General features: G+C 44.0%; 2 protein-coding genes across 2 annotated transcripts; both read left to right on the top strand.

The window, feature by feature from the left end:
* The first annotated feature begins 13373 nt into the window (after positions 1-13373).
* LOC144482792 (extracellular calcium-sensing receptor-like) lies at positions 13374-25696 on the top strand. The gene is made up of 6 exons (XM_078201659.1): positions 13374-13390; positions 14054-14350; positions 17720-18545; positions 20064-20291; positions 24574-24697; positions 24792-25696. Exons 2-6 carry the CDS (start codon positions 14088-14090, stop codon positions 25694-25696), a joined length of 2346 nt encoding a protein of 781 aa, XP_078057785.1. The 5' UTR covers positions 13374-13390; positions 14054-14087.
* Positions 25697-34556: 8860 nt separating this feature from the next.
* LOC144482783 (extracellular calcium-sensing receptor-like) lies at positions 34557-46002 on the top strand. Its single transcript, XM_078201647.1, has 5 exons — positions 34557-34814; positions 35882-36715; positions 39659-39886; positions 44894-45017; positions 45101-46002. The coding sequence occupies exons 1-5, from the start codon at positions 34557-34559 to the stop codon at positions 46000-46002; spliced, it is 2346 nt and encodes a 781-aa protein (XP_078057773.1).
* Positions 46003-54061: the final 8059 nt, after the last annotated feature.

Genomic DNA, 54061 nt, shown 5'->3' with positions numbered 1-54061 from the left:
CTTAGCTATGAGGAGAGATTGGGTAAACTGGGGTTGTTCTCCTTGAAAAGACGGAGAATGAGGGGAGATCTAATAGAGGTATACAAGATTATGAAGGGTATAGATAGGGTGAACAGTGGGAAGCTTTTTCCCAGGTCGGAGGTGATGATCACGAGGGGTCACGGGCTCAAGCTGAGAGGGGCGAAGTATAACTCAGACATCAGAGGGACGTTTTTTACACAGAGGGTGGTGGGGGCCTGGAATGCGCTGCCAAGTAGGATGGTGGAGGCAGGCACGCTGACATCGTTTAAGACTTGCCTGGATAGTCACATGAGCAGCCTGGGAATGGACGGATACAAACGATTGGTCTAGTTGGACCAAGGAGCGGCACAGGCTTGGAGGGCCGAAGGGCCTGTTTCCTGTGCTGTACTGTTCTTTGTTCTTTGTTCTTTGTTCTTTGCTGCAGTCCAAGTGGTGTGGATAAACCCACAGTGCTGTTAGGGAGGGATTTTGGCCCTGCGACAGTGAGGGAACGGCGATATATTTCCAACTCAGGACGGTAAGCGGTTTGGAGGGGAACCTGCAGATCGTGGTGTTCCCAAGTATCTGCCGCTTTTGCCCTTCTAGATGGTAGTGGCTGTGAGTTTGGAAATTGCTGCCTAAGGAACCTTGGTGAGTTTCTGCACTGCATCTTGTAGGTTATACCCACGGCTGCTACTGTGCGTCGATGGTGGAGACCGTGAATGTTTGTGAACCGGGTGCCAATCAAGCTGGCAGTTTATTTCCTGGATGGTATTATGTTTCTTGAGTGTTGTTGGAGCTGCACTGATCCAGGCATGTGGAGAGAATTCCATCACGCTCCTGACTTGCATCTTATAGATTGTGAACAGGCTTTGGGGAGTCCGGAGGTGAGCTAATCAGCTCCTGATTTCTAGCCCCTGACCTGCTCTTGTAGCTATAGTGTTTATATGGCTAGTCCAGTTCAGCATTGGTCAATGCTTAGCCCGAGGATAGGGAAAATGTTGCTGGCATGCAAGTAGTCCCGTGTTGTAGCTTCAGCAGGTTGCCATCTCATTTTTAGGAATACCTGGTGCTGCTCCTGGCATGCCCTCCTGCGCTCTTCATTGAACCAGTGTTGATCACCTGGCTTGGAGACGATGTGTGTGGGATACACCGGTCCATGAGGTACTGACTGTGGTTGAGTACAATTCGGCTGCAACTGATGACCCACAGTGCCTCACTGATACCCAATCTTAAGTAGCCAGACCTACTTCAAATTTGCCCCGTTTTAGCATGGTGTTAGTGCCACATGATGGAAGGCATCCTCAATGTGAAGACGGGTCTTAATCTCCACAAGCGGTGGTCACTCCTACTGGTACTTTCGTGGGCGGATGCATCTGCGATAGGCAGATTAGCGAGGATGAGGTCAGGCACATTTTTCCTTCTTTGTGTATCCCTTACCACTTAAGGCACATTCGTCTTGCAGCTATATCCTTTAGGAGTCGTCCAGCTCGGTCTGTGGTGGTGCTACCGAGCCAATCCTGGTGATGGACTTTGAATTTCCCCAACCAGAGAACATTCTGCACTTTATACACCTTCAGTGCTTCCTCCAAGTAATGTTCAACATGGAGAACTATTGATTCATCAAGTGAGGGGTTGTGATTGTGGGGGATGGTGGGGGGTTGCGGGGGGGTGGGTGATATGTAGTAATCAGCAGGAGAATTTCTTGCCCATGCTTGTCTTGATGGCATGTGTTATGCTCCTGGTTGATGTTGCGATTAAATGGGAAGGCCCTAGAAAGAAATTCTCACTCAAACGACAGTAACTTCTACTTTTGCTTTTAGAAAACGTGGATTAACAGAGTCACAGGGCTACAAATTAGCTTTCAACAACAAAAAACATTTCTTAAGCAGGAAAAAAATTCTTCACTCCCACTTCTTTTCACAAATGTACACATTTTAAGGATAACACGGGTTACAAAATATATCTTACGATATAATATTCTCAGTAAATACACAGTCCCTTTAAGACCACAGGCTGACTGTGGTCAGACACACTCTACTCTGACACCAAGTTAACGTCTGTGGATTTCTCCTGAAATCGCCCTAAATGATTCTTGCACCATAAGCTAACTTATCTCCCTGTACTCCAGCGTTCACACGAGTGATTCCAAACTCCACTCTAAAGAAAAACTCCTTAGCATCTTCTTTCGTACAATGCTTTCATTCAGCTGTTCTCAACAAGGATCCACTTTCAGGTTTTACTACTCTCCTTTCAGTACTTCTTTGTCTTGAAAGCTTTCACACAAACTCCCAGAGATAGTGCCACTAATTGCTTCACAATTGCTTCAACTATCACTTCGCATGCTGTAGTAAAATATTAGAAACGTCTGGATTGCTTTTTATATCTTTGGCTTCTTACTCGCTAACGTTTTCTCAGCTCTTCAATCTGTCTGCGCCTTCAATGAAGGCACCCTGTTCTATTTCCAGTTTCTGTTTGTTTATTTGACTTCAAACATGATGGAATGTCTCTTTCCAGTTTCTAGTTTTCATAACGAGCTGTCCTTTCATTTCTGGTGTAGTTTTTGTGAAGTCTGCCTTTTTGCATATTGCCTGTTCTGCTTCTACTCCTGGCGAAGCTGAGAGAACTGTTCTCTCTCTAGATTCCTGGCTCTGCCTGCTAAGAGTTCAGCTATAACACAATCACAAAGTCTAGCTCTCCTACAGTGGCCCATGGTTGCGCAGCAACATCTCATTTTTTCCCCAAGCTTGTGTTTAATTTTCCTTTCATAAACTCTCCTCAGTGCAGTAGAAACACAGTTTGAATGCAATCCAACCCCCGCCCCCCCCCCCCCCCCCCACCACCCCACCGCCATACATGCAAACAAATTTGTTTGAAATGAATCTAACTAGAGCTTCACTACACAAAACAGAAAATGCTGGAAAAAGTCAACAGGTCTGACAGCAGCTGTATAGAGAGAATACAGCAAACGTTTCGAGTCAGGATGAACCTTCCTACGCAAAAACCCTAATTTAAACTCACTTAAATCTACACCTTATTTTTAACATCCAGCAGTACAAACAAAGATCACTTAAAACTACCTGTGCTTCCTGATGCATGAAGCTTCATGCAATCCAGAGTCGATGTTGAGGACTCCCAAGACAATTCTTTCCTGCCTTATACCACTATGTCATCACTTCTGCTGTGTCTATCCTCCTAGTGGGACAGCAGGTACTTTGGGATAGTGTTTTCGGGGGACATTGCCTGCAAGGCATAATTCTCTCAGCATGACTATGTCAGGCTGTTGCTTGACGAGACTATGAGACAGCTCTCCCAATTTTTGCACAAGCCACGAGATGTTAATAAGGATGTGTTTCCATGGTCGACATTTCTGGATTTGTTGTTTTTCCAGTGCCGAGGTCGATGCTGAGTAGTCTGTTCGGTCTCATTCCTTTTTGTAGACTTTGTAGTGCTTGGATACAACTGAATGGCTTGCTGGGTGACATTTAAGAAGTCTCACAATACAAGGTTAAAGTCCACCAGGTTTATTTGGCAGCACTAGCTTTCGGAGCTCCAAGCCCCTTCTTCAGGTGAGTGAGGACTCGTGTTCACAAACAGGGCATATAAAGACACAAACTCAATTTACAAGGTAATGGTTGGAATGCGAGTCTTTACAGGTAATCAAGTCTTAAAGGTACAGACAATGTGAGTGGAGAGAGGGTGAAGCACAGGTTAAAGAGATGTGTATTGTCTCCAGCAAGGACAGTTAGTCTCACTCTTTAATTGATGGCAGACCATTCGCCCCAGGCTCCCACCTGCCCCTGCCACTGGACCAGGCAAGACCTTAGACAGGAAGCCAGTCTTTGAAATAATTGAAGTCTTTGAGGGCCGTTTCCCGCCCAGCCTCAATTTTTAGGATTCAATTTCTGTGGGCAACAGGTGTTGCATCGCAGGTGGAAAAGTTCAACGGAGAGGGTGTTGCCTTCATCAAAACCTCCTTTCTGATGTCTCGTGCCACCCCTTGAGTTCCAGTGGCCTGTGGACCTCCCTGCCAATGCCCCCGAACTCCCATTTTGCTCCCCTTCCTGGGCCCTGTTGTACGTAGCTGCGCTTCCAGTTCTCGGACAAAGAACAAAGAACAAAGAACAGTACAGCACAGGAAACAGGCCCTTCGGCCCTCCAAGCCTGTGCCGCTCCTTGGTCCAACTAGACCAATCGTTTGTATCCCTCCATTCCCAGGCTGCTCATGTGACTATCCAGGTAAGTCTTAAACGATGTCAGCGTGCCTGCCTCCACCACCCTACTTGGCAGCGCATTCCAGGCCCCCACCAACCTCTGTGTAAAAAACATCCCTCTAATATCTGAGTTATACTTCGCCCCTCTCACCTTGAGCCCGTGACCCCTCGTGAACGTCAGTTCTGACCTGGGAAAAAGCGTCCCACTGTTCACCCTATCTATCCCCTTCATAATCTTGTATACCTCTATTAGATCTCCCCTCATTCTCCGTCTTTCCAAGGAGAACAACCCCAGTTTACCCAATCTCTCCTCATAGCTAAGACCCTCCATACCAGGCAACATCCTGGTAAACCTTCTCTGCACTCTCTCTAATGCCTCCACGTCCTTCTGGTAGTGCGGCGACCAGAACTGGACGCAGTACTCCAAATGTGGCCTAACCAGCGTTCTATACAGCTGCATCATCAGACTCCAGCTTTTATACTCTATACCCCTTCCTATAAAGGCAAGCATACCTTATGCCTTCTTCACCACCTTCTCCACCTGTGTTTCCACCTTCAAGGATTTGTGGACTTGCACACCTAGGTCCCTCTGTGTTTCTATACTCGTGATGACTCTGCCATTTTTTGTATAACTCCTCCCGACATTATTTCTTCCAAAATGCATCACTTCGCATTTATCCGGATTAAACTCCACCTGCCACCTCTCCGCCCAATTTTCCAGCCTATCTATATCCTGCTGTATTGCCCAACAATGCTCTTCGCTATCCGCAAGTCCAGCCATCTTTGTGTCATCCGCAAACTTGCTGATTACACCAGTTACACCTTCTTCCAAATCATTTATATATATCACAAATAGCAGAGGTCCCAATACAGAGCCCTGCGGAACACCATTGTTCACAGACCTCCAGCCGGAAAAAGGCCCTTCGACCACTACCCTCTGTCTCCTATGGCCAAGCCAGTTCTCCACCCATCTATCCACTTCTCCTTGTATCCCATGAGCCTTAACCTTCTTAACCAATCTGCCATGTGGGACTTTGTCAAATGCCTTACTTCCACTTCTGTCCACTGCAATGCTATTGCTGTTGGCGATCTGCCAACCAGTCAGATTGGCAAGGCCTCTGCCCCAGTGTGAGGTGGAATCCGGCCTCCAGCCACTTAACATTCATTCGAGGACAAAATGGCTGCAGGGCACTTGGATCCGGCGGGGATCTGTTCTCCGATGACTCATTACATGTTGAGAAGCGAGACCCCACCATCGAAATAATTCAGGCCCAAGTCTCACTCTCCAGTCTTTCCTCTGTAACCTTGCAATTTCTTTCCTCGGATAATTTTCCAACTCCCATTTGAAAGCCACGATTGAATCTGCTGCTAACCATACTCTCCAGCTGTGCAGACCGGATCCTAACCATTGGCTGCTTAAAAACAAAACCATCAAAGTTTTGTTGATCACTTTGAATTGGCGCCCTCTGTTTTTTCATCCACCCAACAAAGGGAATTGTTGCTCCCTATCCATTATTTCCACCCCCCCCCCTCATCATTTGAACACCTCGATCAAACCTCCACTTAATTCTCTCCTCAAAGAGAACAATTCTAGATGCCTCAAACTGTCGCTAAAACTGAAGTTCCTCATCGCTGTACGCATCTCCTTAGTCTCTTCTGTCCCCTCTCTGATGCCTTCACATCTTTCCAAAGGTATAGGGCCAAAAACTGGACAAAATACTCCAGTTATACAGACTTATCATAATGTTTTACCTTGTGTTCTCTATGGCCCCATTTATAACATCCGTGATGCTGTATGATATATTACTCACTTTCTCAGCCTGCTTTACCTGATTTGTGCTCAGTCAACCCCAGCTCCTTCTGCTCCAGCACCACTTTTAGAATTCTACCCATTATCTTATATGGCCTTTCATCATTGTTCCTTCCAAAAATCTATACGCTCCCAATTTTCTACAGTAAATTACATTTGGCAGTTGTTGGCCAGTTCCACCAACCCAACAATATCCTTTCAATGTTTATTAGTTTTCTCCACGCAATCCAAAGTTTGTGTCATCCACAACTTTTGTAATTGTGCCCGGTTCGCATAAATCTAGGTTTTAAGTATGAATAAAATGAAAGGTAAAGATTTGGATAAAAAAGAAACTGATAGGGAATTAGCTGCACCGAGGGCTTGTGAGATGCAGATTCGTCTAGGAGCAGGGTGAAATAGATACTCGATTGAGCAACATGGAGGCTAGTAGTCTAGAGACCAAGACCATAGCCATGCCGAATTGCAAGCCAGATCTCTCTCCCAGAATCAAGCTGCAATGCAGAAAAGAATGCAAAAGACGTTTGCCAAATGAGGCCCCATAAATTGTACTCTAATCCAGAAGAAGTGGTCCTAAAAGAAAACTACAGTTCCTGTGAGGTAATTAATCGCTGCATTTGGCCCACAGCATGAAAACCTATGGGATGTTGTTTTGGGGAAGGTGCATTCTCAGAGTTTCGGAAAGTCAATATATTTGAATTTGGGGTGGTAATTTAATTATGCTGTCTGCATAGCCATTATTGTACTTAATCGTGAATGTTTTTCTTTACTGTTGGCTTTCTTTTCTGTATTTTAAAGTTTTGTTGTTTAAATAATTTGCAACAAGACTGATTGCTTTTCTCACTGGGTTTCATTGCTTTTTTCACATTTTCTCCAAATCACAAAGATAAATAGTTAAGAACTGGCATTCCGAATTTTCCTTCCAAGATTTGGGATGCCCTTGCATTGAACATCAGCAGGGTTCATAACAAATTTGGGGGCTCTTTCGTGGGATAGTTAAAGCATAATCCCTTGAGTGTATGAGAATTTAGGAATAAGAGAATTTAGGAGCATGACAATCTAGGAGTCTTAGAAATATTGCCTATTGCAGGTGTTCAGTTTATCTAAGGTAATAATATAGCTGGATTACAAGTGATAGTGATGCCTACTGTAGCTGAACAACCTATGGAAAGTCAAGCTACAAAAGAATTGCAAATTGACAATCCTGCATATTTCCTGATTGTGTGGTAACGAGATCACAGGCACATAAACTGAAACAGGAGGAGGAAGAGAAGTCGAGAACACAGGATAAGGGCAGTGAGACATAGTTAGCTGACACTATCTTTGGCGAGATGGATGAAGATTAAAGGGAAGGAGATAAGGAAACTGACATTTTTAGTTCATTGAACTGATAGATATGCAGCAACGAGATGAAAAGGTAAAATAAATTTGTCAAACGGCATATTCAGCATTGGAAGCTCAAAGTATTCCTGAAAGCTATTACATGAAGGATAACATACTAATGAGAAAATGGAGGTCTGCTCATGTTACTTCAGATGAAAAATGGGCAGAGATTCATCAGGTTGTACTACGGCCATAAGGTTAAGCCCTAAGGTTAAGAAATATTACTGAGTTGCAGAAGAATCAATCAAGTTATTTACGAAATATGGCTTACCAAAAGAAATACAATCGGATCATGAGTCAAAATTTGTGTCAGGATTATTTAGAGTAGTCATGAATAGCCTGGAGATAAAACAATATCATCCGGAGTCACACAAAGCATTAAAGAGATGGTATCAATTTTTGAAAATAATGATGAAAGCGGATAGTCAGAGTTAGCCACATGATTGGGACGAGGCTTTCCATTTTTATTATTTGACATTAGGGATGCACCAAATGATTCTACGAAATTTAGTCTTTTGAATTCGCGGCCACATCAAGTGGTTGGATATGAAGATTGGACAATCATCTCAGACATAGCACACTAATGGGACAATCCTGAAGTACACATATGTTTCATCTGACTTCCAGACCTGTGTAACTATTGATAACATTGGGATATATTACATCTTGCAAATGAGAAGCTCAAACCCTTACTCTGAAGAAAGAAAAGGAAAGATTTTGCGACATTGCTGGGAGAGAGAATACCATTGCTGATGCACCATCAAAAGAATTGATGTCGGTGTTATCTGTAAACACTCGGGTATATTTCATGTTAATGCATGCTTTTTGATGTTTGTAATTTTAGATAAGGTAGAACTGGGAAGAAATAATTGAAAGTATGACGTTTTGTTTCTAAACAATGGGTTGGCGGGAGGGGGGAGGTCGGAGGGGCGGGGGTGCGGCGGGGGGCGGGGGGGGGGGTGCGGTGGCATTAGAAAGCTGGAATGAAATGAAAAGTAATGAACTGGATAAAAAATACTGGATAAAAGAACTGATATGGATTTAGCTGCACTGAGGACTTATGAGTCGCAGATTAGCCGAGTAGCAGGGTGAAGCAAATGCTTTGTGAAGCTACATGGGGACCAGCAGTCTGAAAACCTAGATCATAGCCATACCCAATTGCACATTCGAGCTCTCTCGCAGAATCAAGGTGTTGTGTAGAAAGGAAAGCAGCAGCAGTATGTATGTGTGTGACCCCATAAATTCTACCCTAAACTAGAATAAAGGTCCCTAAAAGAAAGCTACAGTTCTTGTGTGGTAATTATTTTGCTCGATGTGGTGCAGCGTGTTAAAACCAATCACATGTTTTTTTGGGGAAGGTACATTCTCATAGTTTAGGAAAATAGAAAGGTTTGGATTGGGTGTATTATAAATATACGGTCTGGATAATCTTTATTGCATTTAATTGTAAATGTTATTCTTTGCTATTGCCTTTCTTGTTGTGTCTTTTAAAGTTTAATAAACGTTTTGTTATTTGAGTAACTTACAACAAGGCGGCAACTTTCCTCACTGGGTTTCATTTATTTGATCACATTTTTTCTAAATTCCGAAACTAAAAAGTGAAGGTTTTGTACCTGAATGCTTGGAGCATTCGAAACAAAGTGGATGAATCAGTTGCATGTAAAGGACTATGATGTAGTTGGGATTACGGAGACATGACTCCAAGGTGACCAAGGATTGGAACTAAACATTGGTGTTATTCAGTGTTTAGGAAGAACAGACAGAAAGGAAAAGGAAAAGAGTTACATTGCTGATCAAAGATGATATTGATACGATAATGAGGAAATATATTAGCATAAGCGATGTGGAATCTGTAGGGTCGAGTTAAGAAAGAAGAAGGGGCAAAAACTGTGGTGGGGGTGGTATACAGAGGTCCAGACTGTAGTGGTAATGGGAAAAGCATCAGACAGGAAATCAGTGATGCATGTGTTAAAGGAACATCTGTGATTATGGGCGACTTTAATTTGTATCTAGATTGGGAGAGTCAATTTAGTCACAGTAAAATAGAGGAGGAATTTCTGGAGTGCATACAGGATGGTACACAGAACAGTACTTTGAGGAACCAACAAGGGAGCCTGTCATCTTGGACTAGGTGCTGTGCAATGAGGAAGGATTAGTTGGCAATCCAGTTGTGAGAGAACTCTTGGTATTGAATGACCATAATATGGTAGAATTCTTTGTCAAGGTGGATAGTGATGTAGTTGATTCTGAAACCAGGGTACTGAATCTCAATCAAGGTAACTATGATGGTATGAGGCATGAATTGGCCGTGATGGACTGGGAAACATTATTGAAAGGAAAGACAGTGGACAGTACGTGGCAGGCATTTAAAGAACGAATAGGCGAACTCCAGAAGTTGTTTATTCCTGTTTCGCACGAGAGTGGTAAGGGAATTGTGGCCAAACCAAAAATTACAAGGGAAATTAGAGATAATATCAGATTCAAGGAGGAGATCTGCAAATTGGCAAGAAAAAGCAATCGGCTTGAGGATTGGGATCAGTTTAAAATTCAGCAAAGGAGGACCAAGGGATTGATTAAGAAGGGAAAAATAAAGTATGAAAGTAAGCTAGTGGGGAACGTAAAACTGACTGTAAAAGTTTCTATAGGTATGTAAAGAGAAAAATAAAAACGAATGTAGGCCCCTTACAGTCAGAAATGTGAGAATTCATAACGGGGAATAAAGAAATAGCCGAGGAATTAAATTCATACTTAGCTTCAGTCTTCACAAAGACTGAATGAATAATGTACCAGAAGTTCTGAGTGCTTCAAGTTTTAGTGAGGAGCTGAACGAAATCAGAATTAGTAGAGAAATGGTTTTGGGAAAATTGATGGAACTGAAGGTGGATAGATCTCCAGGTTCTGATAATCGTCATCCCATGGTACTTAAGGAAGTGGCCCTGGAAATAGTAGATCCATTGGTGGTTATTTTGCAAAATTATTTGGACTCTGGAACAGTTCCTACAGATTGGAGGGTAGCTAATGTAAGCCCACCATTCAAAGAGGGAGGTAGAGAGAAAACAGGGAAGCATAGACCAGTGCGCCTAACATTGGAACTGGGGAAATTGCTAGACTCCATTATCAAGGATTTCATAACTCAGCATTTGGAAGGCAGTGGTATAATCAGACAAAGTCAGCATGGATTTACGAAAGGGAACTCATATTTGATGAAATTATGGAATTCTTTGAGGATGTAAGCAGTAGAGTTGACTGAAGAGAACCAGTGGATATGGTTTATTTAGACTTCCAGATGGCTTTTGAAAAGGTCTCACATAAGGGACTACTATGTAAAGTTAATGCACATGGGATTGCAGGTAATATCTTGAGATGGATAGAAAGCTGGTTAGCAGATCAGGAGCAAAGAGTTGGCATAAATCGGTCTTTTTCTGATTGGCAGCCAGTGACTAGTAGGGTTCCGCAGGCATCTATTTCAGGACCCCAACGGTTCACATAATATATTAATTACTTGGAAGATGGAACTGAATGTATTATCTCCAAATTTGCAGATGATACAAAGTTGGGTGAGAGGGTGAGCAGTGAGGAAGATGCAGGGGTGCTTCAGCGAGATCTGGACAGGCTGAGTGTGTGGGCACATGCATGGCAGATGCAGTATAATGTGGATAAATGTGAGGTTATCCACTTTGGTAGCAATAATAGGAAGACAGACCATTCATTATTTGAATGGGAGTAAATTGGGAGAGGTGGATACTCAGCGAGACATTGGTGTCCTTGTGCATCAGTCACTAAAAGTAAGTGCACAGGTGCAGCAGTTGGTAAAGAAGGCAAATAGTATGTTGGCCTTCATAGCGAGAGGATGTGAGTACAGGGATAGGGATGGTTTGCTGCAATTTTATAGGGCTTTGATGAGGCCACACCTGGAGTATTGTGTGCAGTTTTTGTGTCCTTATCTGAGGAAGGATATCATTGCTATAGAGGGAGTACAGCGAAGGTTTACCTGGCTGAGTCCTGGATGGCAGGTCTGTCATATGAGGAGAGACTAAGTGGGTCAGGATTATATTCACTGGAGTTTAGAAAATTAGAGTGGATCTCATAGAAACTTATAAAATCATAACAGGATTAGACGGGGTAGATTCAGAAAGAATGTTCCCAATGGTGGGGGAGTCCAGAACTGGATGTCAAAGTTTGAGGATAAGGAGTCATCCTTTTAGAACTGAAGTGAGGAGAAGTTTCTTCACCCAGAGGATGGTGAATGTATGGAATTCACTACCACAGAGTGTAGTTGAGGCCAAAACGTTGTTTGATTTCAAGAAAAATATAAATATAGCTCCAGGGGCTAAAGGGATGAAGGGATATGGGGGGAACGGGGATCAGGATATTGAATTCAATGATCCGTCACGATCAAGATGAATGGTGGAGCAGGCTCGGCCTATTTTTGCTTCTAGTTTCTATGTTCCTATGATTCTGAGGACTGCCAATCCGAGTTTCCCTTCTGGGATTTGGGCTGCCGTCGCCTTGAACATTATTGGGGTTTATAACATCGGTTATTTATATTTGCACTTTTAAATTTATTATTGTCAGGGAAAGCAAGGTGTGCTATTCTGCAACCCGATTACATGCCTTCCTCCAGTCCAAAAATACCAGATGCAAAGTGCTCTCTGTTTTTCCTTGGTCACTTCTATCAAGGCCGTGCTGTCCCTTTCATTCCATGGGAGAGAACTTTGCTGACGAGCAGATTATCCGCTGCAGAAACCCAATCAAACCTCTCTGAGAACCTGCAAACTCCATACAGATAATCACCCAAGGTATTGAACCCAGGTCTCTGGCGCTGTGAGGCAGCAGTGCTAGCCACTGTGCCATCATGCCGCCTGTGTTGCAGTGCGTCGCTGTAGGAAAGTGGCTGTTTGTGCGCAGTAAGATCCACAGACAAAAATGGTGGGATAATGGCGAGACATGCTGTTCGTGTGGAGTAAAGGTTAGCCGGGGGTGGGGTGGGGGGGGGGGGTGGGGGGGGGGGGGCGGCGGATGGGCGATATCCCTTTCTTTCTCGAATTGTCTCACGATATCTGCCGCGTCCTCTTGTGAAGATAGCTAAAGCCAGGTTTTATATTTTTTTCCGATCGAGTGATACTGAACCAATATGTGTCAGAGATTACGACATATAAACTCGCAACAAACAGTTTGGATGCAACATACTCTGTAACTAATTCAAGCGTGTTATTTTTCCTTCGAGTCGAAACAAAGCAATCCACCATTTCTCATCATATATCACTAAAGCTCCGTGGTGATTTGCATTCTATTTCAGATGATTTACCCTGAGACATAACATTGCAAAGTTTAAATTAATTAAATGAATGTTGCCAACAGGCACATTTAAATGTCAACTGTTTTAAATTATTCACTTTTGGTATAGACGATTGGGTTCTGGATAAAATCATCTGGAGTCTACAAATTTAACAGGAACAAATGACACACATAGAACTCACCAGGGGAAATATATATGCAGGCTTAAACTTTGATATTACAATTGAAGTCGTTGGCATCGTGCCAAAATTCAGAGTTGTATTTTTCCTTCCTCAGGCAAAAATGGAAAATGAATGATGCATTATTCTCTGGAGGGATTTTATCCACACTTATTGTTTCCATTCCTTTTGTACTCAATGCAACCTATTACCCAGAAATCTCGCCGGCAAACCGAAAAGTGTATAAAGTCCCACCACCATTCCCGATTTGATGACTTCCATGCTGAGGGGAGCTGAACGTTATTCTTTATATAAAACATTGTGATGCATCATATTTCCCTTTGCTTCACATTTGTTGCTGCTGTAACAGCAACGAACAATCCAAACTGCCAACTTCAAGGAAACTTTGACTTGCCAGGGATCAGTAAAGCCGGAGATGTCATACTTGGCGGAATGTTCCATGTTCACTCACATCGGCTTGAAAGTATTGACCCCTTCGAACACTCTCCAGAGCAACGACGATGCAAAGGGTTAGTTCACCTCTCTTGTGACTGTGCTTGTTGATTAATGTAGAAACAGATATTGTTTTCAATGGCGCTGTTCAAAATCGTACACCTTTAGATTGCGTTTGAACTGGATGAAATTATTCGTTTTTGTCGGTTAGAAGATGGCACTGTCGCTGGCTAGGCCAGCATTTCCTGCCCATTGCCAATCGCCCTTGAGACGGTGCTGTAGACCCGTCTTCTTGAACCGCTGCAGTGCGGCTGGTGCAAGCACAGCCGCAGTGATGTCCCAGAGGGAGTTCCAGGGTTTTGAGACTGTGAGGGTGGTGCGTGACTTGAAGGGGAACTTGGAGGTTATGACGTTCTCATATGCCTGCTCTTCTAGATGGTACAGGTCGCGGTTTTGGAAAGTACTGTCAGAGGAGGCTTGGTGAGGTTCTGCTGTTCTTCCTGTCGATGGTGCATTCTCTGCTTTAGCGCGCACTTCGTACATTAACATATTCTCTACAGCATTCACGTGTTACTAAAGTTACCACGGTATATAATCTGACTGCCAACAATCTGTTTTTTTTGTAATCTGCTTCAATTAAACTCATCAATAATGTGGTTACTGCGTAGATTATTCCTAACATTTGGCAAATATCAAGAGCTCCTGTACATGCCTACCAACTTAACCTTTGTGTGCTGTAGTTTTGATTTCAGATCTTACCGCCTCGTGCAGACTATGATCTTTACCATCGAAGAAATAAATAGAAGTGGTACCCTACTTCCGAATACTACAATTGGCTACAAAATTCTCGATGACTGTGCTTCATCCACAACCGCAACACAGGCAGCTCTGACACTTGTTAATGGAAGGCAAGAAATGATTTCTGCCAATGATTGTAAAGGTCTTCCCAACGTCCTGGCCATAATTGGGGGCGGTGGATCCTCCCAATCGATTGCAATATCGAGGACAATCGGTCCGTTTAAAATGCCTTTGGTAAGGTAGGCGCTTACTTGGTCAACTTGATATTGTAACAGCAATGTCTAATTGAATTATATTAATTCCGTGTTACAACTCGGAAACAGGCCACGTGTATTGTAATGTGTATGGAATGCCTTAAATAGGAAAATTGTTTTATATTTTATTGTTCTCCACTATATATTGCTTTTATGATGTAATGCAAACAAACACGCAAGTAAACTGTTATTTACTTTAATTCCAATTCCAATAGGTTCAAGGAGATACTCATTCAACCGGCAAGGTTTCTTATCATAATTAGGTGTACATTATATAACGTAGATCCACGTAATAGAACACAGAGTATAGAAGGTGGCAGGAATCTAACCTTAGGCAGAGCAAAAAAGGTGACAAGTATGATCAGGGAGGTGGTCAATGCAGGACTGAGAGTGTTGTACCTAAATGCGCGCAGTATACGGAACAAGGTAAATGTGCTTGTTGCACATATTGAAATTGGCCGGTACGATGTTCTGGGCATCACAGAGACGTGGCTGCAAGGGAATCAGGGCGAGGATCTAAATATCTAAGGATATGTGTTCTATCGAAAGGACGGGCAGATGGGCAAAGGGTGCGGGGTTGCATTGTTAGTAAGGAATGAAGTTAAATCGATAGCAAGAAGTGATGTAGGATCGGAAGGCATAGAATCTCTGTGGGTAGAGTTGAGGAATCGCAAAGGTAAAACGAACCTCACGGGAGTTATGCAGAGGCACCCTAGCAGTAGTCAGGATGTGGGGCAGAAATTAAATCAGGAGATAGAAAAGGCATATAAAAAGGCAATATTACAATAATCATGGGGGACTTCAATGTGCAGATGGACTGGTAAAATCAGGTATGTAGTGGATCGCAAGGAAAGGAATCTGGGGAATTATTAAGTGATGGTTTTTTGGAGTAACTTATGACAGAGCCTACGAGGGAACAGGCAATTCTGGATTTGGTGATGTGCAATGAGGCAGACTTGATTAGCGAACTGAAGGTGACGGAACCCTGAGGGAGGAGTGACTACAATATGATAGAATTTATACTGCAGTTTGAGAGGTAGAAGCTGGAATCAGATACAACGGTATTTCAATTAAATAAAGGTAACTACAAAAACGTGAGGCAGGAGCTGGCCAGAGTTGATTGGAAAGGGCGCCTCGCAGGGAAGACAGTGGAACAGCAATGGCAAGAGCTTTTGGGGGTTATTCAGGAGGCACAACAGAAATTCATCCCAAGGAGGAGGAAACATGCTAAGGGGAGGACGAGGCATCCATGGCTGGTGAGGGAAGTCAAGGACAGTATAAAAGGAAAAGAAGAAGCATACAAAGTGGCGAGGATTAGTGGGTAGCCAGAGGATTGGGAAGCCTTTAAAAGCAAGCAGAGGACAACTAAAAAAGAAGCAAGCAGAGGACAACTAAAAAAGCAATAAGGGGGGAGAAGGTGAAATATGAATGTAAGCTAGCTTGTAATATAAAAGAAGATAGGAAGAGTTTTTTTCAACATAGAAAAGACAAGAGAGAGGCAAAAGTAGACATTGGACCACTGGAAAATAAGGCTGGAGAAGTAATAATAGGAATCAAAGAAATGGCAGAGGAACTGAATAGTTACTTTGTATCAGTCTTCATGGTGGAAAGCACCAGTGAGATGCTAGAGCTCCAGGGGAATCATGGTGAGTGCAGTGGCCATCACTAAGGAGAAGATTCTGGGGAAACTTAAAGGTCTGAAGGTGAATAAATCATCTCGACTGGATGGACTCACCCCAGGGTTCTAAAAGAGAAAGCTGAGGAAATTGTGGCGGCATTGGTGGTGGTCTTTCAGGAATCACTGGAGGCAGGGAGGGTCCCAGAGGACTGGAAAGTAGCTAATGTAACACCACTGTTTAAGAAGGAAGGCAGGAAACTATAGGCCAGTTTGCCTGACTTCGGTCATTGACAAGATTTTAGAGTCCATTATTAAAGATGAGATTGCAACGTGCTTGGAAGTGCATGATAAAATAGGACTGAGTTAGCACGGCTTCGTCAAGGGGAGGTCATGTCTGCAAAATCTGTTAGAGTTCTTTTAGGAGGTAACAAGGAAGTTAGATAAAGGAGAATCAGCGGACGTGATTTATTTAGATTTCCAGAAGACCTTTGGCATGGTGCCGCATAGCGGACTGTGAAATAAGTTAAGAGCCCATGGTGTTAAGGGTAAGATCCTGGCATGGATGGAGCATTGGCTGACTGGCAGAAGGCAGAGAGTGGGGAGAAAGGGGTCTTTTTCCGGATTGCAGCCGGTGACTAGTGATGTCCTCGGGGGTCAGTGCTGGGACTTTTCACAATATACATGAACGATTTGGAGGAAGGAACTGAAGGCACTGTTGCGATGTTTGCAGACGATACAAAGATATGGAGAGGGACTGTATAATAGAGGAAGCAGGGGGGGGGTGCAGAAAGACTTGGACAGGCTAGGGGAGTGGGCAAAGAAGTGGCAGATGGAATACAAGGTGGAAAAGTGTGAGGTTATGCACGTTCGAAGGAGGAATGGAGGCATAGACTATTTTCTAAATGGGGGAATGCTTAGGAAATCAGAAGCACAAAGGGAATTGGAAGTCGTTGTTCAAGATTCTCTTAAGATTACCGTGCAGGTTCAGTTGGCAGCTAGGAAGGCAAATGCAATGTTAACATTCATGTCGAGAGGGCTAGAATGCAAGAGAAGGGATGTACTTCTGAGGCTGTAGAAGGCTCTGGTCAGACCCCATTTGGAGTATTGTAAGCAGTTTTGGGCCCTGTATCTAAGGAAGGATGTGCTAGCCTTGGAAAGGGTCCAGAGGAGGTTCACAAGAATGATCCCTGGAATGAAGATCTTGTCATATGAGGAACGATTGAGGACTCGAGGTCTGTACTCATTGAAGTTTAAAAGGTTGAGGGTGGACCTTATTGAAACTTACAGGATACTGCGAGGTCTGGATAGATTGGACTTGGAGACGATGTTTCCACTAGTAGGAAAAACTAGAACCAGAGGGCATAACCTCAGATGAAAGGGACGATCCTTTAAAACAGAGATGAGGAGGAATTTCTTCAGCCAGAGAGTGGTGAATCTGTGGAACTCTTCGCCGCAGAAGGCTTTGGAGGCCAGGTCATTGAGTGTCTTTAAGACAGCGATAGATAAGTACTTGATTAAGAAGGGGATCAGGGGTTATGGTGGAAAGGCAGGAGAATGGAGATGAGAAAAATATCAGCCATGATTGAATGGCGGAGCAGACTCGATGGACCGAGGGGCCTAATTCTGCTCCTATGTCCCATCGTCTTATGTAGCATTGCATTATTTCGCCTTTATTCTCTTTGATTTTTATTTCTAGTATGTATGTCTTATTTGCGTTTTACACCCCAACAGATCAGTTACTTTTCCACGTGTGCATGTCTCAGTAATAGACAGGAACACCCTGCCTTTTATAGAACAATACCAAGTGATTACTATCAGTCCAAACTTTTGGCCCAACTTGTTAAAAAGTTTGGGTGGACATGGATCGGAACGGTTCGAAGTAACAATGACTATGGTATCTTTGGAATGGAAGCTTTTCTGGAAGACATTGAGAAATTGGGAATTTGCGTGGCTTTCTCGGTATCGTTTTCTCGAACCGACCCGAAGGAGAAAGTGACAGAGATTGTTCAGGTTATCAAAAGGTCAACGACAAAAGTAGTTGTCGCGTTTTCAGCCAAAAGGGAAATGCGGATTTTGTTAAGAGAAATCGTACGTCAAAATGTCAGCGGCATACAGTGGATAGGAAGTGAGGCTTGGGTCACAGGAGAACTACTTACTCCAGAGGAAAGCACTGAATTCCTTACCGGGACAATAGGACCCGCCATCCACACGGCGGAAGTGATAGGTTTACGAGAATTTCTTCTGCAGGTTCACCCATCCACTGTGTCCGACAACACTTTTGCGACGGAATTTTGGGAAACAACATTCAAGTGCACTCTACTGCCTGAAAGTGAATTGAAATCAAATGCTGATCCCGAAAATCCTCAATGTTCAGGTGATGAATCGTTACACGGAGTAAACAATGCATATTCTGATTTAACCATGGATGGGAGTTCCTATAACGTTTATAAAGCAGTCTATGTGTTCGCCCATGCAGTGCATGATATGCTTGCTTGTGAAGAAGGAAAGGGGCCGTTTACAAATGGCACCTGCGCGCACATTTCTACGTACGAACCATGGCAGGTAAGAGAAGCAAATGGAAAACTTGCGCGTGTTAAAAGGGAAAAGTCCTTTAATTGGTAGATGTGCCCCTTAGCAGGCCGATAAGGAGCTTTCCACAAACTTCTCCGATGCAGCGAATTCCTTTCTGAAGACCAAGCGACTTCGGAGCAGAAGATGCCATTCGGCCCATCCAGTCTGCTCAACCATTCAATGAAATCATGACTTATCTGACATGGTGATCCTTAGATCCACTTTCCCGCCTTATTCCCTTAACCCTCGATTACCTTTCTCTACTGCTTCACTTCACACTGAGGAAATAAATTCCTCCTCATCCCTTACCTTATATGGGCGGTTCCTTACACTGAGATTATACCCTCTGGTCCTTGACTCTCCCACAAGGCGAAACAACCTAGTAACCATTCCATAGCCCAATTCAGATAGTCAGCCGTCAGCAATGTCCATGGGAGGAAATGACCTGTCTGGATTATCGAGCAGTTCCATCCACCCTAAAAGTGTGTTATGTTTTGTCTGAGGCAGGAGAATCTCTGATCTTCGTGACTATCGCCATCACTTAACGTTTGCACTGGATGACCCTAAATATCCCGGATAATATAGCCCTTACGGGGTTATTTCTAAACCCAAGGCTATTATATCTGCAATACGTGTTTCCGGTTTGAACTAGTGATTATGATTTCTTATGATTTCTAGGCATGAATTACACCAATTCAGTCAAATTAAAAGTTAAGTAGAGGGGGCGGTGGAGGGTGGAATCGTTCTTGAAGCTGGAGTCGGTAATGCCAGGAACCTCTCTGGATCTCTGAGTAGGTTGAAACTTTCGCTGTCGAGAAGAGGAGATTGAAAGCAGGAGCTTATAGAGGACTGTGATTACAACCGGGTTAAGTGGGACGTTCTAGTGGAAACCTTTTTCCCTTGTGGTCAAAAAATAGAGGTGATAAAATAGTAGTCACTATAATGCAATCGGGAATTCAGCAGAAACATTTTAAACAAAGTACGATAAGAATCTGAAACTCGCCACCACGTGGAAGTAAATAACATTTTTGCATTTGAGGAGAATGCAAATAAGCAGCCCAAGGGAGAAAATAATGAAAGAATCTGCTCATCAGGTTAGTTCAAATATGGTGGTAGGATGCTCGTCTCGAACATAGGCCAGCAAGGGCCAGTTGGGCCCAATGGCCTGATACGGAGAGATAGCTTTCAGTTCATTCTATGAAAAATGCGGATACATCAGAAAAATACATTTGTAAGGAGGAATGCCTTTCTAGATGGTAATCTTGCTTTCCAAATCTACTGGCATTTCTTAACCATTGTTTAGTTACTTGTCAAATCAACAGAATTAATGTCAGTCGATTGATGCGTGGAGATTGATGGCCCTAATAGAGTTTATCATTTCTCTTTATTTTATTTTAGTACAGTTCATTGAAGGGCTTTAATATCTTGCCAGGATAGACCTGACATGGATATTTTGATAAATGTGTGTCTCATTCTCAACTAACCCATCCAGTTGTTTCTGTTTTGCAGCTGCTTCATTATATGCAGTCTGTTAACTTTACAACTACATCTGGTGAAAATGTCTACTTTGAGTCCAGTGGGGATCCAGTGGCTATATATGACTTGATGAATTGGCAAATCAATAAAAATGGTTTGCCAGAGATTGTGAATCTTGGCTATTACGATGCCTCAGCGTCTACTGGGCAGCCAATCGTTCTGAATGAAGAAGCTATTGTGTGGAATGGCGGAAAAAACAAGGTATGTCTGTTGTCGAATCAAGGAAATAGATAGCACTGCAGGAGGCCATTCGGTCCACTGTGCCTCTACCGACTTTGTCCACGCGCTATTGTGCTGCACCCAAACCCCCGGTATTTAGTTCCTAACCTTGTAAGTGTCTCATGCTCAATAACATCAACTCAGTTTTTAAACTATTTATGGAGCTTGAAAACGGAGTAAGTCATTAACCACCTCAATTGTATCCCCCATGTTCAATTAGACCATGGCTGACCTGCGACCTAACTCCACAATTCTGTTAGCTTTAGGATAGTGATCTGTGACCACAATTCTGTTAGTTTTACGATAGTGATGGAAAAGGATGAGTCGTGTCCCAAGGGTAAGTTGTTGGATTGGGGGAAGGCTAACTTTAGTGGGATTAGGCAGAATTTGGCAGCTGTTGATTGGGAGAGGCTGTTTGAGGGTAAATCCACATCTGGCATGTGGGAGTCTTTTAAGGAACAGTTGTTTGGGCTGCAGGATAGGCATGTGCCTGTAAAAAAGGATAGGAAGGGTAGGATTCGAGAGCCATGGATAACCAGGGAAATTGAGCGATTGGTCATAAAGAAAAGAGTGGCGTACGTTAGGTCCAGGCAGCTAAAAACGGAGGGAGCTCTGGAGGAATACAAAGAAAGTAGGAAAGAACTCATACGAGGAATTAGAAGGGCAAAAAGGGGTCACGAAATGTCCTTGGGTGATCGGATTAAGGAGAATCCCAAGGCATTTTATTCATACATTAGGAGCAAAAGGGTTGTCAGGGAAAAAATCGGACCTCTCAGGGGCAAAAGTGGGGAATTATGCTTCAAGCCCAAAGAAGTAGGGAAGATCCTAAATGAATGCTTTGCGTCGGTATTCACAAAGGAGAGGGATGTGTTGACTGGGAGTGTCTCGGAGGGGAGTGTTGACCCGTTAGAGAAAATCTCCATTACAAGGGAGGAAGTGTTAGGTTTTTTAGGGAATATAAAGACTGACAAATACCCAGGGCCTGATGGAATCTATCCCAGGCTGCTCAGGGAGACGAGAAATGAAATCGCTGGGCCTCTGACGCAAATCTTTGTCTAATCACTGGACACAGGTGAGGTCCAAGAGGATTGGAGGATAGCTAATGTGGTCCTGTTATTTAAGAAGGGTAGGAAGGATAGCCCAGGAAATTATAGGCCGGTGAGCTTGATGTCCGTGGTAGGGAAGTTGTTGGAGAGGATTCTTAGAGATAGGATGTATGCGCATTTAGAAAGGAATAAACTCATTCACGATAGTCAGCATGGTTTTCACTAACCTGGTGTAGCTTTTTGAAGAAGTGACCAGAATGGTTGACGAGGGAAGGGCCGTGGATGTCATCTATATGGACTTTAGTAAAGCGTTTGACAAAGTCCCTCATGGTAGGTTGGTGCAAAAGGTTGGATCTCATGGGATTAAGGGGAAGGTGGCTCGATGGATGGAGAACTGGCTTGGTCACAGAAGACAGAGGGTGGTCGTGGAAGGGTCTTTTTCCGGCTGGATGCCTGTGACTAGTGGTGTTCCGCAGGGCTCTGTATTGGGACCTCTGCTGTTTGTGATTTATATAAACGATCTGGAAGAAGGTGTAACTAGGGTGATCAGTAAGTTTGCGGACGACACGAAAATGGCTAGACTTGTAGATAGTGAGGAACATTGTCAGAGGCTACAGAAGGATATAGATAGGCTGGAAATTTGGGCAGAGAAATGGCAGATGGAGGTCAATCCGGATAAATGCGAAGTGATGCTTTTGATATAACTAACGTAGGGGGGAGCTATACGATAAATGGCAGAATCATAAAGGGTGTAGATACGCAGAGGGACCTGGGTGTGCAAGTCCACAGATCCTTGAAGGTGATGGCACAGGTGGAGAAGGTAGTGAAGAAGGCATATGGCATGCTTGCCTTTATAGGACGGGGCATAGAGTATAAAAGTTGGGGTCTGATGTTGCGGTTGTATAGAACGTTGGTTCGGCCACATTTGGAATACTGCGCCCAGTTCTGGTCGCCACACTACCAGAAGGACGTGAAGGCGTTAGAGAGAGTGCAGAGGAGGTTTACCAGGATGTTGCCCGGTATGGAAGGGCTTAGTTATGAGGAGAGATTGGGTAATCTGGGGGTGTTCTCACTGGAGAGACGGAGGATCAGGGGTGACCTCATAAAGGTGTATAAAATTATGAAAGGCATAGATAGGGTGAACGGTGGGAAGCTTTTTCCCAGGTCGGTGGTGACGTTCACGAGGGGTCATAGGTTCAAGCTGAGGGGCGGGTGGAGGGGCGCGGGGGGGGGGGGGGGGGGGGGCGGGGGTTGGGGGGGGGAGGTTTAACACGGATATCAGAAGGACCTTTTTTACACAGAGGATGGTGGGGGCCTGGAATGCGCTGCCGGGCAAGGTGGTGGAGGCGGACACACTGGGAACGTTTAAGACTTATATAGATAGCCACATGAACGGAGTGGGAATGGAGGGATACAAAAGAATGGTCTCGTTTGGGCCAGGGAGCGGCGCGGGCTTGGAGGGCCGAAGGGCCTGTTCCTGTGCTGTATTGTTCTTTGTTCTTTGTTGTTAGTTCCACTTACCCGCCTTTGCCCCATATCCATTGAACCATAGAATCCCGACAGTGAAGACAGAGGCAATTCTGACCATCGACTCTGCACAAACTCTCCGAAACAGCATCTTACCTCGGGTCATCCCACCCACCCCCGTAACCCACGCATTAACCATGGCTAACCCACCTAACCTACACATATGAGACACTAAGGGGCAATTTAGCAAGACCAACCCGCTTAATATGCACATGTTTGGATTGCGGGAGGAAACCGGAGAACGTGCAAACTCGGAAACTCCACACAGTCACCGAATGCCAGAATCGAACCGGGGTCCCTGGCGCTGTGAGGAGTGCTAATCACGTTAGTTCTGCTTTCTCACCACAGATGCTTTTAGACCTGCTGAAATTTTTCAGCATTTTCTGCTTTTGACTAACAATTCCAATGTGTCTACTGCTGTTCTGAAATAAATCATTAACTGTGTCGTACATCATTGATCAGAACTGTTAATGTACTATTAATTCAGGTAAGCATTTTCTGTAATCCGTTATAGCTGTGAAGAAAAATATAAATACAAATCGCTTGAATTTCAAATCCTTTGTTAAACAAGAATGCTTGTGATAAACTGTCAAGAAGATGGACGATGTTCCGTGAACCACTACTTTCCATCACAATCCTCTTTCCTGGCATGGATAGAAGATTGGTTAACCGGCAGAAGGCAGAGAGTGGGGATAAAGGGGTCTTTCTCAGGATGGCAGCCGGTGACTAGTGGTGTGTCTCAGGGATCAGTGCTGGGACCACAACATTTCATAATATCCATGAATGATTCAGAGGAATGAACACACTGTTGCCAAGTTTGCAGATGATACAAAGATATGTAGAGGGGCAGATAGTGTTGAAGAACCAGGGTGGCTGCAGAAGGACTTGGGCAGGTTAGGAGAATGGGCAAAGAAGTGGCAGATGGAATACAATGTGGAAAAGCATGAGGTTATGCACTTTGGAAGGAGGAATGGAGGCATAAACTATTTTGTATACGGCTGTATACGGCACTGGTCAGACCCCATTTGGAGTATTGTGAGCAGTTTTGGGCCCCATATCTAAGGAAGGATGTGCTGGCCTTGAAAAGGTCCAGAGGAGGTTCGCAAGAATGATCCCTGGAATGAAGAGCTTGTCCTATGTGGAACGGTTGAGGAGTCGAGGTCTGTACTCTTTGCAAATTAGAAGGATGAGGGGGGATCTGATTGAAACTTACAGGATACTGCGAGGCCTGGATAGAGTGCACGTGGAGAGGATGTTTCCATTAGTAGGAAAAAGCAGAACCAGAGGGCACAACTCAGGCTAATGGCACGATCCTTTAAAACAGAGACGAGGTGGAATTTCTTCAGCCAGCGAATGGTGAATCTGTGGAATTCTTTGCCGTAGAAAGCTGTGGAGGCCAGATCATTGAGTGTCTTTAAGACAGCGATAGATTGGTTCTTGATTAATAAGCGGACGAGGGGCTTGGGGAAAAGGCAGGAGAACGGGGATGAGAAGAATATCAGCCATGGTTGAATGGCGGAGCAGACTCGATGGGCCGAGGAGCCTAATTCTGCCCCTATGTCTTATGGTCTTATGATCTTATGGTCTTTCCCTATACCGATTTTTGATTTTAGAATATATTAATGCTGTTTCGCGTTAGATGCAATGTTGCACGAATCTTAAAGTGAACGTTGTTATCACATTTGCTTCAGGTTCCACATGCAATTTGCTCCGAAAGCTGTCTGCCAGGGACGCATAAAGTGTCCCGAAAGGGGCAACCCGTCTGTTGCTTTGACTGTACGCAATGCGCTGATGGTGAGATCAGTAACACCACAGGTATGCGAAACCCAGGTTTCAAGGTGATTTTTTTTCAAGTATCTCGTTAGGATGTCTCAGATCATTTAATTGCGTTTACTGCTATTTATCCTAGATGCTTTGGACTGCATTAAGTGTCCATTGGAATACTGGCCCAATCCGAAGAGAGATAAATGCTTCCCGAAAGAAATTGAGTTTCTCTCTTTTGACGAAACGCTGGGAATCGTATTAGTGGCACTCGCGTTAGTTGGAATCTGTGGAAATATAGCAATAGCTGGCGTTTTCCTTCAGTTTAAGGATACACCCATTGTGAAGGCTAACAATTCCGAGCTGAGCTTCCTTCTTCTCTTCGCATTAACTCTTTGTTTCCTGTGCTCTCTTACTTTTATTGGCGAACCTTCAGTTTGGTCCTGTATGTTGCAACGTGTAACATTCGGCATCACTTTTGTCTTATGCATTTCTTGTGTTTTGACAAAGACTATTCTTGTACTGATGGCCTTTAAAGCAACACTTCCGAACAACAACGTGATGAAATGGTTTGGACCTACACAGCAACGTTTTGGCGTCTTTGGTCTGACATTTATTCAAGGCTTCATATGTATTATCTGGCTAAGCATAGCGCCACCATTTCCAATGAAAAACACAAGCTATTACAGGGAGATTATTATTTTGGAATGCCATGTGGGGTCCACGATAGCTTTTTATTGTGTGTCAGGTTATATTGCAGTCCTGTCATGTGTTTGCTTTATTCTTGCATTTCTAGCCCGGAAACTGCCCGATAATTTCAACGAGGCCCAATGTATAACCTTTAGCATGCTTGTCTTCTGTGTTGTTTGGATAGCATTCATTCCAGCCTACGTGAGTTCTCCTGGGAAATACACTGTAGCTGTAGAAGTATTTGCTATTTTGGCATCCAGTTTTGCTTTGCTTCTCTGCATTTTCGTTCCTAAATGTACCATAATACTGCTTAAACCAGAAACTAATACGAGAAAACATGTAATGTCCAAAATGCCTTCATGAACCTGTAAGTTTGAAGATTCCAATGTCACTAAAGCATATTCTGTTGCTTGCAATTTCATGCTAATAGCATTGTTCTAAACCTAGCGGGTGCAGACAATTTTATTCCAATTTAGCATGGTCTTGAATTTGCTTTTGTCAGTGACATAGAATGTTAATGTTCTTGAGAGAAATAATGAATTTTGTATAGTTGCAGCAAAATGTCGTTCAAACAACTTTTAATAGAAAACATCTGTCTTGCGCTTTCCGTTACAATGTGTAGCAATAATGAATTATTGCAATGTGCTTGAAAATGTTTAGTTAAAGAAATGGAATATAATTGGCATTAGAAATTTTAAAGCTGTAGGATTTACATAAAGAATATTCCTGTAAATGATCTTGCCCTGCACCTTTGTTGAAGAGACTATACCTACACAGTACCCGGTTCAATCCCAGCCTTGGCGAAGTAGCTGCAGCGACCCTACAAGTTTCACGATCTCAATGGAAAGAAGAACCTTTTCTCCGCTGTATTATTCTATGACTTTGTGGCGAGCAGCCCACATACTTGATATGCATAAGTGATGCAGATTCGAAGCACTACAGAATCGCAGAATGTTACAGCACTTAAGGAGGTCATTCGACCCAGCGTGTCTGTGCTGGCTCTCTGAATGGGGCAATTCACCCAGTTCCACTCCCCCTCATTCTCCCAGTAGACCTGCACATCCTTCCTGTTCCGATAATAATCAATAGCTGTTCCGTAATCTCTTGAAGAATTGTGTTTGGAAGGCCTGAGAAGCCATGTTAGGAACTGTATGCGATTATCTCAAATATGCACATAATATGCTGCACAGAAACTGGCCAAGTAGACTGCTGGTTCGCGAATATCGTACCAGCTGGAGATCTTCAGCTTTGATTAATGAAGAAGGATGCATGATGTCTGTAATGAGGATTCAAATCCAAGATGATTATTCTATAAAACAAAAGTAAAATGACAATAATGTATAGTTTCTGTGAGGATGCCGAGTGAAGTTTAAAGTTTTAAAAATTTATTTATTAGTGGCACAAGTAGGCTCACATTAAAACAGCAATGAAGTGACTGTGAAACTCCTCTCGTCTCCACCCTCCGGGTACATTGAGGGAGAATTTTAGCATGGGCCAAACCAGCACATCTTCCGGACTGTAGGAGGAAAGTAGAGCACCCGAAGGAAATCGATGCAAACACAGGGCGAATGTGCAAACCCCATACAGACAGTGACCCAAGCCGGAAATCGAACCCGGTCCCTGGCGCTGTGAGACAGCCGCAGCGACCCTACAAGTTTCACGATCTTGTTGGGCCACAATGCCGCCTCCTTTCATCCACCTCTCATTCCCTCGAGTCCATTTCAAAAGTAAAGTTTATTTATTAGTCACAAGTAAAGCTTACATGAACACTGCAATGAAGTTACTATGAAATTCTTCTAGTCGGCACATCCCATCACTTGTTCGGGTGAATGCACCTAACCAGCACATCTTTCAGACTGTGGGAGGAAACCGGAGTAAACCCGAACAGACACGGGGAGAACGTGCAAACTTCACACAGACCATGACCGAAGCCGGCGAATCAAACCCGGGTCCCTGGCGCTGTGAAGCAGCAGTGCTAACCACTGTGCCACCGTGCCGCCGTGTTGTTGGCCGTGTCGTGTTAGCCTTTTTAATAACTCTAGACAATGAGTTCAAACGCCAATAATTTTGACTACTGTAAAATATTGCAAGTTGCAAGGAACATTATCAATCAAAACTTGACCCGGGGATGGCGGGATTGATGTATGAGGAACAATTGACTAGGTTAGGATTGTTTTCGCTGGAGTTCAGACGAATGAGGGGGGACCTCATAGAGGCTTACAAACTCCTAACAGGTCTAGATGCAGGGACGTTGTACCCGAGGGTCGGGAGTCCAGAACCAGAGGTACAGTCTGAGGATTCAGGGTAGACCATTTAGGACGGAGGTGAGGAGACATTTGTTCACCCAAAGAGTAATGAGCCTGTGGAATTCATTACGACAGGAAGTAGTTGATGTCAAAACATTCAATGTATTCCAAGATGCGGCAGGATATAGCACTTGGGGCAAATGGGATCAAAGGTTATAGGGAAAAAACAGAATTAGGCTATTGAATTGGATGATCAGCCATGATCGTAATGAATGGTAGAGCAGGCTCAAAGGGCTAAATGGCCTCCCCCTGCTCCTATCTTCTATGTTCCTATAAATTCATATTTTTCCATATTTCCCGTCCACTGATGTAAGGCTCACCAGCCTGTAATTTTCAGGATTATCCCTGTGACCCTTGTTAAACAAAGGAACAACATTGACTATGACGTGGCAAGTGATCCTCCAGATACTATTTAAAGGATGTGAAGCAACTCAGTTCCACAATCCTCCCAGGTAGCTCATTCCTGTCCGTCACCAGCCACTCAGTAAAACGGTTTTTCCTAACTTCCCCTCTCAACCTCCTGCCCCTCACCTTGAACCTATGTCCCCTCATGACTGACCCTTCAACTGAGGAGAATAGTTGCTACCTACCCAGTCTATCCAGACCCCTCATAATCTTGTACACCTTGATCAGGTCTCCCCTCAGTCTTCTCTGCTCCAACGAAAACAACACAAGCCGATCCAACTTCTCTTCATAACTTAAATGTTCCATGTCAGGGGGTATCCTGGTGAATCTCCTCTGCACCCCCTCCAATGCAATTAGAATCTTCCTATAATGTGGCGGCAAAACTGCACACAGTACTCTAGCTGTGGGCCTCGCCAAAGTTCGATACAACTCCAGCATGACTTCCCTGCTTTTGTAATCTATGCCTCGCACAGGAACAACATAGCCTCTGATACCCTCCTCGCTCCCTCAAATCGAATGGAAAATTCAATCATATTATGGTCGCTGCTATCTATGGACAACTTCACTATGGGCCATTGATTATTCCCATCTTGTTGCATAATACCAGATCTGGTGTGGCTTGCTCTCTGGTTGGCTGCAGAACATGTTGTTCTGAGAAACTATCCCAAAAATATTTAATGAACTCCTCATCTAGGCTACCTTTTCCCGCCTGACGTTTCCTGTCTCTCTGTGGATTAAAATTTCCTATGATTATTGCCGTGGCTTTCCGACAAGCTCCAATTAATTAATCCTTCATGCTCCTCCCTACCATGTGACTATTGTTAGGGGGCCTGTGTGTCACTCCCACAAGTGACCTCTTTCCTTTACTATTAGGTCACTCAGTATTTTGTACTAATATTATCATGAACTAACAGAACCGCCCCACCTCCTTTTCCTCACTACCCCTCCGAACTAAATATCCTATACCCTCCAATATTCAGGTCCCAGTCCATGTATGCCTACAGCCATATCTCTCGAATGGCTGTCAGATCGTACTTACTATTTCTATGTGCCCTCTCAGTTCATGTATTTGGTTTCGAATGCTGTCTATATTCAGATCCAGAGATTTTAACTTTATCCCTTTACTCTTTGTATACCTCCAGTCTCATTGGTTGACATCCTGTTAGCTCTGTACTCTCTATCCCTTCCTTTCATTGTCTGTTTTCATTTCCAGCGATAATACTTTTCTCTTCTGCCTTTTCTCTGCTCTTTGATTTATTGCATCTTCCCAAATTGGATTCCTTTACCCCATTATTTCATTTAAAACACTTTCTGCTTCACAATGTCTACATCAATGGGGACGAAGTAGAAATGGTCAAGAGCTTCTAGTTTTTAAGTGTCCAGATCACCAACAACCTGTGGTACTCCTATCTAACAGAGTATTTTACCGAGGACCATTCCCCGCCCTATCTTCGTAACCCCACACATTTACCATGGCTAATCCATCTAATGGACACATCCTGGAACAGTAAGGGACAGTTTAGCATGACTAATCCACGTAACCTGGATATCTTTGGACTGCGCCGGGGGCGGGGGGGGGGGGGGGGGGGGGGGAGGGGGGAGCACCGGAGCACCTGGTGGAAACCCACACAGATGCGGGGAGAACAAGGTGGGGGTGAGGCAAGTGGGGAGAGTGGGCCTGGGAAAGATTCTCATTCGGAGAGCCGCTGCAGGCACTTTGGGCCGAAGAGCTTCATCCTGCGCTGTAGGGATTGTATGGTTATTACCTGCTTGGCCTGATTTGAAAGGTTGTATATGAGAGTGCTCCAATGATGCGGTGGCGTGCTTCCGAAAGTTCCAAGGTAAGGTTTTCACGGCAATTGCTTGGAAAGTGTAACCTTCTCCTGGGCATTGGTAACCATCCAAAATGTGATTCATGTCGCAAACTTGGGTTCTTTCCGCCGGTCTAACATCAATTGTTACCCAGACCTTTTGAATGGATCGCCACAGTTCAAAGTTTTACACTTTTCTCATGTAATTCTTCCAATGCTGAAGTTCCCAGCTTTAATTCCCGTGTGAGGGGCATTTCTTTGAGTCTGAAATATTTCGTGTTCAAATAAATAGGTTACATTTATGAGGCTGACAAGGGCATGGTATTGTAAATTCCTCCTGGTTGTTGAAGCCCCATTTACAACTTGTATTTTTGAGATCTCTCCATTCTCCTTTTAATATGGTGAAAATGGGTTCAGTGACTTCAAAAAAATCAGGACGCCGGATGAAATAACTTGAAGTAAAACACTAACCCTAACCACTTTCAACTTCCGGTTACCTACTGTACACATCTCCACCTCCCACAAGACTCACCGCCCCCTCCCCCCGCGCATACCAGGGTACTTCACCTACTCCCCAACTGTCAGCCCACGTAGGACCTGCCTTCTCACCCACGAGACGCCTCCTTTCCCACCACACGATTGCCTCCGCAATCAGAGCTCCCCCAACCCAAGGGATTGCGACCCGCCCCCTCCGATTGCCTTCCCCATGGAACGCGTCACTCCCACAGATCAGATCCCCGCACCCCACCCTTCAACCCATGTGGACTGTATTCCCACCGCAGGGCTCCACTCATACGCCACCACCCCATTCCCCCCCCCCACCCCCGCCGACTCCCAGTCGAACATCCCATACCACAGAAGCCTGACCCGACTCCCGTCCGTCCCGACCCTACTCCCCCCAGCCCCAGGCCCCACAGCTTCACCTCCGTAGTTTGAACTTTCGGTTTCGCCGTTGAACGCTCTCTGCAGTTCCGCAGCCAGTTCTCTCTTATTCAGGATGCTTCACTTCTCCAAACTTGTATTCTTGACCATCTCAAATTTTAGTTGCTTCACCCGGGCTCTAAGCTTCCAGTTCTCGATCTCTGCGTCTCTACCATCCTATCTCTCTGTGCTACATTAAGACGCTCTTTAAAATCTATATTTACGGCGGATACATTTTAGTGTTGGCGATCACAGAGGCAGGGGAGAGGCCATGGAAGGAATCGAAACAAAAATGCAATTTTAAAATCTGGAAATTTTTCAACTGGTCGCCAGTCCAATCGAGCGAGCAGGTTTGAAGGGTGAACCCAAATTGGCGTTGTATTATGTTTTGGAGGCCCTAGGTTTACAGAGTGTATAGCGTGGGAGACCAGCCAGAAATTCATTGGGACAGTCATGTGCCGAGTCAATAAAGGTGTAGATGATGTTTCAGCAGCCGATGAGCTGAACCAATGCCAGAGCAGAGCATTATTATAGGTGGAAAGAAATGGTTTTAGTGGTGAGGGGGAAGTTCATCCCTCTGTCCAATGCAACCAATGCTGTAATTAATCTGGTTAAACTCACAGTTGTCAAGGGGCCGAATGGAATCAGTGACTATGGATAGAGTTTGCGGCAGGGATCAATAAAGGTGGCTTTGACCTTCGGAATATTTTCTTGGAGTAGATGCTTGCTCAGCCAGAACTAGTGCTGAAAATGGGGCGTGCGATTGTGTCTGTTTGTGTGTGCTTGTGTGTACTTGATATGAGATCTAAAGGGCAGGTTTGGTAAACACCATCAGATGCATACCCTGCCAGATGCCAGGTCTCAGGTTCCTTCCTTCTGCCAAATAATGACCTGTGACTTTGATCGGAAACAGATTTTAATTTAATTGATCTTCGACCTCGCAGTTAGAACCATAGAACAATAGAACCGAAACTGCAGAAAAGGAGGCCATTCGGCCCAACTTGTCCATTCCAGATCTAGCACAATCAGGTGCCCTTTCGAATCCCCGCCACCCCCCACCCCCACCGCCCCCCCCCCCCCTCCTCCTGCACCCGGCCCGTAGCCCTGTAGCTTACAACACTGAAGGTGCAGATCCAGGTACTTTTAAAAATAGTTTAGTGTCTCCACCAACAACCCGGACAGCAAATTCTAGGAACCCACCACCCTTTGCGCAAAATGTTCTTCCTCGTGTCCCCTCTACACCTACTGCCACTTATCTTGAATCAATGCCCCCTGATTCTAGAATTCACCACCAAGATAAACTATTTCATCCTGTCCACACTACCTCCCCCCCTCAAAATTTTGAACATCTCCATTAATCTCCAGCCTTTAATGTTCTTCGGAAAATAACCCCACGCTCTCCAATCTGACCCCATAGCCACACTTCCCTCGCCCTGGCAACCTTCTTGTAACCCTCTTCTGCACCCTCTCCAGAGCAACTAAGTATTTTCTGTGATATGGAGGCCAGAATTACACACAATGCTCCAGCCGTTTCATAACCTAGTTTTAATGTAAGATACGACTTTAAATTGGTTTAATTTTGAGATTAGACGGATTCTGATATTATCTAAATATTTATAAGTTACATCTGGTGATGATCATCCACATCATACACTATTATTGTACAGTCTTTGTGCTTTGCTGTTTTCAGTGGGTTAAGGTTTATTCTCTAATGGACTTAAGAGTTTACCTATTTGTAAACGAAGTTAATTCTTCTCTCTGTAGAATTCACTAACCACTCCGCACGCCAGAGTATACGGCACACTATGTAATACTTCGGGACCTCCTACGTGACCTCAGTGGTAAGCCTTAATTTGCTGCAAGGAGCTTTGGGATGTCCGCCGGCTGTTACAGTAGCTATATAAATTCGAACTCTTCCTTTTCCTTCCAACCAGTGACAGATTTCTTGCAATAAGGCAATGACTCTGTTTCTGGTTTTCCTTTTGCTAGTTGTGTTTACCAACAGGGAAATACATGGAATGGTCTGTACCCGTAGAGCGAAAGATAATCTCCCCAGTATATCTGAGGATGGTGATATTATTCTGGGCGGAATATTTAAGGTACATAGAGATGCGAATCAGGAGGTGCCTTCATTCATCACAAATCCGACAGACACCGAGTGCAGAAGGTGAGTCTAACTGCTGCCGTGGGCAGGAGATCCTTTATTGTTTGCACAAAATTACAATAAAACATTTGAATTTCATCTGTTCACTTACTTGAAATACAATCTTATGGTTTCGGGAACGAATTCTAAAACATTTTCAGTTTCCTATGAATGTCCTATAACGTTATTCTTTTCAGCTGCTTTGTGTCGGCGAATTATTTCCACAGAATGATTATCTTTCAATTGTTGAATGTAACATTGTACATCGACCCAGACTGAAGAATTTGTATTCACCATATTATTTATTTGTTAATGAGTGTTTCTATCCTGACAAATTTCTGATGGTAAACGTAATGCACAAAGGCAATCAACACCCAATGGGTCGTGAATACAAAAGTTGTGTGCGGCAACCGTGATATTACTGAAGCCATTTAAGCAATTTAAATGTTTAACGATAAGTCAGCTGCAAGAACAACTTTTAAAATATATTTAGGGTACAGTTGCTATGGAACCAAATTCGTCTTAAATATTATGAAGTTCTGAATCTCAGTATCCTCGATGTCACTGACGAGAAGTACCGAATGTTCTTTACACAATAAACAACTAGCTATGGGAGCGGCAGCTGAGCCATTGAGTTACATTGGGACTAAAAGCAAATGCGGGCGGGAGCAATGTTTTCAACAACTGTGCATTGACAAATTTCTTCTCTTCCCGCTTTATCAAACAGAAAATTCAAATGTAGTTCGATAAGATGTTAGAAAATGGCTTTACTGTGACATAAAATACTTTTGCAGTGTGCATGGATCACATGAATGACTCAGCGGCGAACAGCTGGTCGTGAAGCTTCCAGATGCCCACAAATCATCTTTGCGCTTTTGCACGCTTGTCTACGGTATTTAGAGGGCCCCATCTGCCATGAGGGACCTTGTCAAAGGCCTTACTGAAGTCCATGTCGACAAAATCCACTGCCATACTCTCATCAATCATCTTCATCACTTCCTCGAAAAACTGGATCAAGTTAGTGAGACACGATCCCCACTTCACAAAACCATGTTGCCTCTCACTAATACGTCCACTTATTTCCAAGTGGGAATAAATCCTGGCTGGAAGCATAATCTCCAATAATTTCCCTACCACTGACGGAAGGCTCACCGGCCTGTAATTACCTGGATTATTCTTCTGAAGCAAAGGAACAACATTGGCTATTCTGCAATTGTCTGCGACCTACCCTGTAGTCATGATGTGGAGATGCCGGCTTTGGACTGGGGTAAACACAGTAAAACTCTTACTGTGTGTACCTCCCCTGTAGCCAGTGAGGATACAAAGAATTCTCTCAAAGCCCCACCAATTTCCTTCGTTGCCTCTCTCAGTATTCTGAAATGTGATATGTGTTTAACTACAAATACAGGCATTCGTCTATCGCCATGACAATAGAACTTCACTTCTTATTGTAGAAAAAAAACATCTATGGTCTTTACAGACAGAATGTACTTTTTATTTGCTGTGGTTTGAGAGAATATATTGCGTCTTAACTATATTATTCAACAAGCGATTGAATTATGATTTGATTATCTGTACCGTGTTTTGTTTACATATTCCACAGTTTTCAATTGTCAAACTTCCGGTTGATGCAGACCATGCTATTTGCTATTGAAGAAATAAACCAGAGCAAAACTCTCCTTCAGAATTTCACACTGGGATATAAAATCTATGATGACTGCGCGTCCTTCGCCATTGCGTCAAAAGCAGCGCTCACTTTGGTCAACGGAAAACAAGAACGAATTCATTACCCTCAGTGTAAAGGTTCCTCCAATGTAGCAGCTATAATAGGCTGTGCTCTATCCTCGTCCTCCATTGCAACTGCAAGGGCAGTTGGCTCCTTTGGAATTCCGATGGTAACATGTAAATACATTCATTTAACTAATTATTAAGTATCTTCGGTTAGTTTATCCAGTGCTGGAAGGTTAATCATGGTAGTACAGTGGTTAGTACTGTTGCCTCACAGCACCAGGGGCCCGGGTTCGATCCCTGGCTTGGGTCAGTGTCTTTTCCGAGTCTGCACGTTTTTTCTGTGTCTTTGTGGGTTTCCTCTGGGTCCTCCGGCTTTCTCCCACAGTCTGAAAGATGGTGAAGTGCATTGGCTACGCTAAGTTCTCCTTCAGTGAAAGCATCGCTTTCTGGACCAGCATTTTTACTACTCATCCCTGATTGCCCTTGATAAAGTGATGCTGAATTACCTTTTTGAACTTCTGCAGTCCATATACTGTAGGCACAGCCACGGTGCTGTGAGGGAGGGAATAAAAATAGCAGATCCAAAGACAGTGAAGGGACAGTGACAGAATTCCGAATCACACCCGTGGTTGGATGCGAACTTGCACCTGACGACGTTTTCATGCATCAGCTTCATTTGTTCTTCCTGGTGGGAGAGGTTATGAATTTGGAAGGGTATGTTGAAGGAGTCTTCGAGAGTTGCTGTGATGCATCTTTTAGATGGTGCACACTGCTGAAATTGCGCCTCGGTAGTGAAGGGAGTGGATCTGAAAGTTTAAAATGTAAAGTTTATTTATTAGTTGCAGGTTTTATTTATTAGTGTCACAAATGAGTGAAAGTGATGAATGGGACGCGAGTCAAGTGGGATGCTTTGTCCTGGATGGTGAGCAGCCTCTTAGGTTCTGGAGCTGCACGAATTCAGGCAAATGGAGAGGATTCCAGACAGGTTTTAGGGAGACAGGAGGTGAGTTTCGTGCAGCAGAATTTCCAGGTACTCATTGCTCTTGTAGCCACAGTAAATATTGAATTAGTTCAGTTCCGCTGCTGATGAATGACAAACTCCAGCATACCATTGATATGCAAATATCAAATGATTCACACCAGAAATGTTGACAAATCGTGCTAATTATTAATAGGTAATTGAAAGTACTCTCAATACATGTTTTCATATATTCACACTTTTTACATACAGGTTAGTTATTTCTCCACCTGCTCCTGCCTCAGTGATAAACAGGAATACCCCACCTTTTTTAGAACGATACCAAGTGATGACTATCAGACCAAAATTCTCGCTGAACTCGTGAAAACTTTCGGCTGGAATTGGATTGGAACCGTTCGGAGCAACACCGATTACGGGAATTTTGGAATGCGAACATTTATTCAAGAGGCCGAGAAACTTGGGGTTTGTATCGCGTACTCTGAAGTGTTTTATCGGACGGATCCTGCAGAAAAAATCACCAAAGTAGTCCATGTGATCAAACAGGCGACGACACCCGTGTTGATCGGATTCCTACTTCCTCGAGAAGTGCGACTTTTACTGAAGGAATTTTCGCGTCAAAATGTAAGCGGGATCCAGTGGATTGGAAGCGAAGGGTGGGTTACTGAAGAGTTGGCTTCACCTGAAGAAAGGGCACGATTTCTGGTTGGGACAATTGGTTTGGCCACCCCTCGGACAGAAATACCCGGACTCAGAGATTATCTTCTGAACATTCATCCTTCGAGATTCCCTGATAATATTTTCGTGAAGAAATTTTGGGAAGCTGCATTCATGTGCTCGTTCAAGGCCGAGAATGCGACAGGGCAAACTGCTTCAGCACTTCCCGTGCGACAGTGCACAGGGAAGGAGCGGTTGGAAGAAATACAAACAGCGTATCTGCCGGCGATAATGGACGGAAGTTCCTACATTGTGTACAAAGCTGTCTACGCGGTGGCACATGCTCTGGACGACATGCTATCTTGCAAAGAAGGCAATGGACCCTTTGTGAATAATACGTGCGCTCAGATTTCCAACTTTCAGCCCTGGCAGGTATGGACATATTATTTAACACAGCCTTTCCGAGACTAAGTCCATCTATATAACATGGACCAATATTATCATGTTTGAGAACAAAGAAGAACTTTTTTTTTCTGGTCACAAGTCGGCTTACATTCACACTGCAATGAAGGTACTATTAAAATCCCCGAATCGCCACACTCCGGCGCCTTTTCAGGTACTCTGAAGGAGAATTTAACATGGCCAATTCACCTAACCTGTACATATTCTGAGTGTGGGAGGAATGGGGAGCACCCGGGGCAAATCCCCGCAGACATGGGGAGAATGTGCAAACTCCACAGAGACAGTGACCCCAAGCCAGGAATCGGGTCCGGGTCCCTGGCACTGTGATGTAGCACTGCTAACCATTGTGCCACCGTTGTACAGCACAGGAACAACCCCGTCGGCCCTCCAGCGCAGTGCCAATCATGATGGCCCGAACTAAACTAAAAAGGTCTACCGTTACTTGGTCCATATCCCTCTATTCCTTCCCTATTCATGCACCCATGCACATGTCTCTTAAATGTTGCGAATGTGCCTGCTTCCACCACCACATCTGGCAGGGTGTTCCAGGCACCCACCACTTCCTGTGTGAAAAATGACCCCTACATATCTCCCTTAAACTTACCCCTCTCGCCTTGAACCTGTGCCCCCTTGTGATTGACACTTCCAACCTGTAAAAACGCCTCTGAATATCCACCCTGTTTATGCCTCTCATAATTTTATAGACCTCTATCAGGTCTCCCTTCTGCCTCCATTTTTCCAGTGCAAACAATCCTGGTTCATTCAGCGTCTCCTCATACCCTACGCCCTTGAGACCAGGCAACGTCTTAGTGAACCATATTTGCACTCTCTCCAAAGTTTCCACATCCTTTTCGTATTGCGGCAAACTGAACTGCGCACAATACTCCAAAATCAGGCGAAACAACTTTTAATATAGCTGCAATATGGTTTCCCAACTCTTGTACTTAATTCCCCCACCAATGAAGGCAAGCATGGCATATGCCTTCTTAGTCACCTTGGCCACCGTGTTGCCACTTTTAGAGAACTGTCGAACTGCACGCCGAGATCCCTCTATATGTTTACGTTCATAGGTATTCTGCAAATTTACAGCATAATTCACACCTAAATTTGATCCTCCCAAATGTATCACCCCAGATTTGTCCATATTAAGTTCCATCTACGATTTCTGTGCCTAAGTCTCCAATCTATCTATATCCAGTTGTAACCTCTGACAATCGCTGGCACAATCAGCAACTCCATTAATCTTTGTGTTATCTGCAAACTTACTGATCAAGCCACTCACATTTTTCTCCAGATCATTTGTATATACTACAGACATCAGAGGTCCCAGCAGTGATCACTGTGGAATACCACTCGCTGCAGACCTCCATTCTGAGAAACACCCTTCCACCGAAACTCTCTGTCTTCTATAACCAAGCCAGTTCTGAATCCATCGAACCAGCCGTGACCGAATCCCATGTGATTTTAGTTTCTGTACCAGTCTGCCATGTGGCACCTTGTCAAAAGCCTGACCAAATTCCATATTAGGTACATCCACAGCCCTTCCCTTATCAATTATCTTTGTCACCACTTCAAAAAACTCAATCGAGTTGGTGAGACATGACCTTCCCCATACAAAACCATGCAACCTGTCACTAACTTGTCCATTTTCTTCCAAATGTGCATACATCCTGTCCCTCAGTATTTTCTCCAAAAGCTTACCCAACACAGAAGTCAGGCACACCGACCTATAAATTCCTGCAGTATTCCTGCTTCCTTTCTCAAACAAGGGAACAATATTGACTATTCTCCAGTCCCCTGGAACCTCCCCCGTGGATAAAAAGGATGTGAAGTTATCTGTTAAGGCACCAACTATTTCTTCTCTTGCCTCCCGCTGTAACCTGGGTTAGATTCCATCTGGCCCTGGGGACATGTCTACCTTAATGCAATTTAGGATACCCAACACCTCCTCCTTTGATACATTAACATTCTCGAGAGCGTTCAGACACACATCCCTGATCTCAACTACCTTCATGCCCTTCTCCTTAGTGAATACTGATGCAAAGTATTCATTAAGAATCTCATCTATCACTGTAACTCCATGCAAACCTTCCCGGCATTGTCATTGAGTGGGCCTACTCTTTGTCTTGCTATCCTCTTGCTCCTAATATATCCATAAAAAGTATTGCGATTCTCCTTGACCCTGTTTGTTAAAGACATTTCATGGCCCCCGTTAGCTCTCCTAATTCCATGTTTAAATTCCTTCCCACTTTCTCAATACTCTTCAAGGGCTTCGTCAGTTTTTAGTTTCCTAGGCCTATCGCATGCTTCCGTTACCCTTTGACTAAGCTTACAAAGTTCCTTGTCATCCATGATTCTCGAATTGTGGAATTTTTATCCTTCATTTTTGCAGGGGCATGCATGTTCTGCACTTCGATCAATTGGCCTTGAAAAGCCTCGCATATGCTGGACGTGGATTTGCCCTCAAATGGCCACTCCCAATCCACGTTCGTCAGTTCCTGTCTATTTTGGGTGTATTTGTCCCTCGCCCAATTAAGCAACCTCACCTGAGGGCCACATTCTTCCTTCACCATTACTACCCGAAATCTTATAGAATTATGGCCTCTTAGCCCAAAATGCTGAAAACTGAATAATCGATTTACTGGCCCGACTCATTCCCCAATACCAAGGCTAATATGCCCCCCGCCCTGACTGGATTATCAACACACTCTGTCAACAAGCCCTCCGGACACATCTGACACATGCTCTCCATCCGAGCCCCTGGCTCTAAAGGAGTTGCTTGAATTGTTCATTAGTGCATTTCCAGCCTTTCGGTTTGAGTTAATGTATGTGGATTTTTATTGCACATGTCCATATAGAGCTTAGCCATGTTGCAGCTAAAGACTTACATGGTTTGCATTATTCTATTTCCAGCTGCTCCATTACCTACATTCAGTAAATTTCACAGATCGAACTGGGAGAATCGTGTACTTTGATAAAAATGGTGATCCAGTCCCGGCATATGAATTGATTAATTTGCAACTGACTTTGAAGAGAACAGTTGAAGTTGTGAACATTGGATATTATGATGGTACAGCTCCTTTCGGACAAGAATTTAACCTGAATATCGGTGATATTATGTGGAACGGCGTTGAGAATCAGGTATGTTCCTTGTGATGCCCATTCATGTGTCATGGTACAATTCCGAGCTTTAAACTCGCAGCATTGAAATAATTATACGTGTGTTTCATTAATACTTTGAATTTGAAGGGACTGACAAGATTGCCATTTGTTGCTTATCGTTACTTTTCCTGGTTTAATATAAATGAATAACTTTTGAAGCCATTTCAGAAGCGTTTTTCCGCCTTTGTTTTTTCCTATCCACGCCGAACCTCACACCCTTTGGCATTACTTGTTATTTTGCTGCTGTTTTAGTTCGTCCAAGAAAATAACTTCAATAAACTGTTGAAGTGCATTTTTATTCGCAGCTAACCTTGTTGTAGAAACAATGTACCTCCACAATCTATCCACTGATTCCTAAAGTGTTCCCAATTTTGGAATTTCAGCGAGTAGCCATATTCCAATATTGAGAGGTAATAGCTGGCAGGAAAGGTTGAATAATGTTCAGTCCTTTTTGATAGAGAAAGAGAAAGAGAAGGCTGTCCTGATGGAGGATTTTCAGCATTATGAGTGAGCTTGATACTGTGAAAATAGAGAAGGTCTTTCGACATCTGGGAAGGGCAGAGTGAGAGTCCAAATGATATGGACGTTAAATTACCCAGATAGCGTTTGTAATATGCAAAACGCAAGTGGGGATAGAGTTCAATGGCAAGGATGCAATTAACAGAAAGGAAGTTAAAAATATGAAGAATAAACGAATAGAATATTTGAAAGAGAGGCGATGGGAGCAGGATCTGAGAAACATAGAAAACTACAGCACAAAACAGGCCCTTCGGCCCCCCAACTTGAGCCGAACATATCCCTACCTTTTAGGCCTACCTATAACCCTCCATCCTATTAAGTCCCATGTACTCATCCAGGAGTCTCTTAAAACACCCTATTGAGTTTGCCTCCACCACCACTGACGGCAGCCGATTCCACTCGCTCACCACCCTCTGTGTGAAAAACGTCCCCCTTACATTTCCCCTCTACCTACACCCTAGCACCTTAAACCTGTGTCCTCTGAGAGTCCACCCGATCTATACCTCTCAACATCTTATATACCTCTATTAGGTCTCATCTCATCCTACGTCTCTCCAAGGAGGAAAGACCGAGCTCCCTCAGCCTATCCTCATAAGGCATGCCTCTCAATCCAGGCAACATCCTTGTAAATCCCCGCTGCACCCTTTCAATCTTTTCCACATCCTTCCTGTAATGAGGCGACCAGAAGTGAGCACAGTACTCCAAGTGGGGTCTGACGAGGGTGTTATATAGCTGCATCATTATCCCCGGACCCCTAAACTCAATCCCTCGATTGATAAAGGCCAGCACACCGTACGCCTTCTTAACCACCTCCTCCACCTGCGGGGCCGATTTTAAAGTCCTATGGACCCGGACCCCAAGGTCCTTCTGATCCTCCACAGTACGAAGAGTCTTTCCCTTTATATTGTACTCCTTCATCCCATTTGACCTGCCAAAATGGACCACTACGCATTTATCAGGGTTGAAGTCCATCTGCCACTTCTCCGCCCAGTCTTGCATCCTATCAATGTCCCTCTGTAACTTCTGACATCCCTCCAGACTATCCACAACCCGACCAACCTTCGTGTCGTCGGCAAACATACCAACCCTCCGCTTCCTCATCCAGGTCATTTATGAAAATCTTGCGGAACATTAAGTGCGTTTCAGACCGTTGTGCCAAAATCTATGCTTCTCTGCTTTGCATTTGACGTAACTGCATGCAAAACTGCATAACAAACGTTGCTGATATTTCTTTCTGTCTCTTAACTTTCCAATATTTGCATGTTGGCCCTTGCCTGCCAGAATGGACATGACGGGACCAGTCGTAGTATTTATGAACAATACACAGTAGTCTTATCCAAATAAGTAATACGACCATAAGAAACTGGAGCAGAAATAGGCCACTCGGCCCATCGAGTCTGCTCTGCCATTCAATCATGGCTGATATTTCTCATATCCCCATTCTCCTGCCTTTCCCCCATAACCCCTGATCCCCTTATTAATCAAGGACCTGTCTATCTCTGTCTTAAAGACGCTCAATGACCTGGCTTCCACAGCCTTCTGTGGCAAAGGGTTCCCGAGATTCACCACGCTTTGGCTGAAGAAATTCCTCCTCATCTCTATTTTAAAGGTCGTCCCTATAGCCTGATGTTGTGCCCTCTGGTTCTAGTTTTTTCCACTAGTGGAAACATCCTCTCCACGTCCACTCTGTCCAGGCTTCGCAGTATCCTGTAAGTTTCAATAAGATCACCCCTCATCCTTCTCAACTCCAACGAGCACAGGCCCAGAGTCCTCAACCGATCCGCATATGACAAGCTCTTCATTCCAGAGATCATTCTTGTGAACCTCCTCTGGACCCTTTCCAAAGTCAGCACATCCTTCCTTAGATATGGGACCCAAAACTGCTCACAATACTCCGAATGGGGTCTGACCAGAGCATTATACAGCCTTAGAAGTGCATCCCTGCTCTTGTATTCTAGCCCTCTCGACATGAATGCTAACATTGCATTTGCCTTCCTAACTGCCGACTGAACCTGCATGTTTACCTTAAGAGAATCTTGAACGATGACTCCCAAGTCCCTTTGTGTTTCTGATTTCCTAAGCATTTCCCCATTTGGAAAAAGGTCTATGCCTCCATTCCTCCTTCCAAAGTGTATAACCTCACACTTTTCCACGTTGTATTCCATCTGTCACTTCTTTGCCCACTCTCCTAAACTGTACAACTCCTTCTGCAGCCCTCCTGCTTCCTCAATACTACCTGTCCCTCCACATATCTTTGTATCATCTGCAAACTTAGCAACAGTGCCTTCTGTTCCTTCCTCCAAATCGTTAATATATATTGTGAAAAGTTGTGGTCCCAGTACCGACCCCTGAGGCACACCACTAGTCACCAGCTGCCATCCTGAAAAAGACCCATTTATCCCCACTCTTTGCCTTCCGTCGGTCAGCCAATCCACTATCCATGCCAGGATCTTACCCTTAACACCATGGGCTCTTAACTTATTGAACAGTCTTCTCTGCAGCACCTTGTTAAAGGCCTTCTGCAAATCTAAATAAATCACGTCCACTAGTTCTCCTTTAACTAACTTCCTTGTTACCTCCTCAAAGAACTCTGACAGATTTGGCAGACATCATCTCCCCTTGACGACGCCGTGCTGACTCAGTCCTACTTTATCATGCACTTGCAAGTACTCTGAAATCTCATCTTTAATAATGGACTCTAATCAGCGTTATCAGAAAATAACTACAATAGTTAGCTTGAAACGAATTCTGCAACTCTATTGAATGGAAATATTGAAGCAAATTATCCCAATCGACCTAGGATCTCTACCCTAAAGCTTCCTTCTCCTCCACATACATTAATCATCTGCATGCTCTCGCTGAAATCCCACTGATTCTAATCAATGCTTACAGCAAACATTTCTTTGATAACAAAATGGATCGTTGTTTCTTGTCAACAATGTCTCAATGTTGGAGGATTGGAGGTCATTTATCAACTAGACTCGAAACGTTGACTTTATTCTCTCCCCACAGATGCTGTCAGACCTGCTGAGGCTTTACAGCATTTTGTGCTTTTGTTTCAGATTCCAGCATTCGCAGCATTTTGCTTTTATTTAAATACATGGGGAGGCGACGGCCTAATGGTGTTATCGCTCGACTATTAAGCCAGAAAATCCGCTAATGTTCTGGGATCCCGGGTTCGAATCCCACCACAGCAGATGGTAGAATTTGAATTCAATAAAAAAATAAACATCTTGTATTAAGAATCTACTGATTGTTGGAAAAAACCATCAGTTTCACTAATGTCCTTTAGGGAAGGAAATCTGCCGTCCTTACCCGGTCTGGTCTCCATGTGACTCCAGAACCACAGCAATGTGGTTGACCCTCAACTGCCCGCTGAAATGGTCCGGAAAGCCAGTTAGTTTCAAGGACAATTAGGGATGGGCAATAAATGTTGGCCAGCCAGCGACACCCATGTCCCATGGATGAATAATTCAAAAAAATAGTTAGGTTTGTGCATCTCTGACACAAATCCAATGCTGCAGGAATATGGATACAACATATCCTGTCTTCTTAAACAACCGAGTCGATAGTCTAAAAAAACAATTCTTAGTTTGCTTGAACTCTAACTAGCATGCATTGTGTTCAGCTGTTTGCATCACTATATAGGGGAAAAGTCCAGGGTTTCACGAGGGTGCGGAAGAGATTTATTATAGTTATAGCAGGAATGAGGGGCATCAGTTATTTGGAGAAATTGGAAAAGCTGTACTTTCTTCGAGTAGAAAATAAGGGCAGACTTGATAGAGATTACCAAAATCATGAGGGGTTTGCGGAGGAACAGGTTCAAGAGACAATTATTGTTTATGAGCTGACAGGTATTTGAGGTGAAAGATCAGCAAAATGCTGGGGACGCCTGAATTTCAAAGCCAAAACGGATTAAACCCGCAGGAGGTTCAGTAGACTCTGTGGAGAGAGAAACACAGTTAACGTTTCGAGTCCGCAAGACTTTTCAGGTTTGAAGTTCTGTTTCAGAGGTTAAAATGGCGGGAAAATAGATGCAGCGAGTTGTGGTCAACATTGCACTGTTTTCTTCCTCATTGTTCTGAACAGAGGAAGCCTGACAATCAAACTGCATCGCCCATCTGTGTCCCAAAGTCTTACTGTCTAACTAAGTCAAACAAAAGAAGAAAATGCTGGAAAATCTCAGCGGGTCTGACAGAAAAAGTGAAGAGAGAATAAAGCCAACGTTTCGAGTCTGGATTGCTCTTCGTCAGAGTTGCACTGTCTGAAACGACAGGGGAAGGACATTCATCAGTTACTTTTCACTAAACAAATTGCATCAGTTACTTCAAGGGAAGGAAATATAAACCCAGGGGAAAAGCGGAGAAGGAATAATCTGAAAAAGCGAGAGCGTTCACCATGAGCCTGGTGCTCCTTCTGTACATTGTCGTTCTTTGATCCGAGGTGACATTCTTTCTGTTCCTTCAGATTCCACGTGCCGTTTGTACAGAACCGTGTTCTCCTGGAACAAGAAAGGTTAACAGGATAGGACAACCGATCTGCTGTTTTGACTGTGCAGAATGCGCCGATGGTGAGATTAGCAACACCACAGGTCTGTACAAATCTGTTTAGGGTACACTCCCTAATTCTTTGACCACAAGCAATTTTCGCGTTAAAAATGTTTTATTCTTTCAGATTCCGCAGATTGCATGAAGTGCCCTTTGGAATACTGGTCCAATCAGCAGAAAGATCGATGTGTTCTCAAGAAGGTCGAATTTCTTTCCTTTGGCGAGGTTCTGGGATTTGTGTTAGTGACACTTGCTTTAGTGGGAGTCGGTTTTACACTGGCTACAGCTGCTATATTCTTCCAGTATCGAGAAACTCCAATCGTTAGAGCTAACAATTCGGAGCTCAGCTTCCTCCTTCTCTTCGCACTAACGCTTTGCTTCCTGTGCTCACTTACCTTCATTGGAGAGCCAACAGGATGGTCTTGTATGTTGCGCCGGACTGCGTTTGGTATTGTATTTGTTCTCTCTATTTCCTGTATTTTGGGGAAAACTATTCTTGTTGTGATAGCATTTAAAGCCACTCTTCCCAATAACAATTTGATGAACTGGTTTGGACCTACGCAACAGAGATTAGGAGTGTTCCTCCTTACATTTGTTCAGGCTTTAATTTGTGCGATCTGGTTAAGTGTATCACCTCCCTATCCATTGAAGAACATGGCCTATTACAGAGACATTATTATTTTGGAGTGTGATGTGGGTTCTTTAAAAGCCTTTTATATTGTGTCGAGCTATATTGGTCTTCTGTCCACTGTTTGCTTCGTGCTTGCTTTCCTTGCTCGAAATCTTCCGGATAATTTCAACGACGCGAAGTATATAACTTTCAGTATGTTGATCTTCTGCGCTGTTTGGATAACATTTATCCCAGCTTATGTCAGCTCTCCTGGAAAGTACACTGTGGCAGTCGAAGTATTTGCAATCTGGGCATCAAGCTTTGGTTTGCTTGTCTGCATTTTTGCTCCTAAATGTTATATTGTCTTGCTGAAACCGGAGGCGAACACGAAGAAAAATATGATGGGCAAAGTGACTTGACAATCACTCTGAACCTTCAGCTATTTCTCACGTATTGTGCCCCCTCTATTACATCAATGTGAATATTCATTGCTTAATTAACGGAGCTTGCATTCACTTTCAGTGTGAAGCGTCAGAGAAATGGATGTACAGGATTCCATATTATCATTAAAGCTATGTTCAATTATATTGCCTACTTTATTGTAGCGCATATGTACAAACCCAAACGTGCATAGGTGGATGGCATTACTGTTAGTGACCTGTATGGGGTTAAAATATTCCGCGTGCAGGCTGTGCACCAACAGCAAGCTGACACACCTCTTGAGCTAATACCGATTTTTGTTCAACTCCTTACAATTAATTTCACTGATCAAAAGAGACATGCCGAAACTCTTTATCTTTGGCTCCGCAGGACACTTTGCATGAAGATCAATATGAGGATAATACTGTGTAAGAAGGGAGTGCTGATTGATGGGCAAGTGATCTTTGATTGGTAGAGATGTTGCCATCGTGAATATCCATCAGTTGATGCACTCTCCATGCCAACTCCCCTACCAATCAAAAACCACTTGCGATTGGGCATTTACACATCCCAAGGGGCAATTTAGCATGGTTGATCCACGTAATCGGCACATTTCTTTGGAGTGTTTGGGGTGAAACCGGGGCACCCATAGGAAACATCCGCAGTAATGGGGAGAACGTACAAGCTCCACATAGTCACCAAAGACTGGAATCGAACCCGGGTCCCTGCCGCTGTGAGGCAGCAGTGCTAACCACTGTGCCACGGTGCCGCCCCACCGAGCATGAAACCAAGGCAGGTTTACCCAGCTGTTCGCTCTGTGACCATTAAGTTCGAGTTGTTGCTGTTTAAGTTCCCCCTGTGGATATGAGACTTATTTAAGCTTGCCCAGTCTCTTCTGTGCGTGCTTCCTATTTAGAGATACAGTCCTTCCGATATATATTTAGACGCAAATGATCTCAGCGTGCTTAGGAAAACATGTAAAATCCCCCTGAATTACTGGAAAGGAGAATTGACAATTGCAGTCCACATCCTTGCAATCCTATTGCCCTTTGTCCAATTTTCTTGGAGCAAGATCGCCCACATGGGAAAGGCCTGCTCCAGTTGGATGTGGAGCTGGTTTCACAGATAGAACTTGCTGCGAAATTGCGTGGAGCCGTAATTTTAAATTCTGCGGATAATGGAAAGCGAGATGTATCTCACCCCTTCTCATGTACCCAGCACATTATATTTTCTTCAAAAAACAAAAATGCTGCAAATCATAAGTAGAATCAGAAAATACTCGACAAACACAGCAGGTCTGGTAACGTGTGTGGGGAGAGAAACAGAGTTAATGTTTCGAGTCCCTGAGACTCTTCAAATCTGCAGGGGGATAGAAATGCAATGACTTGTATAGATGCTGAGAAGTGGTTGAGAAGGTTGGGTAAAATGGAAGGTCAGGGATTGATCAGAGCTAAGGAAAGATTGACAAGGATGTAGTGGACAAAGGAGTGTTAATAGTTGCATTGAGGACCAGTGAAAAGCTAATACTGCATAAAGCTAAGATGGAAGAACTTGTTAATAGGGGAACAACGTCGGTGCTCAGTAAAGCAAAACTGAAGAACAAGTGACAGTTGGCCCTGTGGGGAAGGAGTAGGGGGTGGGTTATATGGGATAAACTAAGGAAACAAAAGCAAAAAGGCAGTCAAATGGAAGGGAATGTTCACCGTATCAAGTTGTTGAACTCAATGTTGAGTTCAGAAGTTTGTGACATGCCTAATCGGAAGGCTCTGCCAATTTGGAGTGTTCAATTTCCCTTCGAGCAGTAGGTCAATTTGCTTTTCTTCTCTCTTCCTCGTTTACGTTGGGCTGTTTGTCCTGTATTTAGCGCCACTTTCCCCACATACATCTAATTGCCCTCCTCCTTTGTACTATGTCTTTGTCCCTTTTCACTTCCATTAAAGGGCCCAATTCTGTTTTCTCACTTCAGCCTGCCACAAACATTTTACCCTGGATCTGTACTAGACTTTCCACTCCGTCTTTTTACTATTCTCTTGTCATCCTCCAGCCCGATTGCCCTCATGGAGTCATAGACACACCGTGGACCCCATGTAATTTCACCTTCTGTATCAGCTTGTCATGAGGGAACTTGTCAAAGGCCTTGCTAAAGTCTATGTAGACAACATCCACTGCCATGCCTTCGTCAATCATCCTTGCCATTTCTTCAAAAAACTTAATCAAATTTGTGAGACAGGACCTCCCCTGCACAAAGCCATTCTCCCTATCGCTTGTCATTTCATATTTTTCCAAATGTGAGTAAATCCTGCCTCGACGAATCCTCTCCAATAATTTCCCTACCATTGTTGTAAGGTTCACCAGCCTGTAGTGTTCAGGATTATCCTTGTTACCCATGTTAAACATAGGAACAACATTGACTACGACGTGCCAAGTGCTCATCCAAGTATTCTTTAAAGGTTGTGAGGCAATTCACCTCCACAATCCTTCCAGGTAGAGCATTCCAGACCGTCACCACACTGTCAGTAAAATGTTTTTTCCTAGCATCCCCGCGAAAACCCCTGGCCCTCAACTTGAACCTATGTCCCCTCGTGACTCATCCTTCAACTAAGGGGAACAGGTGCTCCCTACCCACCCTTTCCATGACGCTTATAATCTTGTAGACAACGATCACGTCCACCTTCAGTCCTCTCTGCTCCAACGAAAACAACCCAAGCCCGTCCAACTTCTCTTCATACTTGAATGTTCCGTTCCAGGCAGCATCACAACATCACAACTTTCCTGTAATGTGGCGACCAGAACTGCACACTGTACTGTAGCTGCGGCGTCGCCAAAGGTCTATACAATTCCAACATGACTTCCCTGCTTTCGTAATCTGTGCCTCGCGGAGGGAAAACATTGTCTCTGGTACTCTCCTCGTTCATTAAAATCGAATGTAAAATTCAATCATATTATGATTGGTGCTATCTATGGGCGACTTCCCTGTGGGATCATTAATTACTCCCATCTTGTTGCATAATGCCAGGTCTAGTGTGGCTTGGTCTCTGGTTGGCTCCCGAACATGGTGTTCCAAGAAACCATCCCAAAAATATTCAATGAACTCCTCATCTAGGCTACCTTTTCCCTCCTGACTTTTCCGGTCTGTATGTGGATTAAAATTGCCTCTGATTATTGCCTTAGCTTTCCGAGAAGCTCCAATTTTCTCATCCTTCATGCTCCTCCCCACCATGTGAGTATTGTCAGGGGGCCTGTGTGTGACTCCCACAAGTGACCTCTTGTCTTTCCTATTAGGTCACACACTCTTTTATACTAATATCATCATGAACTAACAGAACAGCCCCACCTCCTTTTCCTCACTTCCCCTCCAACCTAAATATCCTATACCCTCCGATCTTCTGGTCCCAGTCCATGCACTCCTGCCGCCAAATCTCTGTAATGGCTGTCAATTCGTACTTATTTATTTCTATGTTCCCACTCAGTTCATTTATTTTGTTCCGAATACTACGTACAGATTCAGATCCAGAGATTTTAGTTTTATCCTTTTATTCCTGTATACCTCCAGTCTCATTGGTTGACATACTGTTAGCTGTGTACTCTCTATCCTTTCCTTTCATTGTCTGTTTTCATTTCCAGTGATAATACCTTTCTCCTTTGCCATTTCTCTGCTCTTTGATTTACTGCATCATCCCAAATTGGATCTCTTGCCCCCACTATTTCAGTTAGAACACTATCTGCCTCACCACTAATGTGCCTCACACATACACGAGTCCTTGCATAATTCAGGTGTAGACCATCGCAACAGTACAGATCCTACGTTTCCCAGTGCTGGTGCCAGTGCCCATGAACCTGAACCCACTTCTCATGCACCAGACTTCGAGCCACGCTCTGACCTGATTATTTCGATAAATGGTGCTTTCTTGATTCCATTCCGTCCACTCTGGGAGGAGGGATTTGTTCCTCCGGTGGGGCAGAGGGATGGCCCGCAGAGTGGCAGTGGACACCCCTGCCCCCTCCCTCCCCACCGATCGCCCACAGAATGGCAGTGGACCCCCATGCACACCACCAGAGGATGCCCTGACCCGCCTCCCTCCTCCCCCCCAAGAATACATTTGAATGCAAGACCCCAGACTAATTAGAGCTCCGGGTTCAGTGAATTGTACTCGACAGGACAGCAATCAGATTATTAACTCTACTTGAAAATACTCTCCACTGCCCAGGATTAGCATGATGTTTTTGATATAGATCGATAGGCAATCTCCTCTCTTTGAGAAATGCCTGCAAGATTCATTTGTCTGATCAAAGGTTTATATCAGTGACCTGAGACAGCTAGCTATTGTTTTCTGCCCTCTTTACAGCAGAACCTCTCTAAAACTCCCAGGCTCTCTTTCACCTAATCGTGGAAGTCATCACAGGGTTACAAGATTCCATCTTCCTGTGACTACCAAAATGAAATTAGCACAGGAGCGACTTCCAGTGCAAGGCACATCAATGATCCACATCACTGACCCGCCTCCTCCTCCCCCCCCGCCCCCCCCTCCCAGAGTTACATCTGACCTGCCTCCCCCCCGCCACCCCACGCCCCCCCCGCCCCCCAGAGGATGATCTGTATCAGAGAGCCGCTCTCTCCGCTTTCTGCTTTTTTTTTCCGACCCGGGCGCGCTTTTTCAAATTTTTTTCGAACTGTGCATGCGCAGTTCAGAGCTCCGATCGTTCCGGCAGCGCTAAGCTCCGCCCACAACGCGGATCGGACTGGAGCCCGTTGAAATCATATGGGCGTGTCTGAAAGCGGATTTCAATGTCGGATCTGTACTCTGCCCAGATTCGGCACTTAGAATCAAAATGGTAAAATCGGGCCCTATGCTTTCCAGCTATTGTCTTTCTGTTATGTCTCTGAACTTGAGAAGCTGTCACAGCCAAATGATCTATCAGCTAACAATAAACAATATTAGGTAAACTAGTTGGTGGTATCAGCTCAATAGGTGAAGGTAAGCTTGATACTGCATCAGCATTAGCATTGGTACTCCAATTGACGATATTTTATATCACCAGAATGTGCAGATAGGATCAGCGTCAATCTTTGAAATCGGCTAGCAGCTAACTGCTGCATGACTTTATGTAGAACCACAGATCCATTGAATCCCTAAAGTACAGAAGGAGGCCATTCTGCCTATCGAGTCTGCACCAACGCTTTGAAAGAGCATCTTAGCCAGGCCCATCTCCATGCCTTATCCCCATAAATCCACGCGAGGAATGAATTTACCATGGCCAATCTACCTAACCTGCACTTCGTTGGGCTGTGGGAGGAAACCTCACGCAGACATGGGAAGAACCTCCAAACTCCGTACAATCAGCCAAGGCTGGAATTCAACATGAGTCCATGGTGCTGTGAGGCAGCGGTGCTAACTATTGTGCTGCCATGCTACCCCAAAAATAGTAGTTGAGCGTTGGTGATCAGTTATCATATGAAATGATGACCATATTAAGAATGATGAAACCTTGGTACACCAAAAACTATACTCAATCTTTTTTCACTCGCTGAGCGTTGTTAGATTCAGCACTACTCAGAGTATGCAAAGCAAAATATATTGGTCATTTGTCTCTCAAGAGCATAATATGGGAAACTACGACCCCTACTCCATAAGGTGAAGCATCGCAAGCAAGCAGTAATGATAGATTCCGATTAAGTAATGACACGTCCTCCATGATTATCCTCAACATCTGTGACTCACAACGATGTGTCCTCAGTCCCTTACAAAACTCCGTATACTCTTCTGACTGTGTGTCCAAATTCCGCCCTGACTCAATTTTCAAGTTTGCTGATGACACCATCATAGTTGATCAGATCTCAAACAATGACGAAACGGAGTACAGGAAAGATATGGAGAATCTGCTGAAATGGTGTGACTCCTTCAATGTTAGTAAAACGAAAGAGATAGTCATCGACTTCAGGAAGAGTAGTGGAGGACATGCCCCTGTTTACATCAATAGCGATGAAGTGGAAATGGTCGAGAGCTTCAGGTTTCTAGGTATCCAGATCACCAAAAACCTGTCCTGGTCCCTTCACGCTGATGCTATATTTAAGAAAGCCCACCAACGCCGCTACTTTTACATGAGGCTAAGGAAATCTGTCGTGTCCACTACGACGCTCACCAATTTCTACAGGAGCACCATTCAAAGCATTCTTTCTGGATGTATCATGGTTTCGTATGGCTCCTGATTTGACCAAGACTGCAAAAAATCAAAATGGTTTGTGACCGTAGCCCAGTCCATCATTGAATCCATCTACACTTTCCGCTACCTTGGAAAAGCAGCCAGCATAATAAAAGACCGCACACATACCGGACATACTCTCTTCCCCCTTCTTCCTTCGGGGAAGATACAAAAGTCTGAGAACACATACCATCTGACTCAAGGACAGCTTCTTCCCTGTTGGTATTAGACATTTCAATGGACCGACTATATATTAAGCTGATATTTCTCGACACCCTATCTGTGACTGCAACGCTATATTATGCACCCTCTACTTTCGTTCTCTCCTATGTACTCTATGAATGGTTTGTCTGTATAGTGCACAAGTAACAATACTTTTCGCTGTATCACAACTCACGTGAAAATAATAAATCAAATCAAAACATGTACCAATATTTCAGACTTCTGTGAAGCATCTTTGATATCCTTGTATGCTTTCTTACAGTTTGTTCCAGTCCCATGACTGCGTCACGCATCGTAAATGATGCAATGGCTTTTTGCTTGGGTGTTGCCAGCTGGCTAAGATTGTATAGCGGAGAGACCACGTCAATCCTGAACCATCGATCTTTGGAATAATGCTGGTGCAGATCTTTTATCATGAAAAATACCTTCATGAGTAATGATGGCAAGCAATGGTTGTGATTCAGCCATTACAAGTATGCTTGTAAAAGATCAATCGTGTTGAATTCCCCCCCGCCCCCCCCGTCCCCCCCCCCCCCCCCCACCCCCCGCCTTATAGCCCAGCAAGCAAATTTTCAATTAAAAGAAGCGGATATTGATCAGCACACAACACTGGGTTTATGGTTATTTTGAAATCACCATAAATATGAACTAAACCAAGTACTTTCATGACAATCATGATGGGAGTAGCCCAGTCACTTATTGTAATCGACTCGAACACACCAGTGTTAACAAGTTGTACTAATTCTTATTCGAACTTGGGACAAATTGCAGATGGCACCATTCTTGTTTTGAGACATTTTGGTTGACTATTAGGCTTGATGTTGAGTTTCACTTGAACTTTCTTCATTGAGCCAAGGGTTTCTTCGAATCCATTCTTGCATTTATCCAGAAGGTGTTGTAGGCGGTTTTTCGATCCACCAATCTGTTGCCAGCACTCCAGTTAAACTTTATTTTCGCCAACCACAATCTGGAACTGGAATTTTACAATGGACCACATGGTTAGGCAACTCTGCTGCTTGTCCACTCAACTCTATGTTTAGCATTGTAACACAATCTCTTCCGTGTATGTCTTTAAAATCACATCAGCTGGTTTAAAAGGAAACTGTTTCAGCTTTTGCTGGCTTGTAGTCTCAAGATTTCAAAATACAGCAGCATCAGTATCAACCTCCATCCTAATAGATTATCCACTTAACTTCAGAATCACCTAAAATCTACGTGATCCACTCTGAATGGATAAAACATTCAGTTGGAGCTCTTCTATATATTTCTGGACATTCTTTAGTTGACAGTCGTATTTTTTTCTTAATGTTATAACTTATTTCTGGAGAATGTAACTTGTTCTTCATCTTGAAAGAACCCAAATTCTTCTTCAGAGTACTCTTCTCAAGTAAAACGCTCTTTCAGAGAGTCGGTGCAGGCACCTTACGCGGAATGGCTTCATTCTGCACTGAATGGATCCTATTGTTAGTTCTTGCTTGGCCTGATTTGGAAGATTGCATGCCAGAGTGCCCCAAAGTTGCAGTGGGGTGTCTCCGAAAGTTCCAAGGACAGGGTTTCACGGCAATTGCTTGAGAAGTGTAACCTTCCCCTCGGCACTGGTAACCATCCAAGATGCGATTCTTATCGCTAACTTCG

The sequence above is a fragment of the Mustelus asterias genome, chromosome 3, assembly GCF_964213995.1.
Source record: "Mustelus asterias chromosome 3, sMusAst1.hap1.1, whole genome shotgun sequence".
Lineage (NCBI taxonomy): Eukaryota > Metazoa > Chordata > Chondrichthyes > Carcharhiniformes > Triakidae > Mustelus > Mustelus asterias.
The sequence above is the reverse complement of the archived record's forward strand: the minus strand, read 5'-3'. Positions and strand labels throughout refer to the sequence as shown.

Excerpts from the sequence above, each read along its gene's own strand:
- LOC144482792 (XM_078201659.1), top strand. The coding sequence starts at position 14,088 with ATGATCTTTACCATCGAAGAAATAAATAGAAGTGGTACCCTACTTCCG. Across the intron at positions 20,292-24,573 it reads GGAATGGCGGAAAAAACAAG|GTTCCACATGCAATTTGCTC; the intron begins GTATGTCTGTTG and ends CATTTGCTTCAG. Across the intron at positions 24,698-24,791 it reads TGAGATCAGTAACACCACAG|ATGCTTTGGACTGCATTAAG; the intron begins GTATGCGAAACC and ends TATTTATCCTAG.
- LOC144482783 (XM_078201647.1), top strand. The coding sequence starts at position 34,557 with ATGCTATTTGCTATTGAAGAAATAAACCAGAGCAAAACTCTCCTTCAG. Across the intron at positions 34,815-35,881 it reads GCTCCTTTGGAATTCCGATG|GTTAGTTATTTCTCCACCTG; the intron begins GTAACATGTAAA and ends TTTTACATACAG. Across the intron at positions 45,018-45,100 it reads TGAGATTAGCAACACCACAG|ATTCCGCAGATTGCATGAAG; the intron begins GTCTGTACAAAT and ends TTATTCTTTCAG.